Raw genomic sequence first — 72,089 nt, 5'->3', positions numbered from 1 at the left:
GAACTGCACGGTGTATCGGCGGAATAATTGCCAAGTTCGCAAATGACACAAAGCATAGAGATACAGTGAGCACTGAGGAGCATAGCAGCAGACTTTAGAAGGAAAGAGAAAGAATGGTGCATTGGGCAGAACAATGGTAGATATATTTGATGCAGAGATTTGTGAAGTGATGCATTTTGGCAGGGAAAAAAATGAGGAGCTGCAGAATAGACTCAATGGAAAACATTTACACAGGGTGTGGGAACAGAGAGAACTGTCGATTCACATATACACATTTTTGATGGTCGCAGGACAAGTTGAGAAGGCTGCGAAAAATGAATCCAGGACACGTTGGTTTCAAAAAAGAGGCAAAAACAAGGAAGTTATGGTAAAGCTTTATAAATCACTGCTTACGCCTCAGCTCGAGTCTTGTTTACTATTATGTTCACCACACTCTAGAAAGAATGTCACGGCCTTGGAGCAGGTACAGAAGAGATATACCAGAATTAGGGAATTCAGTCATGTGGAGAGACTAGAAAAGCTGGGATTGCTCTCCTTGGAGGAAAGATTAAGAGATTTATTCAAAATTATGAGGGTTTTTTATAGAGTACGTAGGGAGCAATTGTTTCCACTAGCAGGAGCGTTGTTAAGCAAAGGCCACAGCTTTTAATATATTTGTCAAAAAAAAACAGAGGAAGGGTGAGGAGATTTTTTTTTAACTCAGCGATTTATGATCTGGACTGCAATGCCTGAAAAAGTGTCGTAAGCATCTTCGACAGTAACTTGCAGGGTTAAGGGGAAGGAGTAGGGGAGTTGGACTATTTGGAGAGCTCTTTCAGAGCGCTAGCACAGGCACCATGGGCCGAATAGCCTCCTTCTGGGCTGCATGATTCTATAAATATTAGCTGTGCTGAATTTTCTTCGATGTGAATATTTGTGTCAGAAACAACCTGATGGTTTTTATATTACTTAATAGTTTTAAAAGAGCGCACAGTGGTTTTTATTAATACACAAACCGCATTAAACTATTTTTGGCTTTTACCAGCGCTCAGTTTTTGCGAATTCTTCACGGTCTATCAATATTTCCTCCTCGCAAGACGAAGGGTGAAATCCGAATTCGGGAGATTTACCAAAAGGGGGGAGCGGATCGGCTGACCGTTATACATGCAGCTCATTTTACTTTCTATTTGGGATTAATTTGAACTCCAGGCACAGGTGAACAATGGGCGACATTGAATTAGCCGCTGAATGTGCAACTCTCCCAATTTTAAATTCCATTCAGTGGAAAGGGAAATCCGGCGTGGTTTATAATGGGGGTCTATTTCAATACTGCACATTCTGCGCCATCAGCCAACTGTAAGATTCACCTATTAAATTCAATGGGAACTAAATTCGGGCCGGGTGTATAACAGGTGATGTATCCGCGACTGCCCTCTTTTCACCTTTGCCGTTGAATCCCCCGTCTCCCAGTTGAGGCCTTGCTCAAATTGTTTACTGCCCAAAGAGCTCCCTCGAGTACTTCGTGAAATTGTTCTTTATCCGGTTGTTAAAAGGCCAGTGGCCAATGCTCTGTGCCTCATTGCTTGAACCCACTGAGCCACTGGGTAAAGCTGCACCCATTTGTGTTGTTCATTGTTTGATAACAATAACTTCCTGGACCTTACTCTTACCTTTTCTATATCGATGGTGGAATCACATTTGGGAAGTAAGAGCGAATATTACACGTGCTAGGAGAAATTTTCAACATAATTGTTTAGGAGGTAATTTGGTTTCGCATATTGCCTGTGCTTGATAGAACCCAGCAATTTACATTCAATTTCGAGCGGGTTTATAACTGGAAGCAGATGCGATTCCGCACATGTTCCATCCCCGCACAGGTGGAATTTCACCAGCTCGAATCTAGGTCAAGGGCTACATTCGATTAAACTACATTTTACCCACAGATCTCTTGGGTTTAATGCACCTTTCTTTCGTTCCATGTGTTATTTGTCTGTTTGTCAGGATGAATTCATTCATTTATACTGTGGCGTACCGATCACAGAACGGACACAATCCACTTTCCGGTCCGTAGACTATATATCAGGCGTCGTGCCTTTAAGAAGGATTACACCTTTAAGAAACTCGATCTGCAACATAGTTGTGGTGATTATTCTTTATGTTTAGTAAGAAGTATTGTAATTGGTTGTTTGTTTCCTGCCTTGAGATATATGCTGTAAACTCATTGGCAGTTGATGTCATGTGATTTGTGGTGGCGATCTTAAATTCAGTTCTCTACAGCCTTGGTTGGGACTGGGTGTTGAAAGATGTGCTACTGGATTTTTAAAGTTAATAAAGCCTAGATTTAGAAAGGCAAATCTACACTTTATTTCAATTTGTTAGCTTTAAGTCAGAATGGAGCAATATCTTCAACTGGAACGATTCAATGCTGACCCTAATTCTGCAGGAGTAGATGATAAATGGAAAAACTGGTATCGTACATTTAAAAACTTTTTGTGTGTGTTGGATCAAGAGACTCTAAATAAGCTGAATATGCTGATCAACTACATTGCTCCGGATGTGTATAAGTATATTTTGGACTGTGAAACTTACGAATTGGCTATTTCTACATTGGAAAAGATTTTTGTTAAACCAAAGAATGAGGTATTTGCACGTCACCTTCTATCTGCCCATAGGCAGCAGGTGGGAGAATCTTTGGATACTTATTTACAAGCACTTCGGCACCTTTGTGCTAACTGTAATTATAAGGCCATGACAGCAGAAGAATATAAGGAAGAATCGGTACGGGATGCTTTTATTAATGGATTACTGTCTAGATCAATTCGTCAGCGGTTGTTAGAAAATAAGACTTTGGATCTTAAGAGTGCTTTCGAGCAAGCCTCTACATTGGATGTGGCTCAGAGAAGTTCGGATTCTTATGCTCTTTTTAATCGGCCTGCGACTGTGGTTTCGGCAGTTCCGGATGAAAGGGAATTATGTGGACTTAATAGGAGTGGTTTATTAGATTCTGAAACAGTTTCTACTTCGGCGGCTGTTGCCTCTAGGATTCAGAAGTGTTATTTTTGTGGGAACGTCCGGCACCCTCGTCTGAAGTGTCCTGCTCGGGAGGCTGTGTGTAGTAAATGCGGCAAGAGAGGTCATTATGCACGTGTTTGTAAATCATCAGCTCCACCATCAGGTTCAATTACCTCCTCTGCGACTATTCAGCCTTTAGATAGGGCTTTTATTGCATCAATTTCTGCTTCATTTGCTCATGGCCTAAACAAAGCTATAGTTACGGCCCAAGTTAATGGGTTAGAAGTGAAGGCCCTTATAGATACAGGCAGTACTGAGAGTTTTATAAGTCTTCAGTTTGCGAAGGAGAAGCGTTTGAAAATTTCGCCTGTTACTTATCAGGTGTGTATGGCTCAGACGACTCTCACTTCACAAGTAGCTGGTTGTTGCCTTGTGAAATTGATTTTTCTAGGTAATACGTATACTGATATACGCCTATCTGTTTTGCCTAATCTCTGTGCGGATATTTTGATTGGTCATGATGTGCTTCAATTACACGAGTCTCTCAGTCTTTCGTTTGGAGTGACTAAGCCACCTTTATCTATTTGTGGATTAACCTCTTTATCCATTTCTCCATTATAACTTTTTTTAAATTTGATGCCGGATTGCAAGCCAATTGCTACCAAGTCAAGAAGGTATAGCAGTCAGGATAGAGAATTTATCAATTCTGAAGTTCAACATCTTTTATTGGAAGGAATCATTGAACCTAGTTGTTTGCCTTGGCGGGCACAGGTAGTTGTCACCATTAACGAGAGACATAAGAAACGAATGGTGATAGACTACTCCCAAACTATTAATAGGTATACTCAATTAGATGCGTACCCTTTGCCTAAGATTGATGAGCTTATCAACAAAGTGTCTCAGTATAAGGTTCTTAGCACTATTGACCTAAAGAGTGCTTATCATCAGATTCCTATTGTTAAGAGGGATCAACCATATACGGCCTTTGAGGCTGGCGGAAAGCTGTATCAGTTTTGCCGAATACCATTTGGTGTTACTAATGGTGTTGCTTGTTTTCAACGGGCAATGGATGCTTTTATAAGTGATAACTCTCTCTCTGACACCTTTTCATACTTAGATGACATCACGGTGTGTGGCAAATCAAGGGTGGAGCATGATTCTAATTTAGAAAGATTCCTTCAAGCTGCAAAAAAAGTTGGTTTAACTTCCAATAAAGAGAAGTCTATCTTTTCGACCACTGAGGTAAATCTACTGGGGTATATTATCTCGGGGAAACAAGATTAAACCAGATCCAGAACGTCTGCGACCATTGATTGATTTACCTTGTCCTACTAATTCTAAGGCTTTGCAACGAGTTGTTGGACTGTTTTCTTATTATTCTAATTGGATTGCAAACTTTTCACAGAAGATCCGGCCCCTTATTTGGGTTACGACATATCCTCTATCATGGGAGGCCAGGAAGTGTTTTGATAATTTTAAAAAGGATATCCTTGGAGCAGTTGTGCATTCTATTGATGAGCAGGTTCCCTTTGTGATTGAGACGGATGCTTCTGATTTTGCAATTGGGGCTACTCTGAACCAAAATGGAATACCTGTGGCCTTTTTCTCACGAACCTTGAATAATAGTGAAAAAAGACATTCTTCAATAGAGAAAGAGGCGCATGCAATAGTAGAAGCACTGCGTAAATTGAGACATTATTTATCGGGGCGACATTTTACATTGGTAACTGACCAAAAATCTGTGTCCTTTATGTTTGATGTCAAACATTTTGGAAAGATCAAGAATGATAAAATAATGAGGTGGAGGATTGAGTTGGCATGCTACCATTTTGATATAGTTTATCGTCCGGGGAAGGATAATGTTGCTGCTGATGCGCTGTCGAGGGCTTATTGTTCTGTGATTCACGGAGATACGCTAATTAATCTTCACAATGCCTTATGCCATCCTGGGGTTACGAGGATGATACACTTTGTACGCAGTAAGAATTTACCCTTTTCAGTTGAAGACGTCAAGCGGATGACTTCATCATGTTCTATTTGTGCTCGGTGTAAACCGAATTTCTTTAAGCCTCAACGAGCTCATCTTATAAAGGCTACTTCTCCTTTTGAACGTTTGAGCATTGATTTTAAGGGGCCTCTTCCTTCAACTACTCAAAACCGATATATATTTACTGTTGTGGATGAGTTTTCAAGGTTCCCTTTTGCTTTTCCTTGCGCAGATGTATCAGCTGCTACAGTTATCAAATGTCTGACTCAACTTTTTGTTATTTTTGGGATGCCTGCGTATATCCATTCGGATCAGAGAAGTTCTTTTATGTCTTCCCAGTTGAAGGAATACCTTCAGAGTCGGGGAATCTCTACTAGTAGAACTACCCCGTATAATCCCCAGGGTAATGGACAGTGTGAACGATAAAATGGGGTGATCTGGAAGTCAGTTATGTTGGCTTTGACATCCCGGAACCTTAAGAATACACAGTGGGAAATGGTACTGCCTGATTCCCTGCATTCCATTAGATCATTGCTTTCAACGGCTACTAATGTGATCCCCCATGAAAGGCTCTTTAACTATCCACAGAGATCTACTACGGGATAATCGGTACCTTCATGGCTTACTATGCAGGGGCCTGTGCTGCTTCGACGTCATGTTAGATTGTCAAAATATGATCCTTTAGTGGAGGAGTTGGAGCTGTTGGAGGCAAATTCCCAATATGCTCATTTTCGATTCCAAGGTGGGAAAGAAAGTACTGTTTCAATTAAAGACTTGGCTCCTTGTGGTGGCCAGCCCTCTTCTGAGGATATTAACAATAGTCATGATTCAGATAATGTGGATGTCACTACAGATACTACGAATATTTCCAATCCTATTGCAGATAATTATACTTCTATTAGTCAGCCTTCGATGGATGTTCATGACCGTCCCAGTTTACCTCGTGATGGGATTTCCAATCTGGAAACCGTTGATAATCGGGATATGGATAGCCTTCCTGCAGAAGATACTTCTGTGTCTCCTGGTGTGGGAGGGCAAGGAATTTCACCAGGGTTAAGAAGGTCGACACAATAAAGATATCCGGTCGACCGACTGAAAATGGACTTTTAAATTGATAGTAATGTTTTAAAATTGTTGAAATATTATATTTGTATTTTAGTTGTAAATAATTAATTATAAATTGTAAAGGTTATTTAGGTTGGAGTATATTTTAAAAGGAGGGGTGAATGTGGTGATTATTCTTTATGTTTAGTAAGAAGTATTGTAATTGGTTGTTTGTTTCCTGCCTTGAGATATATGCTGTAAACTCATTGGTAGTTGATGTCATGTGATTTGTGGTGGCCATCTTAAATTCAGTTCTCTACAGCCTTGGTTGGGACTGGGTGTTGAAGATGTGCTGTTGGGTTTTTAAAGTTAATAAAGCCTAGATTTAGAAAGGCAAATCTACTCTTTATTTCAATAGTTAAGACCAGAGCGGGGGAGGAGCAGTCGAAGCTGTGCACTGATGAAAGGCAGTCGTACTTTGTGTAGACTCTGACTCCATTTTGTGCTCAGCATGCAGCCTCAACAATTAAACCTTTTCTGTTGAACCTCTCCGAGTTCAGTATTTTTTGCTAGGAGTACATAGACTCCTACATTGGTGACCCTGACGCTCAGGACGACTCCTAAGCATAACCATGGCTGACACAAACACAGTTTCTGGAAGCTGCCGGAGTTCTGGGAGAACCTGGGCTCCGCCTGGTTCCTTCAAGTCGAATCGCAATTCCGACTCTGCGGCATCACCGCCGACGCAACAATGTACAACTACCTCCTTGCCTACCTGGGCAGCTCCACAATCACGAAAGCCTGGACAACACTACAAAACCCTCTGGAGGAAGGCAAGTACGCACATCTCAAGGCCGCGCTCATTAAAAAATTCACAACCTCACAATTCTTGCGCAACTGCCACCTCCTCGACCTACCGGGCCTCGGTGACTCCACGCCATCAGACTCGCTCTCACGCATGCTTGCTCTGACCGGCGATAAACCGCCCGGCTCCCTCTTCCGCACGCTCTTTATCCGCCAACTACTTCCCAGCATCCGCCCGGAGATCATGGCGTCCAGCCTCATGGACCTCGAGGCCCTGGCCGATGAAGCCGATAAGCTCCTGTCTGCCAGCTCCAACCACGCCGTCACACCCGACCTGGCCTCCGCAGCGTCGGCGCGTGCTCCACCCTCTATCGCGCAGCCACACAGCTGGGCCACGAGGCCCCCCAGGCCCCCACGTCCCCCAAGCCCTCTGACCCAGGGCTACTGCTACTTCCATACCCGGTTAGGCGCACGGGCATGCTGCTGCAGCCATCCCCGTACGTTTCCAACCGCCCCCACACCGACCTACACGATGGCCGTGGGGCAAGCAGGCACGTTGCTGTACATTACGGACAGCGCCTCCGGACACCGTTTCCTATGCAACATGGGCGCGCATCGCAGCAGCATTCCCGCGTCCGCCCTCGAGATGCAGCGAGGCTGCTGCGGCCCTGCGCTGGCTGCCGGCAATGGCACTGACATCCGGACGTACGGCACCCGCACCGTCACCATCGACCTCGCAGGCCGCCGCTGCCACTGGGAGTTTATCACCGCCAATGTGTTCTCCCTGCTCCTCGGTGCGGATTTCCTGTGTGCCCACGGCCTGTTGGTCGGCGCCGCCTCGTGGACATGAACACCATGTCAACTATCCCGAGCGCCATGGCCCCCCGCCAACCCGCCAAAATGGCATAGCAGTGCCGCGCCCGCTCAACGGACCACTACTCAGCACTACTGGCTGAGTTCCCAGCCCTCACCAACCCGACCTTCTCCGCGAAGGATGCTAAGCATGGGTTAGAACACTTCATCCCCACCACAGGCCCACCGGTGTATGCCCACGCCCGCAGGCTGGACCCAGCCAAGCTGGAGATCGCGCGGGCCGAGCTCACCACAATGGAACAGCTCGTCATCATCCGCCACTCCAACAGCCCCTGGGCCTCCCCACTCCACATCGTCACCAAACCTGATGGGGGAAGGCGCCACTGCGGGGACTACCAGCACCTAAACGATGCCACCATGATGGATCGGTACCCCAAGCCACACATTCAAGACTTCTCGGCTAGACTGGCCGGCCGTTCAGTCTTCTCCAAAGTCGACCTGGTGCGCGGTTACCATCAGGTGCCAGACCACCCCACGGACGTTCCCAAGGCAGCCATAATCACCCCATTTGGGCTATTCGAGTTCCTCCGAATGCCCTTCGGCCTCAAAAACGCGGCCCAGGCCTTCCAGCGGCTCATGGACTCGGTTCTCCGGGACCTGAAGTTCCTCTTTGTCTACCTGGATGACATCCTGGCAGCTAGTTCCTCCAAGCAGGAACACATCAAGCACCTCCGCACCCTGTTCCAGCAGCTCAGTGAGCACGGGCTCATCATCAGCCCAGCCAAGTGCCAATTCGGCCTCAGTAGGATCGAATTCCTCGGCCACCACATCACGCATGATGGAGCCATTCCCCTGCCCGCCAAGGTGCATGCCGTCCAGCAGTTACCCCGGCCTACCACCATCAAAGGCCTCCAGGAGTTCTTGGGGATGATCAACTTTTACAACCGCTTCATTCCCGGAGAGCCCTCCCTCATGCGGCCCCTATACGAAGCCCTCCGGGGTAAGAAAGACAGAATGGCGATCGAGTGGTCGGCGGACATGTTGACCGCTTTCGACTCCATCAAAAAGGCGCTCGTCGACGCCACCATGCTCGCTCACCCACAGCCCAACGCCAGGGTGGCCCTCACCACGGACGCCTCCGACCACGCGGTCAGCGCCATGTACGAACAGTGGGTCGATGGGGTCTGGCAACCGCTGTCCTTTTTCAGCCGCCAACTGCGCCCCCCGGAGGCCAAATACAGCACCTTTGACCGCGAGCTCCTTGCACAGTACCTGGCAGTCCGCCATTTTAGATCGCTTCTGGAGGGCCGCCCCTTCACCGCGTTTCTCGACCACAAACCCATGACATTTGCAATGAAAAAATCTGTGGACCTGTGGTCAGCCAGGCAACAACGTCAGTTCGCCATGGTTTCCGAATTCACCACGGACATCCGGCACGTCTCCGGTCGAGACAATGTGGTGGCCGACTGCCTATCCCGCACCTCCGTCCACGGCGCCCACCTGGCAGTGGACTATGCTCAACTGGCAGTGGAGCAATGCACTGACCCCGATATGCTCTCCGCGCCCACAAACCCCCCAGGGCTGCGACTGAACAACGTCGCCTGCGGCCCGTCCGCCGTCACAGTCAAATGCGTCAACTCCTTGGCGCAACTCCGCCCCGTAGTCCCGGTGTCCTGGCGAAAACGGGTGTTCGACATCGTCCACGGCCTCTCACACCCCGGCACCCGCGCGTCCATTAGACTGGTGGCCAACTGATTTGTCTGGCCAAGCCTGCGCAAAGATGTGCGCATCTAGTCCAGATCCTGCATAGCTTGCCAGCGTGCCAAAATCCACCAGCACGTCAAAGCCCCACTCGAGGAGTTCACCGTGCCAGAAAGAAGGTTCGACCACGTCCACATCGACCTCGGCGACCCCCTGCTGCCATCACAAGGTCACACACACCTGCTGACAATCGTGGACCGTACCACCCAGAGGCCCGAGGCCATTCCACTGACGTCCACCACCACCGCCGACATTGTGAGGGCGTTCATTGGTACCTGGGTCGCTCGGTTCGGCATCCCCTCTGACATGGCGTCGCATAGAGGCCCGCAGTTCACCTCTGATCTGTGGGCCGCCATCGCCCAAAACCTCGGGGTGGCCATTCACTGCAACACGGCTTACCACCCCCAAGCCAATGGACTGTGCGAGCGATTCCACAGGTCCATGAAGGCGTCCCTCCGTGCCATCCTCGAGGACGAGGCTTGCATCGACCGCCTCGCATGGGTGCTACTCGGCCTACGCTCCACGGTCAAGGAAGACCTGCAAGCCTTGGCGACGGAACTCGTGTACAGCCAGCCGCTGCACGTACCCAGAGAGTTCCTGCCCACTGCCACGACCCCCTGGTCGGCTGACCAGCAACGCCGCGCTTTCGCCAACCGAGCACAACAATTCGCTCCGGTACCCACTGGGCGGCACGGCGAATGAGCAACCCGCGTACCACCTAGCCTGCACATGGCCAAATTTGTTTTCATGCACCATGACGCCCACCGAGGAGCTCTATGGCCCCCATATGACGGACCCTACAAGGTACTCCAGACAGGTACAAGTTCTTTCTCCTCGAAGTGGGCAGCAGAACTGACAAGGTGTTGGTCGACCGGCTCAAGCTGGTGCACCTAGAGCCCGACGAACCCGTTCAAGTGGGCCAACACCCACCGTGGGGCAGGCCGCATAAGAGCCCGACGCATCCGACCGCCCCGCTCCCAACACCAACCACCAAGAGCCGTTCTGGCCGTGCCATCAAGCCGCCACACCGGTTCGTACACTCCATACTAGTGGATTCTGCGGGGAGCTGTGTGGCGTACCGATCACAGAATGGACACAATCCGCTTTCCAGTCCGTAGACTATAAATCAGGCGTCATGCCTTTAAGAAGGATCACACCTTTAAGCAACTCGATCTGCAACATAGTTAAGCCCAGAGCGGGGGAGGAGCAGTCGAAGCTGTGCACTGATGAAAGGCAGTCGTACTTTGTGTAGTCTCTGACTCCATTTTGTGTTCAGCATGCAGCCTCAACAATTAAACCTTTTCTGTTGAACCTCTTCGAGATCAGTATTTTTTGCTAGGAGCACGTAGACTCCTACAATACAGTGTGGCTCCAGAAATCTCACAATGTATTTATTGCCACGAGCCCTGTTGTCATTCATTACCTTTACCCACATGTCATTTTATAAATCGCTCTCACCCTTTACAGTCTCCTGCACAAGTTGACTGATAGCTGATGTTAACACTGTTCCATTGACCATTGCTTTATAGCGATAGGAGTAGGCTCCTTCATCATCTTGAGTCACATTGGTGAAGGTGATGGTGACAGAATGATCCTCTGCTGACACAGTGAGGGAGGCAGAGAAATTGGCATCGCCAGCTCTCTGCAAGAAGAATATGATGCTCGGATAGACAGTCGATCTGGTGCAGGTAATAGAGACGTTTCCACCGATGTCATCATTTGCTGGATGTATTGTTATAACTGGTTTAAAAATCTCTGAAAAGAAAACGTATTGCGGGAAGTTGACTAAATTTCATATGCTTAAGTCATTGCCTTCAATTCAGTGTAGAGTTGCGCTAAGTACAATTGAGCAAGTTGCTGATGATATGATTGAGTCGTTAGAAGTCAATATTGGCGAGAAATTGGACTCGGACGGTGGCGAAAACCGGACAGTGTCGGATCGGCCGCCCGCTCTATGTAGCGACTGATATTAAGTTCAATTGACAGCATATTACTCGGCGACTGAATTGAATATCGGGCGCAGCATATACCAGGTCACTAATGTGCTACCATCAGTTTTACAACCGCACTCCCTACCCCCTGCCCCGCCAAGACCAATTCCACCACATTCATTCTTCACACTTCAACTTCACGTTTGTCTTTAATGTGCTAAATATTAGACCCATTCCAGTTTCAGCATGATTCGGATCCTCATAGTAGAAGATTCATTCCTGGACAATGGGCTTGTTGTTTATTTTGCTGGCTAAGTGTATTAATTGTCGTTAAGCATTGGCAGCTGATTGCAGAACCGTCTCCAGTTACATTTCCATTAGTTTCTGTAATGGCAACACCGGGGTTCTGCCCAAGCGGTAGGTAGAATATCTCTCCCAATATGACTAATGTTTAACCAGATGGTTGTCACTATTCTTACTGCTGTGTCTTGCAGAACAGGAACACACTCTGAAATACCCCATTTAAAATACTGGGGCTTCCACAAGGGAAGCTCTACAGATATGGAGAGACAGACATATAATACCAGTTATGAGTACATTTACATGGCATGTGTCAAAATTGTTGAAGGTGAGCAGAGATGTGGCAAGGCAAAAGGTTTAGGAGGATAATTCACTGCAGCAGGAGTCAGTTAGTCTCATGCTTTACCAATCACAACAATTGTCACGATTAGAAGTGAAAGACACTGGATATGAGCGACCAGTAACTCCACTGATTTTCTACCGCCAGCTGATTCACCGGCGGGTTCAGTCCCATTCATGGTAATTGGACTGAATATCGGGCGGTGCAAATAACACGCGGCCAATAAGATTCCGCCCGTTTGTCGCTTCTGCCAAAGACGAAATTCAGCTGTGTAACAGCCGCATCTCTTACCAGTTCAGAAAGAGTATGTTTTGCCAAAGGATGGGGGATGTATTGTTTGTTGCATGAGTGAGGAAATCATAAACTCTTTCTAGGTGTAGGAATTGAGATTTTGTTAAGTAAAGCAAAAGTAGGAAGAGTTACCTTCTACAGTTATTAACACAGAGTTACTGAGGTGTGATAATAATTGCCTTCCGAACACTCTCATCTCGTACTTGCAGCTGTAAAATCCTGTGCGTATATCGGAAAGGTTGCTGATAATGATCGAGGCAAAATGATGAGGGGAACCAATATCTAGGGAGCTCAGTAACAAATTGTCCCGATAGAAAGTGAAGTTGTTAACCTTGTTCTGGTCGGAATCGGAACAGGTAATGGGAGCTGACTCTACTTTCATATATTCACCCGGCTCGTGGTATAAAGAAATACTGGCGATCGTCTTTTGTCCTGGAACAGAAGGTTAAAAATAATAAATTTGAAAGAATTTATATTCGTATCACAACATAAATCACAGCTTTCTCTAAGGCGAGAGACTCTGAGGGTCAATTCATTTTGCGATGTGGTATCAAATGGATGATAATGAATTGACCGGTCATTATACATAAAGTCAATGGAGGGAAAAGCAGGCTTGCAAGTTTTACAGGCGGCCAATGGACATCACCCAATTTACACCACCGTAGAAATGTAAAACTAGATCTGTTATCATGGGCCACAATTACAGAGATATGCGCCAGAACTCTCAACTTCCCTAGGGGCATAAAACGGCGATTTCCGATCATCCTTCTGTCATACCCACCGCCCGCCCCACATTATTTTATTTTCCATTGAAGACAATGCAAAGCAAAAGCGAGCAAGATATATAATGGGCAGCATTCCCATATTGCCCATATTATCCAGCTGAAGTTGAGGCACCACACACAGGCAGCCAACATCAATAGAGATGCCAACGGCATCATTCAGATGCTTTGCTATTAATTTCGTCTAGCAATTCTTATATTACATTACTGGTTTTTAGCCTGCTGCCTTAGCTCGGGTTAATTCGTTATAAATTTATTTCCTGAAGATGTTGCAGTATTAAATCATATCGGGTGTAACACAAAACGTGAGCAATGCAATCGGCCTCCCATTATACGCACCGGGGTGTGGAACAGGCAGACGAAGCGATGCCGCCCATTATACCGTTGCTGCCCAGGAGGAAGTTCTACCCCATAAAGACGCAGCAGAAGAACAATTCTAGAGGTCGGTACAATTTAACGTGGTAACTCGGTAAAAGCATATTTTTGCATTGAAATTTGTGTTGTGCGGAAGCACAAAATGGTGGGAATTACTCGGTCGCCCCTTTTGCACACTGCCCAGTTTCCGTTTCCACAGAGGTTTGAGCACAGACAATAAGGTTTTTACCAGTTATCAGAGCCAAGTTTTACAGGTAGATATTCAGTTCCATTGCAGTCAATCGATGTCAACATCAGGCGGGACCAAAAACGTGCAGCAGATTGGATAGCGCCCATTTGTGCACCAGCCTAAGAGCAATATCTACGTTTCTTCAACTAAAGATGTTGCGGATCTCTGGAAGCCTTTATACAAAATTGGAATGGCATAAAATATCAGAAAGTATAACTCACTTTGGACAGTCACAGCATCACTGGGAATAGAGTTATTCCGGCGTCCGGACACTTGTTTCTCATAAAGGCATTTGTAGCATCCGTCACTATTGTTATTTACATTTATTATTGAGTTAGTAAACGATTGTTGTTCCTTGTATATTTCATTGGTTGTATTGCCAACCGGCCACCTGAGTAACCACTGAAGCTGACCGAAAGTGTAACCATTGGCAGCATCGCAGATAATGATGAGTTCTTCTCTGACCAGATATACCGGATAACTGGGCCTTGTTGGAGGAGGTGGGGGGTCTGAAACGATAGAATTCATTGCTGATGTTACACTCAGGCTCTGAACGATGAATAAGCAAATTAACATTGCATTAACACATATGATCTGGTGCGCGTTCAGTGTCACAATGTTGCTGCTGTGTTAGAACAAATGTACACTTCATTACATAAAGGACAGAAAATAACAGGTTCATTGCAAAGTTTGTTCTATAATAAATGGACCAACACAATTAGAATAATACACCAGTGAATATCCCGCACTTATTGTACAAACTATCGTTGTATCCCGTGGTATTTAGAAGATTAAGATGTGATTTTATCGAAGTTATCAGGATATTATGGGTAACATAGGGTCCTAAATTTAAATAAAGGAAACTACGATGGTCTGTGGCGTGAGTTGGATAGGATTAATTGGGGAATTTCGCTCATAAGGTTGACGGTGGATAGGCAATGGCAAACATTCAAAGACCGCATGGATGCACTAGAGAATTTGTTCATCACAGTTTGGCATAAAAATAAAACAAAAGAGGTGACACAACCATGGCTAACAAGGGAAATTAGGGATAGCATAAGATCCAAGGAGAGGACATGTAAATTGGCCAGAAAAAGCAGTAAACCTGAGGATTGGGAGCAGTTTAGTATTCAACAAAGGAGGACAAACGGATTAATTAAGAAAGGGAAAATAGAATATGAGAGTAAGCTTTCAGGGAACATAAAAACTGACTGTAAAAGCTTTTATAGATATGTGAAGAGAAAAAGTTTGGGGAAGTCAAGCTAAGGTCCCTTGCAGTCAGAATCAGGGGAATTTATAACGGGGAACAAAGAAATGGCAGACCAATTAAACACATTTATTGATTCGGTCTTCACACAGGAGGACACAAAACCTCCCACAGATTTTGGGGAACATAGAGTCTGATGAAAGAGAGGAACTGTAAGAAATCAGTATTTGTAGGGAAATGATGTTAGGGAAATTGATGGGAGTGAAGACCGATAAATCCCCAGTGCCTGATAATCTACATCCTAGGGTACTTAAGGAAGTGGCCCTAGAAATAGTTGATGCTTTGCTGATCATCTTCCAGCATTTGATGCAATCTGGAACAGTAGCCATGGATTGGACGCTGGCTAATGCTACCCCACTATTCAAAAAGGTGGTAGGGTGAAAGCAGGGAATTACAGACTGGTAAGCCTGACAGTGGTAGTGGGGAAAGTGTTAGAGTCCATTATAAAAGGTGTAATAGCAGAGCACTTGGAAAACAGTGGCAGGATCGGACAAATTCAACATGGATTCACAAAAGATAAATCGTGCTTGACTAATCTACTGGAATTTTGTGAGGATGTAACTGGTAACATAGATCAGGGAGAATCAGTGGATGTGGTGTATTTGATCTTTCAGAAGGCTTTTGATAAGGTCCTGCATAAGAGATTAGCGTGTAAACTTAAGGCACATGGGATTTGGGGAAAGGTATTGACTTGGATAGAGAACTAGTTGGCAGACAGAAAGCAAAGAGTTGGAATAAACGGGTCTCTTTCTGAGTGGCAGGCAGTGACTAGTGGGGTACCACAAGGATCGGTCCTAGGACCCCAGGGCCCAGAAATTCAGTTGGGCGCACCAGCTGTTAGCGTCTTAGGAGGAGTAGATCTCGAGCGCTAGGTGCTTAGCGCCCGGGCGCAGCGTGACCTGCGCCTCGCCCCAACTTCAGTACACATTTAGCACCGGCGCAAAGTCTTAGCGCGCGCCCTGCTGCGTGCGCAGATCATGACGTCATTTACTAGTGCAACGCCCTTTGTGCGCCCTGAACCAGAACTTCACTCGCGCCGGCCCATTGTGCGCCGGGCGGCCGTAACGATTGTGAAGTGGAACGGTACACAGCCGATGCGGGCCGCGGGGAGCACAAATTAAAGGGCCCTCCTGTACTACAAATGGTACGGTACGGCTGGGGGGGTGGGGGTGAGGAGGAGGAGGACGAGGACGAGGACGAGGACGAGGACGAGGACGAGGAGGAGGAGGAGGAGGAGGAGGAGGAGATGGAGACGACTGGTGTTCCGGGAACACATAACAAACTGATGGAGAGACACCCTCCCCAAAACCACAAATACACCAGTGTCGGCCTTTCAAAAAAATCCACCCTCCCCCTTTAAGAGCTCACCGGAGCCAGAGTGTCTGCCGTCAATCAGCAGCTCGCCGCACCTGCCCTGCGCGCAACTTCCGGTGGAGCGCCCCGGCCCGCCGGCTTAGTGCCTAAAGAGAGGCGTACAGCGCCAGTTTTAGCGCTCGAGCAAACTCTTAGGGCGAAGCTAATGAATATCGGAGAAGTGGCCTCGATTTGGCGGCGAGCGCAAACTTTAGCGGCCGCCCTACTTTACCGCCCCAAAAGTGGCTACAATGATTTTCTAGGCCCAGCTTTTCACAATCCATATTAATGATCTGGACGAGGGAATTGGATGTAATATCTCCAAATTTGAAGACGACACAAAACTGGGTGGGAGGGTATGCTGTGAGGAGGATGTCGTAAACTCCAGTACGATTTGGACAGGTTGGCTGATTGGGCAGAAACATGGCAAATGCACTAGAATGTGGATAAATGTGAGGTTAGCCACTTTGCTGGCAAAAACCAGAAGGCAGATTATTTTTTGAATGGCAATAGATTGGGAGAAGGGGAAGTGCAAAGAGACCTGGGTGTTCTTGCGCACCAGATGCTGAAGGTAAGGATGCAGGTGCAGCAGATGGTTAAGAAGGCAAATGGTATGTTGGCCTTCGTAACAAAAGGGTTCGAGTACAGGAACAAGGATGTCTTGCTGCAGTTGTACAGGGCCTTGGTGAGACCGCACCTTGAGTATTGTGTGCAGTTTTGGTCACTTTATCTGAGGAAGAACGTTCTTGCCATTGAAGGAGTGCAGCGAAGATTCACCAGGCTGATACCTGGGATGGTAGGAATGAGGTATGTGGAGAGATTGTGTCGATTGGGCTTGTACTCGCTGGAGTTTAGATGAATGAGAGGGGATCTCATTGAAACTTATAAAATTCTAACAGGACTAGACAGACTAGATGCAGGAAGGATGTTCCCGATGGTCGGCGAGTCCAGAACCAGGGGTCACAGTCTAAGGGGTAAGCCAATTAGGATAGAGATGAGGAGGAATTTCTTCACCCAGAGAGTGGTGAACCTGTGGAATTTTCTACCACAGTTGAGGCCAATTAATTAAATATATTCAAGAAGAAGTTGTATATATTTCTTAAGGCTACAGGGATCAAGGGATATGGGGAGAACGCAGGGACAGGGTACTAATTTTGGATGATCAGCCATGATCTCATTGAATGTTAGAGCAGGCTCGAGGGGCCGAATGGCATACTCCTGCTCCTATCTTCTATGTTTCTTTGTAAATATTGACTGTAATTCCCACTTCAAACAGGAGGTGACGATCGAATGGGTGTAGAGCCACCTGTTCATGTGATTCGCACTCTAGACCCAGCTTAATCATTATCGCAGCTCATTAACAGTGAGCTTTCGAGACAGTTGCCTCAGCTGGAGTTCAGCCTAATGACTACATTGTGATGCCAAGATTTTGTGTCAATGGGAAAGGAACAGAAAGTATTTGAGCAGTGGTCAATGGAAGGGTTAAATCTCCAAGGCATCAGAGAGGATGGAATCATTTATCGAGGGGCGGCGGTCTAGAGGGAGGAGAAGGAAATTAAAGGTCAGGAACGGAAACTTATAACATGGTGGATGAAGAAGTTCACAGTCCATTGTGTAGGTTCTACAAACACAAGAGGGGAAGGTGAGTGGCAGTGCCAACGAAACCATTTATTCGGGGTAATATAAAGCAGTTAAAATTCTGCCATTAGTACAGCATTCATCTGTGCCAGGTGTAGTGAACGGTATGTGATGTTTGATGCGGATACTCTTTCAAGCTGTTCGCCTTTATTCCCTTCACTGCACGCTAATGAGTGACAAATGGAAAGCAAAGACACAAACCCGTAAGCAGAGTAACTGACATGCATTAAATTTTCACAATATAAGAGGAATAACATATGCTAATGAAGCTGAGATCAAAACCTCTCCCAGCTAGCTGCCTATTCTGTGAAATGAAAGAAGGATTTGCATTTATATAGCTCCTTTCACGGCCACCGCACATCCCAAAATGCTATACAGCCAATGAAGTACATTTTGAAAATTAGTGACGTGCAATATAGAAAACTCGGCAGCTAATTTGCGCACAGCAAGCTCCCACAAGCAGCAATGTGATAATGACCAGATCATCTGTTTCTGTGATGTTGAATGCGGGACAAATCTAGGCCAGGTTATTCGGGAATAACTTCCATGCTCCTTTTTCGAAATTCTGCCATGAGATGATTTACGTCCAACTGAGAGAGCAGAAAAATCTGAAAGGCAGCACCTTCGACAGTGCAGCACTCCCTCAGCACTGTACTGGAGTGCCAGCCCCAGATTTTGGTGCCCAGCTCTCTGGAGTAGGGACTTGATCCCATCAGCTTGTGCGAGAGTGCGACCCATTGAACCACGGTTGACACTACAACAGGAAGAAGACTTTCAAATATTTTTCAAGCTATCTTTTCCTGTTGCTGTTCTATTCCCGCTCTCTCGCTATGTGAACCATGTGACTGCACAGTGTCAAAGTTGGGAAAGCACCTTAACAGAAGCTGGCCACTTTTGAAATGCACTTAATTTTCTCGGCTGGTCAGGTTCCACATTTCTTGTTGCTTGTGACCGTTTAGTATTAATATGTTCAAACAGCAGGTTATTGCTCCTTCCGAGTAACGAGACGTCTGCCTTGATGGCTTTGGGTCATTGCTGTCTGTGGTATTACAATTTTATAGTAATATTCTGTACATTATAGAGTGTAGCCGAGCTGATGCTTTAATTGAAGTTGTAGGCAAATATGACAGCAGCAAATTAGGCCTGTGGCTCAATTATCAGGCCCAAAATATGACATTTTATGTCGCCCAATGTTTACAAACACTGGATGTAATTTTATTGAAATGGCTCAATAGCATCAATGTCCTTCCATATTCAGTTGATGAGTTTGGCTGTGATGTTGTTTAATTGCTGCATCATTTGAATCAATGGGGTAGATCTTCCACTTCATATCTCAGGGAATCTTTGAATCTAAATTATTCCATTGTGAAGGAGTATAGAAAAAGTGCTGACCTAAGATATATTTCTACGTACACAGTGATTTCCTTCTTGGCAGTTTCAATGCCATCCTCCCTTTGACATCCCCCCCCATACATACCCGAGCCCCTTTCCCAAGGCATCACCCAATTCCTTATTAGCAAGTCAGGAACGCTTACACAGAAGGTGTTATATGGACCTGGTCCTTTGTTAACAACTCTAATCACTGATCACATACAATACCTTATCTCCGCGTCACCCAGAAATCCCCTTTCTCTGCAGAATAATTTTGGAGAACCGAGAAATTCCTCAACCCCAATTTTCAATCTCAAACACATTACTTACAGAGTCTTTCCCTCCCTTGGGAAAGAACGGTTCAGATTCTCTCAGAGAAATTGCTGACAAATATCTTGGAGATTACACCATTGCACAAGTCAAATAAAGAACCATCACTCAAATACTGGATTCAAGTCCCGAAAATGCTCCAATATTGCGCATTTCTGTCAACTTTGAACAGACCAACATACATTTTAAAGTGAAGCCTAGGCTATACAGTATTACAATATCATATCAGTTACTCATATTCTCTTATATGTTAATTGTGTTACAATATCTACTCACCTATATTTTAAAACTTCCCATGCATGGAATACAATCGTGTTTTGATTTAATAAATGCTTTCATAATCTGTATATCTTTCTGACAACACGTTTGTACAGTCTAAGCATTATAATGGTGTACACCACCGCATCATCATCAACCGACCCCCTCTCACCCCACCAGTATGTCGCTGTTTGTTTTAGCCTAGTTTTACCTTGAGTACAGTCACCATTCAAACTTAAGCAGTTTTCTCTTTTGCTTGAATTGCTTCTTTTGAAGTTTTCTGAAACTTTAGGATTTTGCAGATCCTCATGACTCCATTCAGGCCGCCCTCTCTCTCTCTCTGTCTCCTTGTCTCTCTCTGTCGCTGTGTCTCTCTATTTCTCTGTCTGTTTGTCTCTCTGTCTTTCTCTCGATCTCTCTCTCTCTGTTTGTCTCTCTGTCTTTCTCTCTCTCGTTCTCTCTCTCTCTCTGTCTCTGTCCCTGTCTGTCTCTCTCTGTCTGTCTCTCTCACATTCTTCGTCTCTCTCTGTCTCCCTCTCTGTCTCCCTCTCTGTCTCTGTCTCTCTCTCTGTCTCTCTCTCTGTCGCACTCTCTCTCTTTCTCTCTCTCTCTGTCTCACTCTCTCTCTGTCTCACTCTCTCTGTTTCCCTGTCTCTCTCTGTCTCCATCTCCGTCTCTGTCTGTGTGTGTGTGTGTCTCTCTCTCTCTCTCTCTCTCCCTGTCTCTGTCTGCCTCAATCTCTCTCTGCTGGCTGTTTGCTGCAGCAACCCTGATGACATTCCAATATCCTGCCATTTCGCCATAGCCCTGTATTTGCCTCAGCTTAAAACATGTTTACTCTTACCCCTTAAACAAGTCAATACGACCTGCCTGTAGTTGCTGCTGGTGTTGCTACTGTATCCGGGTCCCTCCTTTTATTCCTCGACTTTCAATTAAAAACTATTGAATTTTAATTGCCCACTTATTGCTGCTTATTCTCCTTTTCTCAATTATATAAATTAAGAGTCAGTGGCAGCGTGGATATAAAATCAGCTCAGGGTCAGAAAGAAGTGAGTGTAGCTGAACGGTTGCTTTTCAGGTTGGAGAGAAGTGTGTAGTGGGGTTCCCTATGGGTCGCTTATTGAGACCTTTGCCCTTGTTCCTACATATTAACGACCTGGACTTGGGGTTAAAGGGCATCATTTCAAATGTGCAGAGACATTGCTGCTGAAATGTAATGCAGGGAAGTGATGCCTGTTGGAAGGAAGAATGAGGTGAGGCAATATAAATAGCTTGGTGTAATTTTAAAGGGGGTGCAGGAGCAGATAGACCTGGAGGTTCACGTACACACATATTTGAAGTTGGCAGGCCAATTGTAAAGGCTGATAAAAAGTATAACGTGTCATGGGATTTATAAATAGAGCCATAAAGTAGTGATGAATAATTATGAGGTGATGCTAAATCATTACACATCATTTTTGGTGGCTCAGATGGAACATTGTGTCCAGTTCTGTCCATCAGATATTACAAAGGATGTAAAAGCCTTGGAAAGGATGCAGAGAAAATTTAACAGAATGGAAACAGATGAGGAACTTCGATTATGTGGACATAGTAGAGAAGCAGGGTGATGTTCTCTTTGCAGCAGAGAAGGGCAAGGGGTTTTAATAGAGTTGTTCATAATTAGAACTTATTTTGATAATGCAAATAGGAAAAACATTTTCAGTGTCGAGAGGTCAGCAACCAGAGGGTGCACATTTAGGGCAGATGGTAAAATCGCCAGAGGGGGCATTGCACTGTCGGAGGTGGCCTCTTTTGTAAGAGACGTTAAACTGAGGCCCCATTTTCCTCCCTCAGGTGAATGTAAGTTATCCCACACCATGATTCAAAAAGAGCAGGGCCGTTGCACTGGTGTCCTGGTCATTAATCTGTACTCATCCAACCCAAAAGAGCATTTGGAAAATCCACCCGTTTGGGAAGTTGTTGCAAATTTGAGGACAAATGACTATAAGATGAAACACATTGGAGAATAAATTATCAATATGAATACCGTGGGAACAGGTCTGAGAATAATGTGTGAAATAAGATAATTAACTGAGCAATCTTGGCGCCGGCAGTTATAGAAACAGAATAATTAGTCAAAGTCCTCCCTGGGTTAATCACCAGCTGCCTGCAGTTAGAGCAAACTTGATTCAGGCATTGCTCAACTTAACCTGTTTCCTGTGAAAACTGATATCTCTGCTGAAAGCTGCTGCTGGCATTTTCACAGCAACACCATCAGTTCCCTATAATCCAAATTTCGCTGTGCAAAATAGTGTAGTCAGGAAAGTACATTTCCGTACTCCCATCGCAAAAGAGTTAGCACCTAAGATTATTGAACCATCATTTTTCATGTTGTGTTCTTTGTGATCAGTGTCGCAGATTCTGTAAATTGTGATACAGATCCTCTCTAATCAAAAGTGCCAGAATTCTTAATCAGTTGCGAATAGAAAATGCCTGTAAATGTATTCTGGATATCAATCAATACATTTTCAACAATGTATTCATTATTAAGTTTATCCGTGTCCTGCGTATATGTAAACTTATATAAATGCCTCTCTCTTGAGAGTAAACATAGAAACGTAGAAGATAGGAGCAGGAATAGGCCATTCGGCCCCTCGAGCCTGCTCCACCATTGAATGCGATCATGGCTGATCATCCAAATTCAATACCTGTCCCTGCTTTCTCCCCATACTCCTTGATCCCTTTAGCCTTAAGAAATATATCTAACTCCTTCTTGAATATATTTAATGAATTGGCCTCTACTGCCTTCTGTGGTAGAGAATTCCAGAGGTTCACCACTCGCTGGGTGAAGAAATTCCTCCTCCTTTCTGTCCAAAATGGCTTACCACTTATCCTTAGATAAGGAGAGAGAGAGAGAGAGAGAGAGATACCACTATCTGCACCATGTCTCTGTGAAGGATCTAAATTGTTCATAATTATGAAGGGTTTTGATAGAATGAATAAGGAGAAAAGTTTCCACTGGCTAGAGGTCGGTGACCAGGGGATACACAATTATGATAACTGGCGAAAGCATCAGAGGGGAGATGAGGATTTATTTTTATAACCACTTATTTTGTATCTGTCTTCACAGTAAAAGATGCAAAAAGCGTATCAAAATTATGGGGAAGCAAGGGTCTAATGAGGGTGAGGACCTTAATGTTACTAATATAAGTAGAGAAATAGTACTAGAGAAACTAATGGAATGAAAAGCTGACAAATCCCCTGGACCTGACGGCCTACTTCCCAGGGTTCTAAAAGGTGTGGCTGAAGAGACAGTGGATGCATTGGTTTTGATAATCCAAAATTCTCTAGATTCTAGAACGGTTCCAGAGGATTGGAAGGTCACAAATGTATCACCACTATTCAAGAAAGGAGGAAGAGAGAATAAAGGGAACGACAGGCCAGTTAGCCTGACATCAGTCTGTAGAAAAGGGGGCGTTGGTTTTGGTTGCCCCTGGGGTTTGTCTCTGGCCAGTCAGCAGTATCTGAGCTGCTCCAGGCCCCGTGCGGTTTCGAATCGCTTCCCTTTCTGGTTCTGACCGCCGGACTTATTTCAGTCGCGACATAAAAAAAACGAGACTTGTGGTTGGGTGCAAAGAAGACCAGTATTTATTAAATTACAGAATAAATTGCTATACAGCAAAATAATTATGAATACAGCACACTTTTACTTAATACAGCACACCTTAACATAATACAGCACACTTTTGCTTAACGGGAGCAGAAACGGACACATCGAGGGAAATCTGAGTAAAATTGACACAAAGAATAAATTGAAAATAACGATGAATACAGCACACTTTTACTTAATACAGCACACCTTTTCTTAATAGAGCACACCTTTGCTTAATACAGCACTTTTACTTAACGGGGAGGAGAAACGGACACATCGAGGGAAAATTGACTAAAATTACAATTTAACAAAATTCCCCTTAATTCCCACCCCTTATAACTATCTAGTTTGCCTTGTAATGGGCCAGAAAATCTATGCTCACCAGTGAATGCCTGCTCCGTGCCCCTGCGGTCTGTCTTACATTCTTCACCGCCCTGTAGTAGAGATACCCCAGTAATTCAAAAGTAACTGCTGGTATTCCACTTCTTTGGGCGGGCTGCTGAGCTGTTCCTTTTGTAGGCAGGGCATCAGAGGCAAGGCGGCCGAGAGCGAGAGAGAATGGGTTCCTGAGGGGCTATCTTTATACCCCATTGGGAGCTGTTATCTTCGCGCCCAAATCTGGATGTATCTGGGCTATAGAAAGGGACCAATCTGTCCCCATTGACTGTAATGGGTTTGAATGTGTTACCCATACGTTTAAACTGGTTTGTGCTCAGTTTAAAGTGTCTCAAATTCTGGACAAACAAATCCTAAATGTTCAGCCAACAGCACTCAAGTGCTTTGTAAACAATCCATTGTCTTGTGGTCACCGCACAACCACAACTGATTGACAGCTTTAATTATTAATCCCTTGAGTCAACATTGTAGAGAGCTCGTGTAAACAAACAATCTTATTGTTCCTCTGTTGAACTTCCTAAACCGCAGTTGATTGACAGTTTTAAGTACCTCAAGTAATTCAGCTCATGATGGTAGATGTTCAGACAGGCTGTCTTTGTCTTCTGCCACGAGGCCTGACAGCCATTTTTGATGCCCTGGGTTTTTAAGGTACATTCCAACCATGTTTCCTTTTAATCAAATAATCTTCGGGGGCTGCAGAAATTTTCCGAAATTTTGCGAAACCTTACAGTCCGCACTAGGATACTAAAACTTGCTTGTAGTATCCTGTTTAAAGGTGAGCAAGAATTTCTGACACCCACAAACAACCTCCCCTTATATTTATCTATATCTATCTTTGATCCCCTGACACCTCCATCACCCTTACCCAGAGAGAATCGCAGTACACGGTAGGCAACTATCGACAGAATAACATGAATAGTTACAATAATTCAAACATGGAGGCGGTCCAATGCCCCTGCACCACTGAGTATTTACAATTATTCAAGCATGGAGGGACCAATGCCCCTGCACCACTTGTGACATAGTTTTAAAACGATACAACATCTATAATGGGATTACCACCAAGCCAAAACATATCTGTTAAAAATACAAATGGAAGAAACGAGCGTCCTCCTTTTTTTCTATAATGCAATTGCTTGACACTTTAATAAATGGCACCATTCTTCAGCCATAAATGTATTTAAAACTTCCACAATCTACGAACACAACAATACACAGGCATATGCAATTTCTTCAATTGCCTCTAAACAAGTAGTACAAACTCACAGTTAGGAACTAAATTCACACATTATTTCCTTTGGAGTTGGGACCAGTACATACTACAAAATATAAAATAATTAATAAGCTTTTGTAAACTCTTAATCTCAATCTGGAATTCCAATAACAGTTTAATTGCTGTGGGCATCTGCCTCCTGCAGACCCCTCTCTTCGTGGGCTAGGGGTGATCCCTTCCCCCAGCATCCAAAGACACGATGGTCCTCTGCACCTCCCGAAACTCTGAAGAAGACTTAAAAAAATACATCTAGCCAGGTTCCCTGGCTCGGGGTAATGCTATCGGGTCCTGTGACCTCGGCTCACATAGACAACACTCTGGAACGGTACCTGTAGTGTCCGTGTGTAGATAAAGACACTGAAGACAGGAGTTGGTTCATAGGTATTTACTAAGCAAGTATGGGGGGTTTCTAAAGGATATACACAATACACAGGCTTATATAGCCCAAGTGGCAATTACCGGCATTACACGCACTTGGGGCTCTTAAAGGCACATACACCACAATTGCTCTTAAAGGCACATACACCACAATTCCTCCCCTTCTAGCTAAATAGTACATCATATTTTTTAAGTAATTATTAATTACATGTTATATGCAAAATAATATACATTGCTGTATTAATTAATTATAAGTTAGTCTATCAGGAGGCTTCCTGACTCGGTCCGGATAACGCCTCGGGGGTGTAGTAGTTTCTGGTGGTGTAGAAGGTTCTTCTGGCAAGGCTGATTCAGCTTGAATGCCAGTGTCGGGTTCATCGGGTTCCAGTCTCACCGGATCAGAGGTAGATATGGGTATCTCTACTTCATCGTTAGGTGTATAAAGTGCTGGTGTAGGTTGTCCCTTTTCGGATGACTTGATGATTTGGTCAGCATGGCGCCTTATTATGCTTCCTCCGATGTCCACGGTATACATCAGTGGTCCTAGTCGTGTGCAGATAGTTCCAGGCTGCCATTTCTCGGTACGGTAGTCCCGGGCCAAAACCGGTTGGCCTATTTGGAAGGCCCTAGTTGGCCTTTCATTCATACCATGAAACTGCCGGTTCTCCACATCCCTTCGGATGTTGGGCTTGACCAAATCCAGCCGGCATCTTAGATTTCTATTGTAGAACATCATAGCGGGAGTTTGGTTGGTAACCATATGTGTTGCATTCCTATATGCAAATAAGAAGTTATCCACCTTGTGCTGAAGTTTTATGTCTTCATTACCCATGGCCTTTAGGCCTTCTTGAAGGTCTGGACAAACGTTTCAGCCAATCCATTGGTGGCGGGATGGTATGGGGTGGACGTGTAGTACTTTACCCATTGTTCTTTAAGAACTTTCTGAATTCTTCGGACACAAATTGCGGTCCATTATCAGAACATATCTGTTCCGGCAGCCCATTCCTGGCAATTATGGTCCTTAATAATGTGATGGTTTTTTCCGTGGTAGTGGAGGACATCTTTATTACCTCCGGCCACTTGGAGTGTGCATCAACTGCGATTAAGAACATTGAGTCCATAAATGGACCAGCAAAGTCGATGTGCGCCCTTTGCCAGGGAGATGAGGGCAACTCCCATGGATGTAGAGGGGCCTGTGGCGGAGCATTTTGGACCTTCTGGCATCCTACGCAGCTCTTGGTCATGTCTCCGATGTCTCCATCGATACCTGGCCACCATACAATCGCCCTAGCTAGGTTCTTCATTTTCACTCCACCCAGATGCCCCTCGTGAAGCTCCTTTAGCACTTTATCCTGGAGTTTGGGTGGAATCACCACTCTGGATCCACACATCAAGGTTCCTCGGCACACTGACAGCTGTTCTCGTCTTTGCGAGAATGCTGGCAACAGTGGTTCGCCATGTGCTGGCCATCCCTTCACTGTTAAATCGTAGACCCATGAGAGAGTAGGGTCATTTCTTTTCTCCCTTTCAATGGCAGAATTTGTCACCGGTAGACATTCCACTATGGTAGAGTGGAATATCTCTACTGGGTCCACTGTAGGTGCCTCTTCTATCGTTGGCAACGGTAGGCACGATAAACCGTCAGCATTCCCATGCTGTTTTGACCCTTTGTATTCAATGTTGTATTGGTGTGCCCCTAGAAAAAGGGACCACCTCTGTAGTCTTTGAGCCGTCATAATGGGGACACCTTTTTTAGGGTTGAATATGGAGATGAGGGGTTGATGTTCAGTCAGCAAGGTAAATTTTTGTCCGTGTAGGTAATGGTTGAATTTCTTCACTCCCCATACCAGGCTGAGTGCTTCCCTGTCTATTTGGGCATAGTTACTCTCAGCTGAGTTTAATGAGCGTGACGCAAAAGCTATCGGCCGTTCTGAGCCATCAGGGAATTTATGGGATAATACTGCTCCTATGCCGTAAGAGGATGCATCGCACGCCAGTCTGATTGGTAGTGATGGGTTGTAATGAGCCAAAACTTTCTCGGATGTGATTAAGCCTTTACATTTATGGAAGGCACGTTCACAGTCTTCATTCCATTTCCAAATCACTCCTGTCTGTCGAAGATCATTAAGAGGGTGTAGAATAGTTGATAAGTTCGGTAAAAATTTATGATAGTAATTTATTAATCCCAGGAATGACCTTAATTTGAAACATTTTCAGGTGCTGGGGCTTTTATAACTGCTTCAATTTTTTCAGGTGACTTATGCAACCCTTCCTTATTAATTATGTGACCACAATATGATATCTGATTTTGGAAAAATTCGCACTTGGGGCGATTTGCTCGTAGGCCCCGTTCTTTCAGCCTAGTGAGCACCTGCTCCAAATTGGCAAGGTGCTCGTTGTCGTTTTCTCCTGTTATAAGGATGTCGCCTAGGTAGCATTGAGTCCCTGGAATCCCTTGCAGGACTTGCTCCATAGCTCTTTGCCAGATAGCTGGAGCTGATGCTACTCCAAAAACCAGTCGATTGTACTGGTACAGGCCTTTGTGTGTGTTTATTGTGAGATACTTTTTAGAGGTCTCCTCAACCTCCATCTGTAGATATGCCTGTGCCAAGTCAATTTTTGTGAAATGTTTCCCTCCGGATAGTGAGGCGAAAATATCTTCTATCCTCGGAAGAGGATACTGTACCGTGTGAAGGACCGGGTTTACAGTCACCTTAAAGTCCCCACACATGCGAATTTTTCTCTGCTCCTCAGAGTTATTTTTCAATGCTTTTTTCATGACTGGAACGATGGGTGTTGCCCATTCGCTCCAATCTATTTTGGATAATACGCCTGCCTTTTCCAAATTCTCCAGCTCTGCCTCGACTGCCGGACGTATTGCGTATGGCACCGGTCTTGCCTTAAAAAATTTGGGAATTGCTGCATCGTCCACTTTTATTGAGGCGGTGATGCCTTTCAAGGTTCCTAGTTTCTCTTGAAACACTTCTTTGGCGTTGGCCAAGATGTCTTTTAATCGTTAGGTATGATGTCATCATTGCTTTTTTCCTTACTGGTCACCGTCAGTGCCTGAATGGAGTGCCAGTCTAAACGTATCTTCCTTACCCATTCACGTCCCAACAACGGTGGACCACCATCTTGTAGAATGTATAAATACAACTTTTGTATTTCTTTGCCGTTGTATACCACAGGCACACATATTTTTCCTTTGGGGTAGACTTTCTGCCCCGTATATGTTTTTAAGATAATGGATGTGTCTTTTAGAGGTATATGCGAAAATAGCCTCTCGTGATGTCGTCGATTTATTACGGTTAGAGCTGATCCTGTATCTAGCTCCATTTTAACTGGGGACACTGCTATTGTGAGGGTAACCCAAATGGTTTGGTAATCCTCTTTGGCAAGTACATTATATAATTTGAGACAGCTTAGTCTCTTGTTTCCGGAATCGCTATCGCTGTTCTGGTCTTCGGAGCTATTGTCTGTCATCATTTGTACCTTCCTGTACTTTTCTTTATTGATTCTTTGTTTTCTGTCAGTGGATTTATTTTGTCCAGATAGGCATACCCGTGCAATGTGTCCAATCTTACTGCATTGCCTGCATGCTTTGCCCTTGAACCAGCAGTCCCTCTGGTTATGGGTGGATCTGCCGCAGCGATAACATCTTCTGAACTCCTGTGTCATTTCATGGGTGCCGAAGTCCTCTGTCTCTCGTTGTATCTCTGCAGCTCCTTTTGTTGCTGCTTCGTATGATACAGCCATACTGAAAGCTTTGTCCAATGTTAAATCTTTTTCAGAAAGCAGTCTTTTTTGTGTTCCTTCACTTAAGAGACCACAACCAAATTTGTCTCGAAGATAATGCAATAGTCCTGCTCCGAATTGGCAGTACTTTGATAGCTTTCTTAATTCGGTTAGGTAAACAGAGTTACTTTCATTCTTGTGTTGATTTCTCTTGAAGAACTTGAATCATTCCGCTATCAGCAGCGGTGTTGGGTTTAAATGCTCCTGCAGGGTATCAACAATTTCTTTAAAATTCTTGTCCTTTGGTTTGGCTGGAGTGATTATGTTTCGTAACAGCCCGTATGTCTTCGCGCCCATTAAGTTCAGAAGAACTGAAGCTTTTTTTTCATCTGCTATTCCATTTGCAGAGCAATAAACCTCTACTCTTTCCACGTATGTGGTCCAATCTTCTATTTCGCCATCAAAAGCCTCAATATTACCAGATTTAGGCATTTCAAAAAAGATATGGCGCTTCCCGCGCTTTTTTTTTTCTGTAGCAATGATATGGCACTTCCCGCGCTTTCCCGCCGCTGCTATCGATAACAACGCTGTTTTACTGTGGTTTCCGTTTATTCACTGTTGGAGACTCGTTCCCGACGGAGGTCTAAACGCTGACCTGCTTGCCGCGCCGGCCGTCTCCCGAGTGCACCCTCCCAGTCCGTTATTGCTTGCCTCTGATTTTGCTGCCTGTCTCAGCTGTAGAGCTCGCCACTGGAGCTCCAGCCTGACACCCAGGAAGGATTAGCGCAGTACCTGCCGCCAGCTTGGCCAGCTGGTGAAACCACAGTTTCTTTTACTTCCTTGGGTCTTCTGGACGCTGGAGGAATCGATGTCCTTGAGGTGCTGTCGAATTGCAGGTAAATCCGTTTCCACTTCGTCGCCACTGTAGTGTCCGTGTGTAGATGAAGACACTGAAGACAGGAGTTGGTTCATAGGTATTTACTAAGCAAGTCTGGGGGTGGGTTCTAAAGGATATACACAATACACAGGCTTATATAGCCCAAGTGGCAATTACCGGCATTACGCACACCTGGTGCTCTTAAAGGCACATACACCACAATTGCTCTTAAAGGCACATACACCACAGTACCATACTTAAAACTTATACTCTAATAATTAACACTACCGAATTGCAATATAAAATTAAAATTAACACATTCTAATTTACTCCTGTATACACGTTACTTGAACAAAGCTATATACAAGACGGGTGGCAAGCCTAATCGCTGTTTGGGCTGCCAGAGGCTGCTCCCTGCGGCGTGGCTGCAGTGATCTCTACTTCAAGTCCCTCGCAGCTTATGGCTGCTGGTTGGGGAACTCTGTTTTTTGATTTCTCCCTGACTCGGGAGACTGCCCTTTTCCACTGGAAAACTGGTGACCATACTTTCTTGGGCTGGGGTACCCGAAGAGAACTCCTAGACGGTGTCGCTGGTGGGGCTACCCTGGCGAGCGGACCCTTAGCTCGGGTCACAGTCCTTGCTGGCTGGGGACCTTCTCCCTCGGGTCCCTCCCTTCCCATACCTGGGCTGGGGACAGGTAACCTTTTGCCGCCTGTTGCAGCAGGCTGTGAGTCCCCGCTCCCAGGTTCCAAATCTGACTCAGGGGCGCGTTTCTCATGCTCGGACTCCGCCCCATCTGAATCACAGAGTATTGGGGGAGTGTTCTGAATGGTGGGTGGAATGGCTCTTCCCGTGACACAAACCACAGCGCCTGCCTGTGCAGCCTGTGAGCTTGTACCCGCTGCGGGCTGAGGATTTCTAATCTCACGTTCAATCCCAGCTGCCTGTTTCCCTGCCTCCGGCTTAAACAGTTTGCATTGTTTATTATAACAAGCAGCCTGCCAGTAATCCTGTTCTAACTCCTTTCTCCTTACCATGGCGGCCTTAAAGACAGAATCTTGGGCTTGACCCGCTTTTGGTCTGGGACCAAAGCTATCCCCTGTGTGCCTCCCTTGGCCTGGATTGCTGCTACCGGGCCTGCTCTACAGGGTTCCCAGAACGCTCCTTCCCTGTCCCCCTGCTTGGCCACCTCATCGGTCTTTTGGTTACCCTCCCACGTGGTATGGAGGGATCCTAAACCTATGGCCAAAGGTTTCGACCTTTCCCCAGCCTGCTCGTTCCCTGTGGGTCCCATTAAGCTAAATTGGACCTTATTAGACCGGGGTGAATTGGTCAGGTCTTCCGAGTGGACCACCGTGCTAGAAGATCCAGTGTCCACCGAATATTTCCCCTCCACCATCTTCACCCCATCTTATCGTAGGGCCTGCTCCCCTCAGCATTTTCGCGGGGACACAGTTCGACATGCTGCGCTGGCTCTAGTCATTGCTGGGAGTGTGATGGGGCAGACAGGGTCAAAGCACCGGTGGTGGCTGCTGCTCTCCCCTGGCCAGTCAGAAGAGACCGTAGGGACTGTAAAAATGACTCGATCGCAGTGGGAGGGACATCTGTCCCTGCCTTTTGGGCTGGGGCTATGGGATCCTTTCCCTTGTTATCCTTCCAGGGATTCTTACAGTCTTTTCTCCAGTGACCGTCTTTCCCACACCCATAACATTTTTACCTAGCCTGAGAGGGATGGTTCCCCTCCTGGTGCCACTCTTTCTTACTCTGGCTCCCAGGTTTAACCTCATGGACATTTCCCTTGGGTTGGGGCACCTCGATACATCTCCTGTTTCTAAAGGCTACTGTGAGCCGGCAGGTCACTGCTTCTTCAGTGGTCTGGGGGTTTCAGGGGTCAAACCATGCCGCGACCTCGGTTTGGATCTGGGGTAGGCTGTTTGTCATGAGACAACGGAGCCAGTTATTCAATTGGACTGGGTTCAGTGCTGCCTGCCCTGGCATTCCCGGTCATGCGCTCTGGTAGACTGTCCACAGCCTGTCTGCGAACGCCTGCAGGGACTCCCCTGGGAGCTGCACCGTTCTTTCTACATGGGCGAACGGACTACCATCATTGAATCCCATGGCCTCCAATATCTCATTCCTCAGATCCTCATAATCCTTCAGCCCCCTTTTGCACTCGCCAGATAGGGCCTGGAGGAGATCACCTCCCAGGGAAAACAGCAGCATTTTTGCTTGCTCTGCGTCATCGCAGTCATTAACAAAAGCTGCTTGTTCTATCTCCCTGAAGTGTAGTGAGGGGTCTCCCTTTTTAGTGAGCTTGGGGATGTGGCTAACCATGTCCCTGAGCTGGTGGGTGCCATACGGCACCAAAAACTGATTCTGGATGGCCCCTTGGTCATCGTCATCAACGGGGGGACCGTACCTCTGTTGTCGGAGGGGTACACTGGTCCTGGTCCTGGCCTATCTAGCGGGCCTGCTGTGCTTCCTCTACCACCTCATCCTCCAACCCCTTTGCTGCCGGAACTCCTGAAAGCTCAGAGCTGTGGGTGGCGGTCGTGGGGCCTCTGATTCCCTGACAAACCTTGTTCTGGGTGTTGCCTGTGGGACGGTTCTATTTGGGTTGCCGGTAATGTCTGACTGACCTTTCTTCGGGCTGATAAGACATATCATCCCCTTTGCCCTCTTTAAAGCCATATTCAAGCTTTCTATCTCTTCCCTACAGGGTCCATGATCTGCTTCCTCAAACCCTTGGTCGCAGGCCAGCTTATATGCTGCCTTTACCTTCCAAAGCTGTTCCTCCTGCTCTTTTACTTCTTGTATGAGGCGGGCGTTCTCCTCCCGCACCCTCATCTCATTGCTCTTAGCCTCTGCAACTAGGCACTTCAGGTACTCTAATTTGTACCTCGTGTTGCTTTTGCCCTCACTAAGCTGGCCTGGTATTCTTCAACCTCCATTTCCTTATCCCAACTCTCTGCTTTAACTTCCCTAAGCTCTTCCCTAAGCTTACGGGTAGTTAACCACAAACATATCAGGGGTGTGATTAAAAAGAAACCCAATAACTGCTGCTCTCTCCAGACCCAGACCACCGTCTGCTACATCGCATACTGTCGCCGACGGTCCTGCCGCGGTCGCCATTTTGTACAAAAGGTGGGGGGTTGGTTGTGGGTTTTATGTCTCTGGCCAGTCAAGAGTATCTGAACTGCTCCAGGCCCCGTGCGGTTTCGAATCGCTCCCCTTTCTGGTTCTGACCACCAGACCTATTTCAGCAGCGATATGGACAAAACGAGACTCATGGTTGGGTGCAAAGAAGACCAGTATTTATTGAAATAAAGAATAAATTGCTATACAGCAAAATAATTATGAATACAGCAAACTTTTACTAAATACAGCACACCATTGCTTAATACAGCACTTTTACTTAATGGGGAGGAGAAACGGACACATCGATGGAAAATTGACTAAAATTACAATTTAACAAAATTCCCCTTAATTCCCACCTCTTATACCTATCTAGGTTGCCATGTAATGGGCCAGAAAATCTATGCTCACCAGTGAATGCCTGCTCCGTGCCCCTGCAGTCTGTCTTAGATTCTTCACCGCCCCGAAGTAGAAATAACCCAGTAATTCAAAAGTAACTGCTGGTATTCCACTTCTTTGGGCGGGCTGCTGAGCTGTTCCTCTTGTAGGCAGGGCATCGGGGGCAAGGTGGCTGAGAGAGAGAGACAATGGCTTCCTGAGGGGTTATCTTTATACCCCATTGGGAGCCATTATCTTCGCGCCCAAATCTGGATGTATCTGGGCTATACAAAGCGACCAACCTGTCCCCATTGACTTTAATGGGTTTGAATGTGTTACCCATTCGTTTAAACTGGTTTGTGCTCAGTTTAAAATGTCTCAAATGCTGGACAAACAAATCCTAAGTGTTCAGTCAACAGCACTCAAATGCTTTGTAAACAATCCATTGTCTTGTGGTCACCGCCCAACCACAACTGATTGACAGCTTTAAGTAATTAATCCCTTGAGTCAACATTGTACAGAGCTCGTGTAAACAAACAATCCTTTTGTTCCTCTGTTGATCATCCTAACCGCAGTTGATTGACAGTTTTAAGTACCTCAATTACTTCAGCTAGTGATGGTAGATGATCAGACAGGCTGTCTTTGTCTTCTGCCACGAGGCCTGACAGCCATTTTTGATGCCCTAGGTTTTTAAGGTACATTCCAACCAGGTTTCCTTTTAATCAAATAATCTTCGGGGGCTGCAGAAATTTGCCGAAATTTTGCGAAACCTTACAAGCCGTCGGGGTTATACTGGAATTCATTGTTAAGGAAGTGGTATCAGGGCAATTAGAACATCATAACATGTTTATGCAGAGTTAACATTGTTTTATGAAAGGGACATCGGGTTTGCCAAATTTATTAGACTCTTTTGCGGCTGTAACTAGCAAGGTAGTTAAAGGGCAATCTGTGGATGTAGTATATGTCGATTTCCAAAAGGATTTCGATAAGGTGTCACATAAACGGTAATTACACAAGATAGGGGCTCATGGAATAACAACAGAAAATGCTGGAAAATATCAGCAGGCCAGGCAACATCCGTGGAGAGAAAATAGAGTCAACGTTTCGGTTCAAACCCTTTGTCAAGACTGGAAAGGCACAGGAAATGAAATAGATTAAGGGGCCAGGCTGGGAGAGAACAAAAGAGAAGAAGAGATATTAAGAGGTATTCAAAACGAGATGAGATGGTGATAGGACTAGTGGAGACAAAAGACAGCTCTAGATTAGGTGCGAAATGCGCTGGCAGAATGGGAGACAGCTGCCATGTGGGAGAGAGAAAAAAAGAAAGGGGGGGGAAGGGCCAAAACAAAGGTATGGATAAAAATATAAGTAAAAAAGTAATAGGGGCCAAGATTATGATCTGAAATTGTTGAACTCGATATTGAGTCCGGAAGGCTGTAAAGTGCCTAATCGGAAGATGAGGTGCTGATCCTCGAGTTTACGGATAGGGGCTCATGGGGTTGGGGCAATACTGTAGCATAGAGAGAGGATCAGTGTTGGGGCGTGAGCTTTTTACAATCAATATCAATGACCTAGATGGAGGGACCGAGTGTAATGTCTCTGAGTTCCGGATGACACAAAGCTATGTGGGACAGTAAGCTGTGAGGAGAACTCAAAGAGTCTGCCAAGGGATATAGTTCGACTTAGTGAGTGGGCAGTACGGTGGCAGATGGAGTTTAAAAATGTGAAGTTATTCACTTTGGTAGGAAGAATAGAGAAATATAATCTTTTATCAATGGTGGGAAACATTTAAATGTTGGTGTCCAGACAGATTTGGGCATCGTCATGCGAGACACACTGAAAGTAGCATGCAGGTACAGCAAGCAATTAGGAAGCAAATGGCATGTTGGCCTTTATTGCAAGGGGGCTGGAGTATATATTTAAGGAAGGCTTGCTACAATTGTGCAGAGCCTTGTATAGAGCACAGCTGGAGAACTGTGCACAGTTTTGGTCTCTTTATCTAAAGAATATATACTTGACTTGGAAGCGTTGCAAAGAAGGTTTACTAGATTGATTCCTGGGATGAGAGGGCTGTGCTCTGATGAGAGGTTGTGTAGAATGGACCTCGACTCTCTTGATTTTAGAAGAATGAGTGGTGACCTCATTGAAACATACAAGATTTTGAAGGGAATTTTTCGGGTAGATGTTGGGATGTTGTTTCCCCTGGCTGGAGTGTCTTCAACAAGGGGGCATGATCTCAGGATAAGGGGTAGGCCATTTAAGACCGAGATGGGAATCCTTTTCTTCATTCAGAGGGTTGCGAATCTTGGAACTTCACTGCCCCAGAGGACTGTGAATGATGAATCTTTGAATATATTCACGGCTGTGATAGATTGATTTTTGGACTCCAGGGCAATCAAGTGATGTGGAGATTGGGCGGGATGGTAGAGTTGAGGTCAATGATCAGCCATGATCTTATTGAAAGTGGGAGCAGTCTCATGGGGCCATATGGCCTACTCCTGCTGCTACTTGTTATGTCCTTGTGTTCTTATTATCTGGAATTAATTGCCTGAAAGGGTAATATAATCAGATTTAATATTTACCTTGAGGCAATTGGATCTATACGTAAAAAGAAAACATTTACAGAGCTATGGGTAAACAACTGGGGAAAGAGAGAAATTGAATAGGTATTCCTTGGAGAGTGCACAGGCGCGATGGGTGAAATGACCACATACTCTACTGTTTCTTTCTAAAATTCTATACATATATGATATACATATTTTAAAAAACATTGTCAAGACCTCAATTTATTTATTTATTTATATGAATTCATTAAATACAACAAATTGCCACCAATCAATAAAAATCTGGCTGCAACATAACTATTTCTAAAATAACATAGGGAATATATAGGACCAGTGAATATCACAGATATCTATCAATGAACCAATGTATTCCATTGGTTATGTCTGTGATCTGTAACCATTCAAATCTTAGAACAGAAATGAAATCTTGAAACATTAGCACACTTGATACATGAGGAGGCCATTCAGCCCCATGAGACAGATTTGATATTCAATGAGATCTTGGATGGTCTGAACCTCAAATCCATTTACCCACCTTTGCTCCATATGTTTGATACATTTAAGAAACAAAATTGAATTTATCAATCTTGTCATCTCTATCTGACTCAAGATCCAAAGCGTTTTGGTGGGATAGTTTGGGCCTTCTAAAACCCTTTGTTTGAAATATATTCTACTTATCTCTTGCTGTTTTTTTCTGCCAGTTGTCTTCAATCTGTATTCTTTGGTTACCCGCCCTCCTAGCAGTGAAAACACTTCCTCCTTGCTTACTCTATCAAAACAACATAATTTGCAACAGCTCTAGCAAATCTCCCCTTAACCTTCTCTGCTCTAAGGAGAACCCCAGCTTCTCCAGTCTCTCCACATCACTGAAGTCCCTCATCCCTGGTACCATTCTGGTCAATCTCCCCTTAACCTTCTCTGCTCTCAGGAGAACGTTGGCATAGTGGTTGGCACTGTTGCCTCACAGCGCCAGGGACCCGGGTTCGAATCTGGCCTCGGGCGACTGTCTGTATGGAGTTTACATATTCTCCCCGTGTTTGTGTGGGTTTCCTCCAGGTGCTCTGGTTTCCTCCCACAGTCCAAAAATGTGTGGGTATGTTGATTGGCTATGATAAATTGAACCTTAGTGTTAGGGGGATTAAATACGGGGGGTTACGGGGATAGGGTGGGATGTGTAGGGGTTATGGGGATCGGGTGGGATATGTGTTGGTGCAGGCTCGATGGGCCGAAATGGCCTCTATCTGCACTGTGGGGTTTCTGTGATTTCTCCAGTCTCTCCACATCACTGAAGTCCCTCATCCCTGGTACCATTCTGGTCAATCTCCCCTTAACCTTTTCTGTTCTAAGGAGAACCCTAGCTTCTCCAGTCTCTGCACATAACTGAAGTCCCTCAACCCAGGTACCATTCTATTAAATCACTTTTTGTACCTCTTCATGGCCTTGACACACTTACTCAAGTGTAGTGCCACAAGTTGCACACAATACTCCACCTAAGGCCAAACACGTTGTTTATAATTTTTGCCATCACTATAACTTCACTGTATTTGTTCTAAAGTTTTAACATAATTGATTTTCTCTATTAATTGGAAAAAACGTTTGCATCACGTTCTTTACATATACTGGAATGTATCTCTTGATTCTCCCAATTATTGCCAATTGATACATTCCCATTTTGTGTGTTCGCCATCTTATCTGCCAAACTCTCTTCCCAATTTTATCCAGCGGTCACCTTTTATCTCATCCAAGTTGACTTTTTTATTTCCAGTACAGTGACATTGTTGTTGACTATCTGCTTTCAGATTCATTTAACGTCCTGCCTAATAATGACATATTGGCTCTTTTATAATTCCATATTCCTTATTCATTTAGTAGAGTTGTGCCCAGGGATGCCACCTTTCCTTTGCTTTTAGTAATATTGTAAACTAGTAATAGTTGCAGGCAGTGGAATATCTCATCCAGCTCGCCCATGTGTCAGCCTTGTCTAAGTGGTAACACTGTTGCTTCTTCATCAGAAGTGCATGGGTTAAATTATAACGTGAGAAATTTGATCACGTAATTTAGACTCACACAGCAGTGCAGTCCTAAGGGAGCGCAGCAGTGTTGGAGTTACCGCCTTTAGCATGAGACGTTAAACCGAAGCACCATCTGTTCTCTCAGCTTGAACAGCATTATTCAATTAAGAGCAGGGGAGTTTCACTGGTGTCCTAGTGACTACCTAGTGACTACTGAGCCCTAAACAAACCCAGGAACTTGCCGACACTGGCCGTCTGGTCTCACACGTTGGCAAAGCTTCCAACATCAGTGGAAACATAACATCTCGACGTTAATCAATGTCCTGCCTTGGAAAATGAAGAGGAACTTCAGGCGTGAAGCAATATAAAAAAAAGCAAGTGTCAAAATATCCGTTGGTAAGCAATTGAATGTTTGAAGACAAATGATTATGAGATAAAACACAATGGAGAATAACTGATCAACATGCCTATCTTGGGTAAGGGCCATAGATTAAAGCATGGAGTGAGATAATTAACTGAGGTTTCCCGGCCCATGCACTATTAGATGCAGAATAATTTGTCAAAAACTTCACTAGGCTGATACGCCAGATGCCGGCAGTTAGAGCAAGTTTCGTTCAATCATTGCTCAATTTAACCTTTTTCCTGTGAAACTGACACCTCTGCTGAAAGCTGCTGCTTGCAATTTCATAGCAACACCATCAGTTGAGGAATATGCCTTGAATACAACTGCATTGTGCAGAGCAGTGTATCTAGGGAAGTATAACTTCTGTATTCACATCTCTGTCAGCTGTGCTTCAGCTGCTAGCACACTCGCCTCTGAGGCAGAAGGTTGTGAGTTCAGAGTCTCACTCTAGGGTCTTGAGCACGTAAAGCCTTGCTTAACGCTAAAAAGCAAAGCTGAGGGAGAGCTGCACTGTTGGAGGTGCCGTCTTTCGGATGAGATATTAAACCGAGGCCCTGTCTTCTCTCTCAGGTGAATGTTAAAAAGATCCCATGGCCACTATTTCAAAGAAGTGCAGGGGAGTTATCCGCGGTGTCCTGGCCAATATTTATCCCTCAACCAACCTAACAAAAACAGGTTATCTGGTCATTATCACAGTGCTGCTTGTGGGACCTTGCTTTGAGCAAAATGGATGCCGCGTTTCCCAAAATACAACAGTGATTTCCCTTCAAACGTACTTCATTGGCTGTAAAGCGCTTTGAGATGTGCGATGGTCGTGAAAGGCGCTATATACATGCAATTCTTTTTTTTTAGAAACTTTTCCCGCTGTCTTCTTTGCAGATAGACCAGTGCCACAGAAGCGATACATTAATAATACAGCTCCCTTCTAATCAATCAGCAAAGGAAAACTGTGACTCAGACAAGGTGCGTTTATATGTTTTCAGGATATCAATCATTACATTTTCAGCAATGTATTCATTTTCGGTTTAATTTTATGTTTGTCCTGTAGATATGTAAGCTTGTATAAATGCGTCTCTCTCTCTCTCTCTCTCCGGAGCGGGAGGTGAGTTGGGGTCACTCGGGCCGGGCCTCACAACCGCTCGGCCCGAGACACAGAGCGGGGGAGCGGCAGCGGCCGGCCGTAAACTGCATGGCCCTGTAAACTGCCGTTTTACAAAAAAGCCTTGGCAACGCCGGGCCCCCCCAGCTAGTATATATATATAGTGGGGAAATAAAATTATTTAAATCCGCACACTAGTCTGTAAATAGTAAAATAGCCAAGCAATTTATTTAAAACACAAAATTATTTAACAGTACAATATGGACAGTCCGCGGAGGTACCTAAGGGCTGATCAGGGAGTACAGCTTAGAGTTCCTGCAAATCATTCCAGGCTGACTCCCCGATTGTCTTTGGTCTCCGGTATTTAAGCGTACAATAACCGTGGCAGGTTCGTGCATAATCCATTAATTGGCTTAAAGCCCGCATGCACATTTGCTAATTGGCTGATTCCCTATCTCGCATCACATAATCTTTTGCCTATATTTATTGTCACATGATCTTTATGACCTCACCTATTATTGTATCTTTGTGACCTCTAGTAAAATTGCATGTCTACATTTCTATGTCACTGTGCCCCGTGTGATTTTACTTTACTCTAGGTTCCATTATTTGTGGTTGGTGCTTCTGTACCTGTTTTATCTAATCCTGCAAAAGCATCAAGACCTTGCGGTTAACATGTCTGAACTGTCTCCGCTGTTGTCTCGTGTGCAAGCTGCATTTTTAACCCCTTAATTCCTGAAGGATGCCAATGCTTCACTTCTGAGCCATATGCAAAGCCTCTTTTTTTCTGGCTGTTGTTGCCAGGCAGAAATGCCTTGACTACTTATTCTTACCCATGAAGCTATGCTTCTACTAATTGTGATTTCAAAAAATCCACTTCAATATATATATAGTGAGAGAGAGTGATAGAGAGAGAGATACCACAATCTGCATCATGTATCTGAGAAGAACCTAAAGTGATCATAATTATAAAGGGTTTTGATAGGTTGAATCAGGACAAACGGTTCTCACTGGCTAGAGATCAGTGACCAGAGGATGCACATTTATGATAATTGGCAAAGAAAGAGGGGAGTTGCGGAATTTTTTTTAGTACCCTATTAATTATTACATGGAATTCATGGCTTGAAAGGAAATAGAAACAGATTTCACAGTTAATTTAAGGTAAGTGATTTTATAGTTGAAAGGAAACATTGACAGGGCTTTGGTGAAAGAACAGGGGAGTGGGTCAACTGAATAGTTCTTTCAAAGAGACTGCACAGGCGCGATGGCCACATTGTGTGCCATTTTATTATATACTAGCTGGGGAGCCCGGCTTTGCCAGGGCTGTTTTGGGCCGGGCGGTTTAAATCGAGTCCCAGGCTTTGGGGCCTGTCTGTCTGTCCCTGTATGAATCTGCTGCCGGGCAACATTTTAAATCGAGTCCCAGGCTTTCGGGCCTGTCTCTGTGTCCCTCTGTGAATCTGCTGCCGGGCAACATTTCTACCTTTTAATAGCTTCAAAGATGAAAGTGAAAGTACTTATAAAACGTTTTTGGTAAATGTTATGTAATTTTTAAAAGAGATACTAACTTTTTCGAAGCTGGATTAGCAGACTTTGAGCTGGAATTAGTGAAGCAATGGCTGCCCGATGCCTGAGTTGAAAAGCATTAATCCCGCCCACAGACGCAGCGATTGGCCAACCATCAGGTGACTGAACTGTAGGATTGGTCAACCGTGCCGGCACAGGATTGGTCGACCTTGACATCAGTCAATCAAAGCTATTAGCAGATAATGAGTTTAATTTTGAAGGTTTTTTGCATAACGCGCGAACAATTTTTTTGCGACCGAAAAGTAAATACACTTATGACGGTTCTGGAATCGTAAGCTTTCTTTCGATGTAACACACGTGTAGGTACGCTCTATAACTTTCGAGTTTATTGAAGACAGACAGACAGACGGAATGACAGACAGAAGTATCCTTTTATTTGTATAGATACACAATAATTTGTAATATGTCTCTGAATAGTACACAGAACACTTCTGATTAAACAAATTGTTTGCTGCATGTCTTTGGAATAATACAGGGTAATTTATCAGAGATGAAATACGTGTGAAGTGATTTGTTCACTATCCATGTGTATTAAACATTTCTTCCTCCTAAATATTGAAATGGCTGCAGATAGGCTACAGTAGGTGAAGCTAATATTTAAACAAATCTGCACTTTGAATAATGTAGTGAGTAATCTTATTGTTGTACTGAAAATTAAGCAGGATTGTTGTGTGTTTAGCAATTAAATGTAATAATATGTACATATATATGCAAGTATATTAAGATAACGTCAACATACAATTAACATAATCTGGATTAGAAATTAATCCTTCTGAGCTTCTCTCTGCGATCCAAAAACAGTCACTATTTTTTTAAATTAGGGTTTTCAGTCCTTTATCATTGAAACAAGATGTTTAATATTGAAAGATCTTCAGAGAGGCGCCGGTAAGTTACTTGTGATTGCCTAAAACGCACTGTCATTGTAGGTGATTGTTTCATTACATTGTTTAATATGTGCTACAGGCTTATATAGGAAAAGGAGGAGGCCATTCCGGCCCTCGAGCCTGTTCTGCCATTCATTGAGATCATGGTTTATCTGTGATTTATTTCCACAAACCCGCCTTTGGCACATATCCCTTAATTCCTTTGGTTAACGGAAAGCTATCAATCTCCGATTTAAAATTAACAATTGATCTAGCAACAATTGCCGTTTGCGAGAGAGAGTTTCAATCTTCGACCAGCATTTGTGTGTAAAATTTTGGAATTTCATATTTTCACTACTGATAGGTCTGGCTCTAATTTTAAGACTATGCCACCTAGTCCAAGAATCCCTAAACAGCAGCAATCGTTTATCTCTATCTATCCTATCTGTTCCCCTTGCTATCTTGAAAACATTGAACAGATCACCCCATCACCTTCTAAATTTTAGGACATACAAGCCTAATTTGTGTAATCTCTCCTGATAACTCAATATATTATACACACACACACACACACACACACACACACACACACACACTGGTGTAACATGGCAAATTCATGTTCAGAATGAGTGTGTAGTAATTGTATGTGCTGAAGGTCAGGAAGAGAGTGTTTGAAGACCAGGACCTCAAACCGAACACTAAGCTCATGGTCTACAGAGCAGCATTGATACCCGTCCTGCTGCACGCCTCAGATACATGGACCATGTACATCAGGCACCTCAATGCACTGGAGAGGTACCATCAACTGTGCCTCCGCAAGATCCGGCAAATCTTTTGGCAGGATAGGCGCACCAACATCAGTATTCTCGCTCAGGCCAACATCCCCAGCATCAAAGCTTTGACCACGCTCGATCAGCTCCGATGGATGGGTCAAATTGTCCGCATGCCCGATAGGAGACTTTCAAAACATGCGCTCTACTCGGAGCTCCGGCACGGCAAGAGAGCCCCAGGTGGGCAGAGGAAACGCTTCAAGGACACCTTCAAAGCCTACTTGAAACAGAGCAACATCCCTACTGACACCTGGGAATCCCTGGCCCAAGACCGCACAAAGTGGAGGAGAAGCATCCGGCACGGCGCCGAACACCCTGAGTCCCTTCGGCGGGAGCAAGTGCAAGGAGCGCACGTCAACCCAAGTACCCTACCCACCCGCCCCTTCAACCACTGTCTGCCCCACCTGTGACAGAGACTGTAGGTCCTGCATTGGACTCATCAGTCACCTGCGAACTCAGTTTTAATGTGGAAGAAAGTCATCCTCGGTTCCGAGGGACTGCCTATGAAGAAGAAGAAGATTATTCGTTCCTTTAGTACCAACTTGATTAACGTGATATCTGTGTTGCAATCTCGGTTACTACAGAAACAGCCACATCATATCCGTTATGTCCAAACCAATGACTAAGGAAATGAAGAAAGAAAACTATCTCGATACTTTGGAGGATCCGAAAATTGTGCACGAATCTAATTAGAAGATGTATACTCCCTCAGTTCTTCTTGGGATCGGTGAGTATGATTCTAGTGTCTGGTAATTTTAACTCCTCGAAGATTTTTATTTCAATGAAAAGTTGAAAAAAGAGTTACGCAAACTGTTTGAATTGAGGAACAGTCTACACAGGGCATTGCTCGCTGCTGTTTTTTCTAATGAGCATAGTCGGTCAAACTCGACCTGTATTTGTCATTGTTAAAAGGTGGGTGAGCAATTCACAGGTTACAAACTGGATGATGTGCTCTGGTAGCTTAAACAATGAATCACACAGATGTTTCTCAAGATCTGGACACTCTTCTCGGACAGTTTTGAAATCGGATTAAAGGAAGTAAGGGCAGGGTATGTGTGGCTTCTATATAACTATTTCAAAGACACATTGTCTATCTAACTTACTTCAAACGGTAAGTGCTGGACACATTCAAAAGGTCAGGAATCAACTGTGGAGAGAGAATAGAGTTATTGTTTCAGTTCAAAGAACTTTCATCAGAACTGGAAGTTGTTAGAGATGAGCAGCTTTTAAGAATGTAAAGTGCCAGGATAAATTCGATGGGAAATTAATAAAATGAGGCAGTCTGTGATAGGTTGGAGGACGTGAGTGATTCAGTGACATAATGGATGATGGTGTAAGGCAAATGGGAGTGCTAATGTTGCAAGTCTAGAAACACATATTGGGTGCGAAGGATTTTTAAATGTTACAGTAGAACAGCAGCAGGTAAGGGAATCGTGGAAATTCTAACAAAGTGGAGAAGCTTTACCTGGTTCGGTAATGAGGTGGAAGACAATAGGTAGACTCCCAGGCGTGCGGTTGGTGGTCGGAAATTGTTTCTGGGAGGGAAGGGGCGATGGTGGAAGTGTGGGAAAGAGGTTTCTGGGAGCGGTTCCCAGTCCCTGCACTTATTTTAAAAGCACCTCATCTCTAATATCTTCTAATTCTCATTACATTTATCGACCTGAATCGTTAACACTGTTTCACTCTCCACAGATACTGCCTGACCTGCTGAGTGTTTCCTGAATTTCCTGTTTGTATTTCAGGATTCCAGGATTCACTGTGATTTGTTTTATCTATCTGCCTCACTATCTCGTTGTTTTTTCTTTCTTACACTCTCTTTTTTCTTTCTTTCCTTCTTTCTTTATTTATTTCACTCTCTCTTTCCTTCTTTAGCTCTTTCTTTCCTTCTCTCTTTCATTTTTTCTCTCTCTTTCTTTCTTATTTACTTTCTTTCTACCATTCCTTTTTTCTATCTCTCCGATCATTCTTTCTTACTTTCTTTCAATCTTTCCATCTTTCTTTCGTTCATTCTCACTCTTTCTTTTTTCTTGCTTCATTTCTTTCTACCATTCCTTCTTTCTCATTCAATCTTTCTTGCTTTCTTTCAATTTTTCTTTCTTTCAATCTTTCTTTCAATCATTCTTTCAATCTTTCTTTCTTTCAATCTTTCTTTCAAACTTTCTTTCAATCTTTCTTTCAATCTTTCTTTCAAACATTCTTTCAATCTTTCTTTCTTTCAATCTTTCTTTCAAACTTTCTTTCAATCTTTCTTTCTTTCAATCTTTCTTTCAAACTTTCTTTCAATCAATCTTTCAATCTTTCTTTCTTTCAATCTTTCTTTCAAACTTTCTTTCAATCTTTCTTTCTTTTAATCTTTCTTTCTTTCAACCAATCTTTCTTTCTTTCAATCTTTCTTTCAATCTTACTTTCTTTCAATCTTTCTTTCTGTCAATCTTTCTTTCTGTCAATCTTTCTTTCTTTCAATCTTTCTTTCAATCTTTCTTTCAATCTTTCTTTCAATCTTACTTTCAATCTTACTTTCTTTCAATATTTATTTCTTTCAATCTTTCTTTCAATCTTTCTTTCTTTCAATCTTTCTTTCAATCTTTCTATCTTTCAGTCTTTCTTTCTTTCAATCTTTCTTTCAATCTTTCTTTCTTTCAATCTTTCTTTCAATCTTTCATTCAATCTTTCTTTCAATCTTTATTTCTATCTTTCAATCTTTCTTTCAATCTTTCTTTCTATCTTTCTTTCTATCTTTCTTTCTATCTTTCAATCTTTCTTTCAATCTTTCTTTCAATCTTTCAATCTTTCTTTCAATTTTTCAATCTTTCTTTCAAACTTTCATTCAATCTTTCTTTCAATCTTTCTTTCTTTTTTTCTTTCAATCTTTCTTTCAATCTTTCTTTCAGTCTTTCTTTCAATTTTTCTTTCAATCTTTCTTTCTTTCAATCTTTCTTTCTTTCAATCTTTCAATCTTTCAATCTTTCTTTCAATCTTTCTTTCTTTCAATCTTTCTTTCAATCTTTCTTTCAATCTTTCTTTCAACCTTTCAATCTTTCAATCTTTCTTTCAATCTTTCTTTTTTTCAATCTTGCAATCTTTCATTCAATCGTTCAATCTTTCAATCTTTCGTTCAGTCTTTCTTTCAATCTTTCTTTCTTTCAGTCTTTCTTTCAATCTTTCTTTCAATCTTTCTTTCAATCTTTCTTTCTTTCTTTCAATCTTTCTTTCAATCTTTCTTTCAATCTTTCGTTCAGTCTTTCTTTCAATCTTTCTTTCTTACAGTCTTTCTTTCAAACTTTCTTTCAAACTTTCTTTCAATCTTTCTTTCTTTCTTTCAATCTTTCTTTCAATCTTTCTTTCAATCTTTCGTTCAGTCTTTCTTTCAATCTTTCTTTCTTACAGTCTTTCTTTCAAACTTTCTTTCAAACTTTCTTTCAATCTTTCTTTCTTTCTTTCAATCTTTCTTTCAATCTTTCTTTCAATCTTTCTTTCTTTCTTTCTTTCAATCTTTCTTTCAATCTATCTTTCAATCTTTCTTTCAATCTTTCTTTCAATCTTTCTTTCTTTCAGTCTTTCAATCTATCTTTCTCTTTCTTTCTCTGTTTCTCTCTCTTTCTCTCTGTTTATTTATTGCTCTGTATCTATATCGATGTGTGCATCTATCACCTTTTGCACTATTCCACAGGTTGTTCCCCTGTGTCTATTCCCGTGAGCTCTTTGACTGGCAGCCTGGACCCGAGCCTTTCATTTCTTTTCCCACTATGTCTCCCCTTTAACTTTTCTCGCTATCCCTCCATGACCGTGCCCTCCTGTTGTTCTGCCTCCTTCGCTCTCTCCACTTTCGGATAGTCTACCCTCCCATATCCCTACTACAATCCAACATAAAGAATAAGGGAAGTTATCCATTCCTTTTTGTGACAACTTGACTAATGTTATCCCAGTGCCCTAATAAGAGACTTCAGTCTGTGTTACAATCTCGGTTACTACAGCAGCGTTCCTGTCATATCCATAATCTCCAAATCAATAACAAAGGCAATTAACAAAACAAAATATCTCGGTATTTTGGAGGATCCGAACAGCGTGCACGAATCTTATTAGAACATGCTTACTCTCCCAGTTGCTCTTGGGATCAGTGGCCATGGGTGTACTGTCTGGTAACATTAACTACTCGATGATCTTTATTGCTTGAATTGAGGAACTGCCGACACAGGGGTCAGCACACAGCTGTTTTTTCTCCAATGTGCATATTTAATCATATTCGACATTTCTTTGACATTTTAAATACATGAAGTAGCAATTCACAGGATACAAACTGGATGATGTGCTCTAATAGCTTAAAATATAAATCACACAGATGTTTCTCATGATCTGGACAATCTTCTCGTACAATCTAAAAGCATATTAAAGGAAGAAAGGACAAGGTATGTGAGGCTGCTATAGACATACGTCAAAGACAAATTGGCCCTGTATTTCCGATCGGTGGCTTTGTGCGTGCGGATGTCTCCAATCAGGAAAAATCTACGCATTAACCTGTTGGCTCTGTAGGTGCCGAGGATTGCGATCCTGGGTCTCTCCAATATGAAATGCAAGGAGGACCATGTATCCCAGGGACTCATGTGGTTCGGAGACTTGCCCTGTTCAAAGTGCAGAGGCTTGTCCTTCATCGGCAATGTGGCAGACGGAAAGTACTTAGACTCCCAAGGGGGGCGGATATTTATTATAAATGCTCTTTATCTCTAATATCTGCTACTTCTCATTACATTTATACACCTAAAACTTTAACTCTCTCTCTCTTTCTTTCTTTCTTTCATTCTCTCTTGACAAGTGTTTGAGCAGGTTGGGCCTATACCCATTGGAGTTTAGAAGAATGAGAGGTGATCTTATTGAAACATATAAGATTCTGAGTGGGATTGCCAGGTTGGATGCTGAGAGGATGTTTCCCCTAATGGGGGTATCTAGAACTAGGGGGCATAGTTTCAGAATAAGGGGTCGCCCATTTTAGACGGAAATGAGGAGGAATTTCTTCTCTCAGAGGGTCGTGAATCTTTGGAATTCTCTACCCCAGAGACCTGTGGAGGCGGAGTCATTGAATATATTCAAGGCGGAGATTGACAGACATTTGAACTGCAGGGGAGCCAAGGGGTATGGGGAGAGAGCGGGAAAGTGGAGTTGAGGGCAAGATTGGATCAGCCATGATCTTATTGAATGGCGGAGCCAGCTCGAGGGGCCGATTGGCCGACTCCTGCTCCTGGTTCTTATGTTCTTATGTTTCTTATGACCTTTAACTCCCTCCTTCTTTCCTTCCTTCTGATTCTTTCTTTTTCTTTCTTTCCTTCTTTCCGTCTTTCTTTCTGTCGTTCTTTCACTCTTTCTCTGTTTCTTTCTTTCTATCTTTTTCCTTTGCTCATTCTCTATTTCATTCTTTCTGTTTACGTGATTATCTCGATGTATCCGTCAATCTCTTTATCCCCTGACTATCTTTCTTTCTTTCTGTTTACTTGATTACCTCGATGTATCCATCAATCTCTTTATCTACCTGACAATGTTTTTCTTTCTTTCTTTCTTTCTTTCTTCTTCTTAGTTTTTCTTTCCTTCTTTCCCTCTTTTTTTCTGTCGATCATTCCCTCTTTCCTTGTTTCTTTCTTTCTTTTTTCTTTCTGTCTCTTTTCATTCTTTCCTTCTTCTTTCTTTTTTCTTTTTTCTTTCTTTCCTTCTTTCTTACCATCTCCTTCTTTCTTTCTTTTTTCTCCTTTATTTCCTTCTTTCTTTCTTATTTGCTCTTTCTTTCTTTGGTTCTTTCTTTCTGTCTGTATGACTATCTCGATTTATGCATCAACCTCTTTATCTACCTGACTTTCATTCTTTCTTTCATTCTTTCATTCATTCTTTCTTTGTTTCTATCTCTTTCGTTAGTTATTTCTTTTTAATTTATTTTTCTCTCTTCCTTTGTTTGTTTCTTTCTTGTGCTCATTCTCTATTTCTTACTTTCTCTTTCTTTCTTGGCAACTATCTCTTTTTGCAGCAGTCTAGAACAAAATGTATTAACATTTATACCCACTACGAAACACAAAGTGGCATTTCAAAATGTTTTTCTCGGTGTATACGATCTGTTTAATTATGTAGTAATATAATTATGCTTGTTATTGTTTGATAATTTTGATTCAATTTGAATTTTGTACCTTACCTGTACTGAATTACAAAGGTACACCTAATTCTGGGAAAGAAAATCTGATGGCAATTTCGGAAGTGATAACATGCGAGCTCTGGGAGCAGTTGGTTAATGCGATAGGTCAACCGGTTATTGATAGGCAAAAACTTTTCATTGATTCATTTTTTTCTCTTTCAGTTCATTTCCAGGTGTTGTTCGGACAGAAAATAATATGTAAGTATGCAACATGATAATGAATAGTCAATTCATTCATATAGCCATCAGTTAGCCGAAATTAACATTTCATAGTTGGGATTTCATTTAACTCCAGGGCGCACTGATCTAATGGAGGAATTGTTGTGCAACATCCCGCAATTATTTCTTAAATTCTGATATTCCCCCCAAAAAAATTGCACTTATTTGAAAGGCGATCACAGCTTGTACGCGTTTTGTAAAATTGTATTTATTAACACTGTCCATCACTATTATTATATAGGGCTTGACATTCATCTCGGGCGGGGCGCAAAACGGGCAGCATCGGATCAGCTGCCCGTTATACGCAGTGCCTGATATTCAGTATTTGGTGGATCAATTGTTTGGCGACCCTTTCGGGATGCCAATTTCACTGTCGCTAATTTTAGCGCCCCGAAAATGTTAACGCCCCTCTGCTGGAAATTCATTAGTAGCACCCCAAGCAGAATGAGGAGAGCGACTAGAAGTGCCCCACACCCTTCTTGGGCTGCCATAACTGATGATTGGGGGGCTATGTGCAACCGTGCCACGCAAGTTGGAGCATACCGCTGCCTCATTGCAAAACTCCTCCCCTGATTAATAGGGAGGGAACTAGCGCCGCACGTATCGGGGCCCTGCTAGGCCATCGGGGAGCGGGGTGCAGTGAAAACAACCTGGTATGCCCCTGTGGCCGCTAATGGGAGGCGCAACTCCACCTAATTTACCAGTTTCTAGAATGACTGCAGTTGCACTTTCCTGTTATGTTCTTTGTAACATCATGTTACTGTTACAGTAATTAAAAAATTGCATGTTAATTCCAATGATCTAGAAAGCGGAGAGCTCGCTTACCATTTCAGTGCGGGGGCATACATTGGTGAAGGGCAGGTTGAACTTAGGTTACTGCAGTGATATTGATGTTAATTGATTGAAGCTTTTCGATGTTTAAACTCTTTTGACTGTGCTTTCCTCAGATGATTTATCGAAGCCAATCTTCACTGTGAATCCACCATATGAAGTCATTTTAGACGGAGAGATAATAACTATGACTTGTCGCTGTCAGTGTCCCCTCACAATGAACCGTTATTACCGAAGGCAAGGTTTATTCAGAGAACTGAAATCTCCTGAAGGACAATGTTATACCTCTTATGATTTCATCGCAGATCATGGCTATCAAAATAGTTACTCATGTGTATGTCTACACTCGGAGAATGGACAATGGAGATCTTCAAGACTGAGCAACACTAATCAGTTAATTATTCGAGGTATGTGAACAAAACCAATTTTCCCAATGGGATTAGAACAATTTGTGGTTACTCAGCAATTAAACGATCCAGTGGAACAGAGGGTCACTTGGGCTGCAGTTACATTGGACCTTGGGTGTACGTTTTCAAACCCAAACTCTTTACATGATGCGAACGGATTTCTTAATGGTTACCGTCACAACAAAGGGTTGTCCGGCGACAATAACTCCACTTATGATTCACACGTGAACTTTTTTCTATTAACAAGTTTATTACATTGATTAATAACAGCACTTTATCTAACTGTTCTACAAGGTTATATTATTTCACAATAGAACCATTGAATGTTTACTGCTCAGGCAGTGGTCATTCGGCCCGTCGAGCCTGTGCCAGCTCTCTGAAAGAGCATTTCATCTATTCCCACTCCCCTGCAATTTCCCCATAGCCATGCAAGCTTTTTGTCCTTCAGGTACTGATCCAATTCCAATTTGACAGCCACGATTGAGCCTGCCTCCTGCATCCATTCAGTCAGTGCTTTCCAGATCATAATCACTCACTGAGTAAAAACATTTTTCCTCATGTCGCCACTGGTTCTTTTGCCAATCACCTTAAATCTGGTTCTTGAGCATTCCACCAATGGAAAAAGTTTCTCTCTATCTTCTCTGTTTCGTGATTTTGAACACCTCTACCAAATCTCTCAAAGTTCCTGCTCTTAGGAGAACAACACCAGCTTCTCCAGTGTATCCACGTAATTGAAATCTCTCATCCCTGGAATCATTCTTGCAACTCTATCCTGCACCCTCTCTGATGCCTTCACATCATTTCTAAAGTGTGGGGCCCAGGTGTGGACACAATACTCGAATTGAGGCCGATCCAGTGTTTTATAATTGTTCATGATAACTTGTTTCCTTTTTTCCACTATGCCTCTATTTAGAAAGCTCAGGATACGTGTGACTTTTTAAACAGTTTCTCAGCCTGACCTGCCATCCTCAACGATGTGTGCACATAGACTCCTAGGTCTCTCTGTTCCTGCACACTCTTTAGAATTGTGCCCTTTTGTTCACACTAGAATGTATCAGTTCGCACTTTGCTGCGTTAAATTTCATCTGCCACATTTCCGTCCATTCCAACAGCCTGTCTATGTCCTCTTGAAGTCTATCGGTATCCTCCTCACTGTTCACTATAATTGCACGTTTTGTGTCATCTGCAAATTTGGAAAGGGTGCCCTGTACACAAGTCATTAATATATTTCAAGAGGAGCAGTGCACCTTGCACCATAAAGCTGGGGAACACCACTGTATACCTCCCTCCATTCCGGAGACAACTGTTCACCACTACTCTCTGTTTCCAGGCACTTAACCATTTCCTGTTCATTCTGCCACTGCCCCTTATATTCCATGGGCTTCAACTTGGTTGACAAGCCCATTATGTGGCACTTTAACAAACTCCTTTTGGAAGTCCATGTATACCACATCAACTGCATTACCCTAATCTACCCACACTGGTACCTCATCAAAATCTCAATCAATTTAATTAAGCACGATTTACCTTCAGCAAATCCATGCTGGCTTGCCTTACTTAATCCACACTTGTCCAACTGACTGTTAATTTTGTCCCTGATGATCTAAAACTTCCCCACCACCAAGGTTAAATTGACAGGCCTGTAGTTGCTGGTTATTATCATGCACTTAATTATGAATTTTAAATTCTCCAATCCTCTGCCACCGCCCCCGTAGCTAAGGAGGATTGGAAAATTAAGGCCAATACCTCGGAAATGTCCACCTTTGCTTCCCTCAGCATCGACGGATAGATCCCATTTGGTTCTGGTGAATTATCTACTTTAAGTACATTCTAGTGCCGCCTCCTTATCAATTTTGAGCCCGTCCAGTACTTCAACTACCTCCGCTTTCACTATGACAAGAGGATATGCATGATAATATGCAACTAATAAGACCTGGTTCCTGGGCCCGGAATGGCCCCTTTTGGCTCTCTCAGATGCTGGCATAGCTGTTGGCTCACGACTTCACATGAGATGCTTATCTAACTATTGATCAAAAATGATCCACAGAAACATAGAAACATAGAAAATAGGAGCAGGAGTAGGCCATTTGGCCCCTCGATCCTGCTCCGCCATTCAAGGAGATCATGGCTGATCATCCAATTTCAGTACCCGGTCCCTGCCTTTTCTCCATATACCTTGATCCCTTTAGCCTTAAGAAATATATCCAACTCCTTCTTGAATATATTTAATGAATTTGCCTCTACTGCCTTCTGTGATAGAGAATTCCACAGGTTCACCACTCTCTGGGTGAAGAAATTCCTCCTCATTTCTGTGCTAAATGGCCTACCCCGTATCCTTAGACTGTGACCACTGGTTCTGGACTCCCCGACCATCGGGAACATCCTTCCTGCATCTAGTCTGTCCAGTCCTGTCAGAATTTTATAAGTTTCAATGAGATCCCCTCTCATTCTTCTAAACTCCAGCGAGTACAAGCCCAATTGACCCCATCTCTCCTGATACGTCATTCCTGCCATCCCAGGTATCAGCCTGGTAAATCTTCCTTATACTATTCGGTTAACTTGAGCTACATCTGCCTCTTATGTTCATTAATAAATATACATTCCTATTATGAACACAGCTAGCTTTTGCTAAACACTTTTATTGAGCACATGTGGACTAGGTACAGTATCTGTAGAGGCATCCATCTTGACTGCTGCCTTGTGGGTAGCCTACTGTCTCATGGGTAATGTAGTCTTAATATACATACAGCTGGGTAGTGTAGTCTTATATATATACAGCTCTACACAGCTCTATGGCTCCACCTAGTGTCCACTATAGAATGACATGTTATTGATCATTACATCCCCCTTTCTTTGATGTTTAACAAAATCAATATCAATCAACTTTCAAGAAAACAACAAAGATAATGTCTAACACTTTTGTTAGTGCTCTATAAACATAAACATTTTCAAAGCTTTACATTGTACTCAAAGATTAAGTCTATCAGTCTTTTTTTACTTCACGTGTGGATCTTCTCAACACGGGTAAGTCTGATGTGTCTTCATGAGATTGTTCTGGTGGTGAATGACAAGATGCAGTTGCGGCATTGTCATCAATCTGGTCTTCAATAGTCTCTTGTATTTTTTAGGAGGGAACAGCGGTTCCTCCTGAGAATCTGTCCTTCCTCAGTTCTAACAGTGTATGACCTTGGTCCTACTTCCTCAAGAAATGTAGCTTTCCTGTTGCATGCATCTGGATCCTCAATCCTGACAACATCATCCCTTGTCAATGGTTTTAGAGTTTTGGATGACTTGTCATAGTATGATTTCTGTTTTAGCTTTACAGTTGAAGTCTCTGCCTCAGTTCCTCACTTTGCTGTTCTTTTCCACAGCAGGGTAGCATGGTGCGCAACTTGCGACCCATTAGTAGTTCAGCAGGTGAAGAACCACAGTCTAAAGGTGAGGCTCGGTAGCTCAGCAGGGCAAGATATGGATCAGACTTGCTTTCTGTCGCTTTCTTCAATAGCAGCTTGAGAACTTGAACACCTTTCTCTGCCTTACCATTTGACTGAGCATACAAAGGACTGGTTGTGATGCGCTGAAAGTCATAATGTGCTGCAAACTGTTGCCACTCCTTACAGTTGAAGCACGGACTATTGTCGCGAACGGCAGTCCTGGGAATTCCATGTCTGGCGAAGATGGATTTCACATGCATTATGACACTGCTTGCTGTGGTGCTTGAGAGCAGCGCCATCTCAGGATAGTTAGAATAGTATTCAATCACTATTAGATAGTCTTTACCATTTAAATGAAAAAGTTCCACACCAACCTTTTGCCATGGTGTTGTTGGTATGTTAGCTACTATCATTAGTTCCTTTGCTTGTTTGTTTTGGTGTTTCTGACATGTCTCACATTTGCCTATCATGTTCTCAATGTCCTTATTTATGTCAGGCCAATAAACAGTGTCTCTTGCCCTCCTTTTGCATTTTTCAATTCCGAGGTGTCCCTCATGAATCCTTTGGAGCATGTCTTGACGTAAAGCCTGTGGAATGACTATTCTGTTCTGTTTTAGTAATAGTCCACTTGCGACACTCAATTCTGACCTTATGTGAAAATATTTTGGACAGGAACCTTTTGGCCAACCATGATGAATGTTCTCTATTACTGTTTGTAATACTGTATCTTTTACTGTTTCTTCTGCTATTTGCTTTGATTTTGTGTCTGACACGGGCAGCGCAGCAGTGACCATACTCACATGAACATCCACGTCTTCCTCAGTAGAGCTCACATGACTCATTGTGGGTGCTTGGGATAGTGCATCTGCTAACACTATGTATTTGCCTGATGTGTAGATCAGTTCAAAGTCATATCTTTGCAGCTTCATCATGAGTTGTTGAATCCTTGGAGACATCTCATTCAGGTTCTTTTTTATGATGGCAACCAATGGGCTGTGGTCTGTCTCAACTGTGAAGGTGGGAAGTCCTGGTAACATCTTATGTTCATTAATAAATAGAAATTCTTATTATGAACACAGCTAGCTTTTGCTAGGCACTTTTATTGAGCACATGTGGACTAGGTACAGTATCTGTAGAGGCATCCAACTTGACTGCTGCCTTGTGGGTAGCCTAGTGCCTCATGGGTAATGTAGTCTTAATATACATACAGCTGGGTAGTGTAGTCTTATGTATATAAAGCTCTACACAGCTCTACGGCTCCACCTAGTGTCCACTATAGAATGACATGTTATTGATCATTACACTGCCCCAACATAAATACGCAGATCCCACATTTTTAATTGGTAACCCAGCTTATAATCTGGTAGTCTTTACCGCTGTGCTAGAAGCTTTGCTTGTAGTACATTAATTGCAATACTTTTTGTACATGACAATGAGTTGTCCCAAGTTGACCACATGTCTGTTTTAAGCTTAATGCTGTTTTTACCTGGGAGGAAATTGGAATCATATTTTGAGAGGCTGCTGTGTAAAGTCATGCGCTCTACTGGATACCGCGAGCACCATTGTGCATGTTGGTCCTTTACAAACTATTAAAATTTAACTATGCTTTCCATAAAACGAATACCAGCACCGAACGCAATTTAATGCTTTTTGTTATTAGGCAGTATCGATTAGGAAAAGGTGGAGACCTATAGGTTATTGGATGGCTAATATCAATGCCCTGATTACAGAGAGTGTTTGCACTGTGAGTACCAGGGAAAATAATAGAGAGCCTGAAATATCAAAAGGTTACAGGAATCTGTTGTTTTTAAACAGTCTTCTGTTGTTTCAGTCGAATAGTAAGTACTTCAGTGTTATGATATTATATCACTTTATTTTTTCTACTTCAACATAAAAAGCAATCTAAGCACGGAGTATACATTCCTCCCAGTACAACACAGGCAGAGTTTTGTTGGCAGTTCCAAGTATAGGCATGCACTCAAATAGGTTTCTCTCATTTTCTCAAAATTTAACACCAATGCTTCCTTTTCTTATGCACTTTTCAATTTTATCAAACTAGAAGTGGCCTGGCCTTATTTGGTAACCTCCGGTCAATGCATTTTCCTTCAGCCGATTCATACCCACACAAGTTGACATTTTGCTTACATCAACGTTCTGTAGTTCCGGTCAATGCACAGTCCTTCACCCAATTCATACCTACACAAATGTGCATTTCTCATTCATCAACATTCAGTGGTTTCTAGACAATGCCCTGTCCATCAGATGTTTTTTATGCACACAAGTTTACCATTCTCGTATATCAAAATCTCATTGTGTAGTTTGCAATGATGTATGATGGGATGTTTATATTATGGCAATAATATATTTCAAGACCATACTTCAATCTTGAACACTGGCTGTTGCTAAGTGAAATCTGTCTCTATCTTGCTCTCACTCTCTCTCTCTTGTTCGCCCTCCAATGATACCAACCACATTTCTTTGATTTGTACTGAATGAGCTAAGCATGAAAAACTTTCAGAAGCCGACTTAACCGAATTCCACAAGCCAACAGAATCAGATAAATGAAAGGATCTTTTTGCCATGGAGGGAGTGCAGCGAAGATTCACCAGGCTGATACCTGGGATGGCAGGAATGAAGTACGAGGAGAGATTGTGTCAATTGGGCTTATACTCACTGGAGTTTAGAAGATTGAGAGGGGATCTCATCGAAAGCTATAAAATTCTGTCAGGTCTGGACAGACTAGATGCAGAAAGGATGTTTCTGATGGTCAGGGAGTCCAGAACCAGGGGTCATAGCCTAAGGATAAGGGGTAAGCCATTTAGTCTAAGGATAAGGGGTAAGCCATTTAGGACTGAAATGAGGAGGAATTTCTTCACCCAGAGAGTGGTGAACTTGTGGAATTCTCTGCCACAGAGGGCGGTGGAGGCCAATTCATTAAATGTATTCAAGAAAGAGTTGGATATATTTCTTGGGCCTAAAGGGATCAAGGGTTATGGAGCGAAGGCAGGGACAGGGTACTGAATTTGGATGATCAGCCATGGTCTCATTGAAAGACGGAGCAGGCTCAAAGGGCCGAATGGCCTACTCCTGCTCCTATCTTCTATGTTTCTATGTTTCTATATCTGAATATATGGGAATGGGAGGCCCAATTAAAGACTTGAGCCAAAGGAAGGTCAGGTTGTGCAGATTGAAGGGGGATGTGCAATAAGTGGCTACCCAATTTTCATTATCGCAAGCAACAACAAAAAAAGACTGAACAAAATATGTTGCATAAAATAAATAAGCAGCACATTCTGGTTCATCCTCTTTTCCATCTGTCCTTTACTTGTAATTAATAACAAAAAGCGATGTATGAATTGGAAGCAGGGTGACAGATTTTGTTCCACGTTTACAAAATAGTCCTCATATGTTATTGAGTAGACTTTTGACACACAATTTCATGCGGTATTTTTGATACAGATGAACTCCCCGAGCCGACTTTCTACATGGACCCAGATTCCGGTGCAGTTTCAAACGGGGAAAATCTTGCCATTTCCTGCAAAGGTGACATTCGATCCAGAGGGGGTATGTTTCTCTTGTACAAAGATCAGAAAGGAAATCCTGTACAGGCTCGTACTGTGACTGGCAATGAGCTGACTGTGACCTTCCACATAAATACCCAAAGCAAAGGCTCTGTGGGAAATTACAGTTGTCGATATCAAACAGAGGTTGCAGGACGTTCGAGGAATTCGCCTTTCAGTAAAGATGTCCCGATTACGGTGAAAGGTAGGTATCAACACATTTCAAAACAATTGTATCTCAATGTCTGTCTCGTTGGATCATATATAGTTAACATAGGTGACCAAATCCGTTTAAAATCGAACTGAGATGTACTTATTTCCATGCTATATTTAACTAGGGATCTGTTTTTGATATATTATCTTAATCTTAATCTGCTGTATAGCACGCAGAATCTAAACCTGTTATCCTCAAATAATGGTCACGAAATAAACAGTGGATGGGTTAGTTAACTCTCTTTATTTACTTGTGTAGAATTTCCAGGTAACTCCCGAATTCATCTTCAACCCACTTTGCGTTGGTCCATCACTATCTGAAGAGAGCCCACATACCAGGGACTGTCTGGCTGTGTACCTTCAATGCTGCCTAATAGGGTGAACTGAAGATCTTCCATTTGTCTGCAGCAAACGAGCTGTGCCCAAGATCAATAATATGTGCAAAATATAGAGGTATACTTAGGCGCTACTCCATTTACTGCAAGGCCTGATTGACTTCGAATGCTGATCCTAAACTTTAACAGCCAATCAGTGCCCAAGAATATTTTCAAGTGGATTGATCAGAAATTGAAATACATTCATACTTCAGATATCTTGCTGCAGTTGTACAGGGCCTTGGTGAGACCACGTCTTGAGTACTTTGTGCAGTTTTGGTCGCTTTAACTGAGGAAGGATGTTCTTGCCATGGAGGGAGTGCAGCGAAGATTCACCAGGCTGATACCTGGGGTGGCAGGAATGACGTATGAGGAGAGATTGGATCGATTGGGCTTATACTCGCTGGAATTTAGAAGAATGAGAGGGGATCTCATTGAAACTTATACAATTCTAACAGGACTAGACAGACTAGATGCAGGAAGGATGTTCCTAATGGCAGGGGAGTCCAGAACCAGGGGTCACAGTCTAAGGATAAGAGGTAAGCCATTTACGACAGAGATGAGGAGGAATTTCTTCACCCAGAGAGTGGTGAACCTGTGGAATTCTCTACCACAGAAGGCAGTAGAGGCCAATCCATTAAATATATTCAAGAAGGAGTTGGATATATTTCTTAAGGCTAAAAGGATCAAGGGATATGGCGAGAAGGCAGGGACAGGGTACTGAGTTTGGATGATCAGCCATGATCTTATTGAATGGCGGAGCAGGCTCGAGGGGTCGAATGGCCTACTTCTGCTTCTATCTTCTAAGCTTCTATGGTACAATTCAGATTCACTCAGATACTGCCGGTTATGATGAAATAAAATAAAAATAAAAAAATCCTTGAAATACTCAGGCTTCCTTAATTGAAACAATGAACATTACGGGGCGATATGATGCAAAAGGTTTCAATTATAAAAGAATGGGAGAAGACCGATAAAACCAAACTATTCCCAATAGTTAGGATTAATAATGAAGGGGACAGAATTACAATATTAAATGTAAGAGAGCAAGAAAAAACTCTTTATAGCACGAGATGTGGAAGATATGGAATTCCCTATCAAGGATAATGGTTGAGGAAGTAATCAGTCAAGGTTACATTATATCGGTGGATGAATGAAAAGCTGATGAATGGATTTGCGAACAGGGTTGTGCAAATGTGATTCAACTATTTGCTCACCAGTCGGGTCGGCACAATTAAAGACGAATTGTGCACACTTTGATCTAAGTATTCTACATGGACTCAGAGCCTCGTCTACTGGTACCCACACACTCCTGTTTGCGGGTCTGTGTGTGATGATACTTTATCTGGACTCCATGACAATGCATGATCAAACTGAACTTCGTCACAAAACAACAACTGAATTGTGGCTAATTGTAGTCGGTGCATCTAACTAAGATCCGAGGCCATTGCCAAGAGATTTCAAACATTATCTTTTCCATATCGCAGCAATATCACCCCAGTTGCCACAACTCTCAAAGTTCCCTTTTAATGTTTAGTCTGCCCGGTCCCAAATGATTCTTCTCACTTCACATTCAGTGACCAAGGCATCTCAGGAACCGTGTGAGGACTCTCCTAGTTTCTGCTGTTGCCAAGGTTTTCAGTCCTTCCTGTAGCAGCTTGATTTTCAGATGTCGAGGAATGTTCCCTTTCATCCCCAAACAAGGACGCCTTCCATTGCCTTCATCCTTGCTGCAAAAACTCGAAGGTTACACGAGACAAAGCAAGAGGTCTATCTGTAGCACCTGTCCAATATATAGCGCCTTTAAAGCTGTATAACGTCACAAGGCGTTTCACATGATCATAACGGTACTAAACCTGACAGCGAGTTTAGGAAGGAGACAATAGGACTTTTCGTCAAAGTGATCAGCACGATTGGATAGGCTGGTGTTGTTTTCTTTGGAACAGAGGAGGCTCAGGGTCGACTTAATTGAGGTGTATAACATTTTGAGGAGCCTAGCTAGAGTGGATAGGAAGGACCTATACCCTTAGCAGAGTGTTTGTTGTGGCAAAATAAAATTAATTAAATCCGCACACTAGTCAGCAAATGGTAAAATATCCAAGCATTTTATTGGAAACATAGAAAACACAAAATTATTCAACAGTACAAAACAAACAATCCGCGGAGGTACCTATAGGCTCATCAGGGAGTACAGCTTAGAGTTCCCACAGCTCGTTCCTGGCTGACTCTACGATTGTCTTTGGTCTCCGGTATTTAAGCATACAAAAACCGTGGCAGGCTCTAAAGCCCGCATGCACATTTGTTAATTGGCTGACTCCCCATTTCGCGTCACATAATATTTATTGTCACTTGACCACCTGATGTTTTATTTCCTGACCCTTCGTAAAACCACATGTCTGCATTTCTGTTTGACTGTGCCCCGTGTGGTTTTACTTAACTCTAGGTTCCATTTCTTGTGGTTGTCGCTTCTGTACCTGTTTTATCTAATCTTGCAAAAGCATCAAGACCTTGCGGTCAGCATCTCTGAACTGTCTCCGCTGTTGTCTCGTGTGCAAGCTGCATTGTTAACCACTAAATTCCTGAAGGGTGCCAATGCTTCACTTCTGAGCCATATGCAAAGCCTCTTTATTTCTGACTGTTGTTGCCCGGCAGAAATGCCTTGACTACATATTCTTACCCATGAAGCTATGCTTCAACTAATTGTGATTTCTAAAAATCCATGTCAGTGTTCAATAACCAGGGGACATGGAATTAAACTAATTGGTAGCAGGATAAGAGGAGAGTTGAGGATAACTTCTTTCACCCAGAGGGAGGTGTGGGTCTGAAACCCATTGCCTGAATGGCTGGTAGAGGCAGGAACCCTCATCACATTTAAAAATTACTTGGAAATACACTTGAAGTGCCGTAAACTACAGTGCTACGGACCAAGAGCTGGAGTGTGGGATTAGGGTGGATAGATGTTCTTCAACCTCTCTGTAAATGTTTGCAATTCAACGAGTGCCGGTCTTCACGCATAGTTACTCATGACCCAAAATGATAAAACATGATGTTTTCTACTTAAGTAATAAAAATCCGTTGAGTGCACAACAGACGTTCGGAATAGAACAGTGCATTTCAAAATTTATCAGTTTATCAGGATAATCTGATGCATTATATATTCACCTATATCACTTAATATCTGCCATTTGCCTCACAGAGCTCGCATTCCTACTGACAGGAGCGGGCAATACTGACAATGCCACGGGGAATCTAATTCATGGATTAACTGACATCGACTGCAGCGCAAAACAAGTTAACAGCATTAATTCCTTCCTTTGTGCCCCCAGTACTCTCACTGTGACATACGCATGCAATGTTACAACAAGAGTATGAATAAGTGAGAACCGAATCGAACCGAATTAACATTGACCAAGCTGTAAAATTCAACAAGATTCACTGCAGACAAATAATAGCAGTAGTTGCTTCAATGGTCATGTTTAAGAACGTCGTAAATGCATTCCCTCCATTCATGAACTCTGGCAAATGAGTTCTAAAGGAACACGTTAAGCATTTTGAAGGAAAATATGTTAAACTCCTACAATTATTACCCTGAATATAATGTGTCATTACTGTATTGTTCTTGTTGCAGTAGAGGAACGGCCAGCGGGTGTTTACAATGTCTTTGTGTAAATAGTAAAGCAAGCGTTCATGTTCAATTTCAGTTGAATTTGGAAGCGTTAATTACTAACTTAAGACTTGCACACAATGAACTATCAATGCTCGTTGCTTCTTCCACAGAACAATATCTCATGGTGCCCTTAGTCCGACTCTGCCTCAGTGCCTTCGTGGTCATTGTGATGGTGATATTTATTGTTGAGCATTTCGTGAATGTTAACCCGCCCAAAGGTAAGGCATTAAATATAATTGCAAATTTTAGATTTGTCTAAAATGTTTTGAGTTATTCTGTAAAATTCTCTGGAAATGGCATGCCTACATCGTTATACCTAATACAGAGCCTTGCAGAAGGCACCACATATCCAGTTCGGCAGTATTACATAGTATTTACAGCACTGAATCAGGTCAGTCGGCCCAACAGGTCCATGTCGGAGTTTATGCTCCACACGAACCTCATCCCACCCTTCTTCATCAACCCCATCAGCATATCCTTCTATACCTTACTCCCTCATGCGTTTATCTAGCATCTCTGTAAATGCATCGATGATGTTGATCTCAACCATTACTTGCGCTTCCGAGTTCCACCTCTTACCACTCTCCTGATTAAGATGTTTCTCCTGAATTGCTTATTGGATTTATCAGTGACTATCTTATATCCATGCCCATAGTTCTGGTCTCATCCGTAAGTGCAAACATGTTCTCTACAGCTAACCTATCAACCCCTTTCATAATGTCAAAACCCTCTATCAGGTCAACCCCTAGTGTTCTCCCTTCTCAAAAAAAGACTGCTGCCCGCTCAATCATTCCTGATAGTTAAAACACTCCTGTTCTGATATAATTCTAGTAATTCATTTTTACCTGCTCCGTGCCTCTATATCCTTTTTATAATATGGAGACCAGAACTGTTCACAGTATTCTAAGTGTGGTCTAACCCAGGTTCAACACAATATTAGCAAAACTGCTCAACCCTCAGTCTTTTGTTTTCCAGAGAAAAGAGACAATGCCTGTTGAATAATTCCTGATAGGTATAACCTCTCAATTGTGGTATGATTCTAGTAAACTTTTTTTGCAGCTTCTGCAGACCTCTATATGCATTTTATAATATGGAGACTGGAACCGTTCACAGTATTCCAAGTGTACTCTAACCATGGTGCAGTACAATGTTAACATAGAAATATAGAAACATAGAAGATAGGAGCAGGAGTAGGCCATTCGGCACCTCGAGCCTGCTCCGCCATTCAATGAGATCATGGCTGATCATCCAAATTCAGTACCCGGTCCCTGCTTTCTCCCCATATCACTAGATCCCTTTAGCCTTAAGAAATATATCCAACTCCTTCTTGAATATATTTAATGAATTGGCCTCTACTGCCTTCTGTGGTAGAGAATTCCACAGGTTCACCACTCTCTGGGTGAAGGAATTCCTCCTCATCTCTGTCCTAAATGGCCTACCCCTTATCCTTAGACTGTGACCCCTCGTTCTGGACTCCCTGACAATCGGGAACATCCTTCCTGCATCTAGTCTGTCTAGTCCTGTTAGAATTTTCTAAGTTTCAATGAGATCCCCTCGCATTCTTCTAAACTCCAGCGAGTACAAGCCCAATCGACCCAATGTCTCCTCATACGTCATTCCTGCCATCCCAGGTATCAGCCTGGTGAATCTTCGCTGCACTCCCTCCATGGCAAGAACATCCTTCCTCAGATAAGGCGACCAGAACTGCACACAATACTCAAGATCTTCCCTGATTTTCAATTCTATCCTTGTAGAAATTAACCAAAATGGTCTATTTGCTTTTTATGGGCTTATTTACCTGCTTCGCTACTTTTAGTGATTTGTACAAAAGTACCCCCAGATTCCACGGCTCCTCTACCCCATTTAGGCACTTATTTCCAACAGAGTATGTAGCCTCCTGATGCGTTCTACCTAAACGTGCCACCTTACACTTCTATATAAACATATAGAACGTTACTTGCCAATTACACGCCCAATCTGCAGGTTTATTAATAACTTCCTGCATATGTTGTGGGCCTCCTCTGTTTTAATTACAACACCCAATGTGGTGTTACCCGTAATTTTTTTTATTATACTTCTCCAGAGGGACAGGTGGGCAGGAACCTGATAGAGTGTGTTCTGGCAGTGTCCCTGACCCCAGATGTCCCATTCAGCAATGGTACTGGAGTTCGACAAGGCAGGGATACAACTTGCATCAATCATCCTCAATTCTACTAAGTCAATCCAATGTCATTATATGTTTGTTTTTTTATACAGGAAAAGAAACATTGGACAAAACGTTGTCTCCAGACTGCCAGAACAGAAAGAACATGGTCATTATGTCCCTGGATTGAATTTCTGTTTGAGGGGTGTTTTTTAAAAACCTTTGCAGAAGAGATTGCTTGCCTGCAACGCAGATAATTTGCTACTATATTTCTTTTAAAGGACAGCTATGTCTGTTTTGATGCTATTCCCTCTCTAATATATAGGTTACAGTGACAAATCCGCACTGAACACTTTACACTTATTTTAGCAGAACATGTAGGAGAGTCAGGAAGAACAGGACACTTTCTGTGAAGTAGAAATTGATCTGTGTGAAACGCCTTGGTGGGAGAGATGAGCTGAGCCAGAGGACCCAGCCATTCCTCCTGATTAACTTGGCTATTGAAATCTGCGAGGATCACATAAAAAATTCTCGGATGCTCCCGCAGAGGAGGAATCAATTGCTCAAGAAACAGAAGTAGGACAGGAACAGACACATAAACTTTTACAGGTTGGGAACAGTCCAGCAGACTGCAAGCCCAAATTACATCTGGGTATGTATAAATACGCCATATTCTCAATGAAAGTAGAGCAACTGTTAACCAAAGAGCCTGGAAATGTGTCTAGGGCCCCAAACACCCCTTCCAGGTGAAACTGCGATATATTTGTACTTCTTGCAATCTAGTATACTGTACTCGCTGCTCACGATGTGATCTCCTCTACATTGGGGAGACCAAATGCAGATTAGGTGAACGCTTTGCAGAACACCTCCATTCAGTCCTTAAGGGTGACCCCGAGCTTCCGGCCGCCTGTCATATTAATTCACCGCCCCAGTCCCACTCGGACCTCACTGTCCTCGGCCTCTTGCATTGTTCCACGGAAGCTCACCGTAAACTCGAGGAACAGCACTTCCTCTTCCGATTAGGCACTTTACAGCCTTCCGGACTCAATATCGAGTTCAACAATTTCAGATCATAACCTCGGCCCCTATTACATTTTTACTTATATTTTTTATCCACATCTTTGTTTTGGCCTTTCTCCCCCCCTTTCTTTCTTTTTCTCTCTCCCACATGGCAGCTGTCTCCCATTCTGCCAGCGCATTTCACACCTAATCTAGAGCCGTCTTTTGTCTCCACTAGTCCTATCACCATCTCGTCTCATTTTGAATACCTCTTAATGTCTCTTCACTTCTCTTTTGTTCTCTCCCAGCCTGGCCTCTTAATCTATTTCATTTCCTGTGCTTCTTTAGACTTGAAAAAGGGTTTTGACCCGAAACGTTGACTCTATTTTCTCTCCACGGATGTTGCCTGGCCTGCTGAGTTTTTCCAGCATTTTCTGTTGTTATTTCGGATTTCCAGCATCTGCAGTATTTTGCTATAGTCCAAGAAATGTGATGGGCAGATAATAGAAATAATGGAAGCAAATCTTCAAGAGAATCAAGAGAATGAACGTCTACAGAACAAGAATTGGCAATATCTCTGATACAAATGGAACAAGATAGGCTGAAACGTTGAACGGAAATGCTTATTTGAAGGGGAAGATTAATAAAATTGATAGGAAAGGATCATTAGCGGAAGGCAATGAGTCATGGCTGATATTCACAGGAACTGTACAGTTAATAATGTGGAAACAAATGACACAGCATCAGCCCAGCTCCAACCTCTTTGGCTTCGGATCTTATCACAATGAATCGTTATTTCTTACTATCAAAGAACCTGATCAAAGTCAGACTAGCAAATTAACGGAAGGAACATCCTGACACCCGAAGATGGGGCATTGATGTCTTTTTAGTCTGAATTCTGAGGGATCCACGGCAAGAATGTAAAATCTGTTGGTGTTGTTGGAAAAAACTGCACACAGGAATGCGGGAATGGCCTTAAAGTCCTTTGAACGGATGGTGTCTGAGGTAGGAACAACCTAGTCGGCGCAGACCCCACAGTGTCAGGTGTGGCTCAGTTGGTAGCACACTCGCCTCTGGGTCAGAAGGTTGTGGGTTCAAGTCTCACTTCGAAGAAGAGCTGGGCAGTTTTTCCTGGTGTCCGGGCCAATGATTATCCTTCAATTTACATCACTAAAAAACATTATCTGGTCATTATCACATTACCGTTTGTGGGACCTTGCTGGGTGCAAATTGGCTGCCACGTTTCATACATTACAACGGTGACTGCACTCCAAAAGTACTTCAATGTCTGTAAAGTGCATTGAGACGTCGGGTGGTCATGAAAGGTGCTATATAAATGCAAGTCTTTCTTTCAGTCTGATTGTTGTGGATGAGGAATACAAATGAATTAGGGACACATTCTTCAGCCTCAAGCTAAAAGTGAAGCCTAGGAAGATTGGAGTGTACTTGGACTATCAGGGCGCACTGGTGCTTATGATATGCCTCATCTCCGCCAATTCATTGATGCGTTTTCTGAGAAACTCTACCGTAACCACACTCTTGTAGTGAACAACAATCTCAGAACCGCTGAAAATCTGCAGGATTAAGGTTCAATTGGCTGCTTTCATTTCTTGCATCTGCCTTTCAGATCCTCATTCCTGTCCCATCCCTGGAACAATTCATGTTGTTGTGCACTTTGTAATTAGAGTTTAACTAATATGCCTTCAAGCGGTTGAACTCAATAGTTTGCACGATTGTATTAATACTGGCCTGAGCTTATTATTCTGATCCACAATAACCTCAACGTTGCGCTGAAGTGTCAGCCTGGGCTCTTTGCTAGAACTCTGGCTCACACTTGTGCACATAATGTAGCCTGGCACTTGAGGGATGCACTTCGTGAGATGCTGTCTTCCTGATGAGAGGTGAACCAAAGTCCTGTTCACTCTCTCACAAGGAGGTAACAGATCTCACTGCACTAGTTAAAGAAGAGCAGGGCTTTTCTCCCTGGCTGTTCTGGTGACATTGATCAGTTAACACATAGCCCTCAAACTGATCATCGAATCATTTATCTCATTGCTGTTTATAGGACCTTGCTGTGAGGAAATTGACAGCCACGTTTCCCCACGGTACTACAGTGACCACATTTCATAATCATTTTAATTGGCAGTAATCAGTCATTCCCTGGGCCCGTGACAGTTGCTAAATAAATTGAATTTATTGCGAATTGTTTCTATGGATGGACATTTGAATGTGAATTCATATATATAATCTCAGCTGTGTGCCATGTCTCAAAATTTCACAAATAAATTACCTTTGATTTCGAGTGAATTCTGTATCAGGTGAAATGTTTCTAAGTTAAGATGTGCATAACTTATGGATTGGGAAAGAGAGGGAGGCTTTTGGCAGATACAAAGGACTAAAAACAGTGGAAGGCCTACAGGAGTATAGAAAGTGCAGGGGGGTACGTAAAAAGTAATTAGGAGAGCGAAGAGATGGCATGAAAGCACACTGGTGGGCAAAATAAAGGAAAATTCCAAGGTGTTTTATAAGTATATTAAGTTCAAGAGTTAAACCAGGGAAAGAGTAGGGCCCATTTGGGACCAAAGTGGCAATCTGTGTTTAGAGTCAGAAGATGTAGGTGAGGTTTTAAATGAATATTTTGCATCAGTGTTCATTATAGAGATGGATGATTTAGGCATATAAATCAGGCAGAGGGATTGTGATATACTTGAACAAATTTTATTGAGATGGAGGAGGTACTAGCGGTTTTAGTGGGCTTAAAATAGGGTGAATCCCCAGCCCCAGACAAGATGTATCCCAGGTTGCTGTGTGAGGCAAGGCAGGAGATTGCAGGGGCTCGGACACAAATTTTCAGAATCTCTCTGGCCACAGGGGAGGGGCCAGCGGACTCGAGAACAGCTAACATAGTACCATTATTCAATAAGGGGAGTAGGGATAAACCAGGGAATTACAGGCCAGTGAGCCTAACATCAGTGTTCAGGAAATTATTGGAAACAATTTTGAGTGACTGAATTAGTCTCCACTTGGAAAGGCAAGGATTAATCAGGAATAGTAAGCATGGCTATGTAAGGGGGAGATCATGTCTAACCGATTTGATTGAATTTTTCGCGGCGTTGACTATGTGTGTGGACGAGGGTAGCGCAGTTGACGTAGTCTACCTGGACTTCAGTAAGGCCTTTGACAAACTCCCACATGGGAGACGGGTCAAGAAGGTAAGAGCCCATGGGATCCAGGGCAATTTGGTACATTGGATCCAAAATTGGCCTAGTGGCAGGAGACAGAGGGTGATGGTCGAAGGTGGTTTTTGTGACTGGAAGCCTGTGTCCAGTGGTGTACCGCAGGGATCGGTGCTGGTTCCTTTGTTGTTTGTAGTGTACATTAATGATTTATATATGAACGTAGGAGGTATGATCAAGAAGTTCACAGATGACATGAAAATTGGTGGACTGGTAAATAGCGAGGAGGGAAACCTCAGTCTGCAGGACGATATAAACTGGTTGGTTAGATGGGCAGAACGGTGGCAAATGGAATTTAACCCTGAAAAGTGTGAGGTGATGCATTTTGGGAGGGCTAACAAGGCAAGGGAATAAACTATGAATGGTAGCACCTTAGGAAGGACAGAGGATCAGAAGGACCTTGATGTGCATGTACATAGATCCCTGAAGGCAGCAGGAAAGGTAGATAAGGTGGTTGAAAAGGCATATGGGATACTTGCCTTCATTAGCCGAGGCATAGAATATAAGAGCAGGGAGGTTATGATGGAGCTGTATAAAACGCTAGTTAGGCCACAGCTAGAATACTGTGTGCAGTTCTGGACGCCAAACTATAGGAGGGATGTGATTGCATTGGAGAGGGTGCAGAGGACATTCACCAGGATGTTACCTGGGCTGGAGCACTTCAGCTATGAAGAGAGACTGGACAGGCTGGGGTTGTTTTCCTGAGAGCAGAAAAGGCTGACGGGGGACCTGATTGAGGTGTACAAATTTATGAGGGGCATAGATAGGGTAGATAGAAAGGAACTTTTCCCATAGTGGAGGGGTCAATAACCAGGGGGCATAGATTCAAGGTAAGGGGCAGGAAGTTTAGAGGGGATATGAGGAAAAACTTTTTCACCCACAGGGTGGTTGGAATCTGGAACTCACTGCCTGAAAGGAAGGTAGAGGCAGGAACCCTTACAACATTCAAGAAGCATTTAGATGAGCACTTGAAACGCCATAGCTTGCAAGGCTACGGGCCAAGTGCTGGAAAATGGGATTAGAATAGACAGGGCTTGATGGCCGTCGTGGACACGATGGGCCGAAGGGCCTCTTTCTGTGCTGTACACTCTATGACTCTATAACAGAAACAGCTTCCGAGTTCGAAACGTTCATCACAAAGACTGAATTTTAATGTTAATATTGATGGAGTTGTTACTCACTGAATAACAGGAACAAGCAATAAACTCTGTTACTTCTAGGCTTGATTATTCCAACGCACAGCTGGCCAACCTGCCACGTTCTACCCTCTGTAAACTTGAGGTCATTCGGCCTGTCTCCTGACTCGCACCAAGTCCCGTTCACCTCTGTGCTCGCTGATTTAATTTGGCTCCCGCTTAAGCAACACATCGATTTAAAAATTCTCATTCTTTTTTTGGAATCCCTCAATTGCCTTGCCTATATCGATCTTTGTAATCTGCTTCAGCCCCACAAACCCCCCGAGATATTTGCGCTCCTCTAATTCTGGCCTCTTGAGCATCCCTGATTTTAATCGCTCCACCATTGGTGGCCGTGCTTTCAGCTGCCTGGGCCCTAAGCTCTGGAATTCCCTGCCTAACCCTCTCTGCCTCTCTACCACACTTACCCCCTTGAAGACGCTCTTTATAAACTATCTATTTGACCAAGATTTTTGATCATCTGTCCTAATATCACCTCATGTGGCTCGGTGTCAATTTTTGTTTGATAATGCTCCTGTGAAGCACCTTAGGATGTTTAACAAAGTGAAAGGGATTATATAATTCCTTCCTGTTTTCCTTGTAGAAATAAATGATGCGATCATGGTTGCTAAAGTTGAACACATGTCGTTTGACATAAGAAAACTACTAGGCACTTGGTCTGATTATTAAACAAGGCTTTAATCAACTGTTTTTCAACATGGAGATCTAGTTGTGTCCTTCACTAGTTCCTGTTAAAGAATGTCCTGCACAAGCTGGGCCCATGCCCGAGTATTTATCCTCTCCCTGGACAGCGCCACAAGCAGGCCGCCCAGTATTATTACATCAGTAATTTTCACCTGAATGACAAGGTTCATGTCATCCTTTATGAGAAAGAGCGAATGAGCTCATGAACAGAGTCTAGCTCGCAGTGCCAACAGTTACAGTGATGGACAAACACAAGATGTCTCTTGTTGCGTGTTCGTTCTTGAACCCCGTTGTTTTGCGAGATCACGTGGATATTTTCCTGCAGACTTTCAACTTACTGCCACATAGAGTAGTTGAAGCGAATAGCATAGTTGCATTTAAGGGGAGGCTGGAGAAGTACATGAGAGAGAAAGGATATGTAGGATATGCTGATAGAGTTGGATGAAGTCGGGTGGAAGGAGCTTCATGCGGATCATAAGCACTGCCAGAGACCATTTGGAGCGAATGGTCTATTTCTGTGCTATTAAATCTATGTAAGTTTAGGTAATTTTTCACTGAGGTTAGTTCTTAGATTTTAATTGCTAAAGTCCGCAAGCTTGCCCAATGTCCATTAAGGAGGGAAGCTTGCTGTCCATTCCCGGTTTGGCCTACATGTAAATCCATTGATGTAGTTGGTTCTGACCTTCAATCTGAAGCCGCAGAGCAAACAACGCCGTTGTACCAAATCGCTGGAAAGGAAAACAAATAACTGTACATGACGGATCCCTCCACTGTGACACACATCAAAGCAAGATACTACAAAGGGCATACCCAGCCCAGTCTGATCCTGCAAAGGCCTCCTTACTACCTGATGCCAAAGGTGTGAGAGCTGTCTCTAAACATAGTCAGGTATCAGTCTGATACAATGATACTTACAGAATCATACCTTCAGCCAACGTCCCAGATTCCTCCCTCAACATCCTTGGTTATGTCCTTTCCCCCGACAGGGCAGTCGCCCCCAGTGATGTGTGGCACAGTAAAATAGAGTTGTGGGGAGTTCCCCTAGGAGTCATCAACATTGACCATATCCCCGTGAAGTCTCAAGACTTCTGGTCAAACATAGGAAAGGAGTCAACCTGTTCATTACCACCTACCGCCTTCCATCAACTGGTGGATCAATATTCCACCAAGCTGATCGCCAGCTCTGAGGGGAGCAAGGACAAAGAATGTCCTCTGGTGGTGGGACTTGATTGTCCATTAGCATGTGTGGCTCATACATCCATCACCGTCCAAGCTGGCAAAATCCTGAAGTACATAGCTGTCAGTGAGATAAGCAACATGAGGAAATAGATAACTTGACCTCGTCCTCTACAATATCCCTGACACAAATGCACCAGTCCATGATGATTTTGTCACAGATAACAACCTCACATTACTCGTGAAGGTTAATTCCCGTTTTTGCACTGAGGACACCCTCCAGCGTGTCGTGGGGCACTATCACTTTTATGAATGGGACAGGTTAAGAACAGAGCCAGCAGCTCAGAATGTGGAAACCATGAGGTGTTCCAGCACAAGCTGTTGCCTCATGTCCCACCATATCCCTCACTCCTCCAACGCCCTCCAGCCAGATCAACAAACCTGGTTCAATAACGAGTGTAGAAGATGGTGGGAGGGGCAGCGTCACGCGTACCTGAACATGAGGTGACAACCAATTGACGCTACAACACAGGAAAATGTTGACCTTAAACAGTGGATGCAGCATGCTTCACATGGAGCCCAGCGAGCCCACATCCAACGGATCAGGGTAACACTTTGCAGTCCTCCAGCACCCAGTCGTGAATGGTGAGTTGTTTTTGTACACTATGAATCTATTTATGAAGCCCCTAGGGACACCGGCTCACATATGATAGCTGAATTAGCGATGGGATTTGGGTGTTTTGCTGGTCAATTG

At 43.5% G+C, this 72,089-nt stretch overlaps 1 protein-coding gene across 1 annotated transcript; it reads left to right on the top strand.

Moving 5' to 3' along the window:
- The first annotated feature begins 17,851 nt into the window (after positions 1-17,851).
- LOC147085114 (uncharacterized) lies at positions 17,852-64,234 on the top strand. Its single transcript, XM_085979440.1, has 5 exons — positions 17,852-17,882; positions 50,363-50,653; positions 57,547-57,852; positions 62,012-62,119; positions 64,158-64,234. Exons 1-5 carry the CDS (start codon positions 17,852-17,854, stop codon positions 64,232-64,234), a joined length of 813 nt encoding a protein of 270 aa, XP_085835566.1.
- The last annotated feature ends 7,855 nt before the right edge of the window (positions 64,235-72,089 follow it).

The sequence above is a fragment of the Somniosus microcephalus genome, unplaced genomic scaffold (genome assembly GCF_052327205.1).
Source record: "Somniosus microcephalus isolate GS21.2 unplaced genomic scaffold, FLI_Smic_1.0 unresolved_chr9, whole genome shotgun sequence".
NCBI lineage: Eukaryota > Metazoa > Chordata > Chondrichthyes > Squaliformes > Somniosidae > Somniosus > Somniosus microcephalus.
This window is presented reverse-complemented; position numbering and strand designations above follow the sequence as displayed.

Excerpts from the sequence above, each read along its gene's own strand:
- LOC147085114 (XM_085979440.1), top strand. The coding sequence starts at position 17,852 with ATGGTGGATGAAGAAGTTCACAGTCCATTGT. Across the intron at positions 17,883-50,362 it reads AGAAGTTCACAGTCCATTGT|ATGATTTATCGAAGCCAATC; the intron begins GTAGGTTCTACA and ends TGCTTTCCTCAG. Across the intron at positions 50,654-57,546 it reads TAATCAGTTAATTATTCGAG|ATGAACTCCCCGAGCCGACT; the intron begins GTATGTGAACAA and ends TTTTTGATACAG.